Here is a 72,089-nt window from a genome sequence, read left to right as displayed (position 1 = left end):
CAGTTCATCCACTCAAGCCGACTTGATCAGCACGCACGCCCTGACCTCCACCGACTATATCCTCCTTGGAGACCTGAACTTTCACCTTGAGAACAACAACAACTCCACAACCTTGATCGATAACCTTGCCAACCTCGGACTGAAGCAACTCATCGCAACGCCCACCCACTCCGCTGGCCACATGCTCAACACCGTCTTCTCCTCAAGCCCGTACGTCTCCATCAGCCACACCACCGAACTCCTCTGGACCGACCACCACTGCATCCACTTTGCCTTCCAGAAACCCACCGCACCCAACAGATCCCCCGATGCTGCTAGAGCAAAATCACCGAAGACCAACTACACGCAAACCTCGCTCTCTGCCCACCCACTGAAACCTCCAACATCGAAGGTGCTGCCCACAGCCTCAGACGCTGGATCGAGGACTGCACCAACACCCTCGCCCCGCTCAAGAAACCCCCCCACAGAGACACCAGCAAGAGGGCCAGCTGGTTCACCCCAGAACTCCTAGCCTCCAAGCAAGCCTGCCGGAAACTAGAGAAGAAATGGCACAGTGAACAAACTCCGGACAGCCACTCAGCACACAAAGACGCCATCCACAACCACCACCACCTCATCAGGGCGGCCAAGAGAACCTCGTTCAAAGACCGCCTCTACAACAACGCACACAATAGCAAGGAGCTCTTCAACATCGTGAAGGAACTCTCCAACTTCAGCTCCAACACCAATGACATCCCACTGTCACAAGCCCTATGCGACTCCCTCGCCACCTTCTTCTACCGCAAGACAGCAGACATCCACGACAGCTTCAACACCCAGACAGCCTCAACTGACAGCAACACAACAGACAGCAACACAACAGACCCTCTGTACACCATCGACCATGACCCCCTGCTAGCCTGGGCCAGCATGAGCATCGATGACACCATCAAGACCATGCGCTCAATCCACTCCGGCTCTCAGTCAGACCCATTCCCGCACCACGTCTTCAACAGAGAAAGCAGCTCCATCGCACCGCACCTGCGCAACGTCATCAATCTCTCCCTCGAGACCGTGACCTTCCCAGAGAGCTGGAAAAACGCCGAGATCAGCGCCCTACTCAACAAACCTAAGGCAGACCGAAGAGACCTCAAGAACTTCCGGCCCATCTCTCTGCTCCCCTTGCCGGCCAAGGTCATTGAGAAAACCGTCAACAGACAGCTAATCCGATACCTCAAGGAAAACAGAATCCTGGACCCTTCCCAGTCAGGGTTCCGCAGCAACCACAGCACCGAGACTGCCCTCATCGCCGCCACCGACGACATTAGGATCCTGCTGGACAACGGCGAGACCGCAGCACTCATCCTCCTAGACCTCTCTGCCGCCTTCGACACCATCTGCCACCGCACACTAGGCGCACGCCTCCACGACGCAGGGATCCGAAACAAGGCTCTGGATTGGACCATCTCCTTCCTCTCCGGCAGAACCCAGAGCGTCCGCCTCCGCCCATTCCGTTCCAAAGCCTCCGAGATCATCTGCGGCGTACCCCAGGGATCCTCCCTGAGCCCGACGCTGTTCAACATTTACATGGCCCCGCTCCCACACGTAGCCCGGCAGCACAACCTCAACATAATCTCCTACGCTGGCGACAGTCAGCTGATCCTCTCCCTCACCAAGGGCCCCATCACCGCCAAAGCCAACCTCGACAAAGGAATGAAGGCCGTCGCCCACTGGATGAAGAACAGCCGTCAGAAGCTGAACTCGGACAAGACGGAGGTCCTCATCCTCGGCTCCAACCCTTCAGCCTGGGACGACTCCTGGTGACAGACGGCACTGGGGGCAGCCCTGACACCCACCGACCACGACGCAACCTGGGAATCATCCTCGACTCAACGTTCTCAATGACCAAGCAAGTCAACGCCGTCTCCTCCTCCTGCTTCAACACCCTCCGCATGCTCCGCAAGATCTACAGATGGATCCTGACAGATACAATATGGACAGTCACCCAGGCCCTCGTCAGCAGCAGACTCAACTACGGAAACGCCCTCTACGCGGGAGTCCCGACCAAGCTCATCAAACGCCTACAACGCATCCAAAACGCCTCGGCACGACTGATCCTCGACGTACCACGCCACTGCCACATCACCCCCACCTGAGAAACCTGCACTGGCTCCCCGTCAACAAGAGGATATCCTTCAAGCTCCTCACACACGCACACAAGACTCTCCACAAGACTGGCCCAGCCTTCCTCAACAGACGGCTCTCCTTCTCTATCCCCAACCGCCATCTACGCTCTGCCGACCTCTCACTCGCCACCGTCCCGCGCATCCGAAGAACACCCACCGGTCGGAGATCCTTCTCCCATCTCGCCGCCAAGATATGGAACACCATCCCACGGAGCCTACGACAGACCCAGGACCCGCTGACCTTCAGGAGGCTACTCAAGACCTGGCTGTACGATCAGTAGCGGCCCACCCTCCCCAGAGCCTTGAGGCCCTCACGGGTATGTAGTGCGCTTTACAAATGATTGATTGACTTGAGTTACCATTGATCGACACAATGGTGCGATGAGAGCACACTCCCAAGAAGTTGTGGGCACTCTAGTTGTGCCTCTGATCGAGCTGGTGTGGGATGCCAGGGGTACTGGGAGCGCATTAGCTTGATTTGCTTAAGCAGTGCGCGTGCATACTCACCTGAAACACCAACAAAAACTGGGACGTCTAGTCACCCTAATTTTGACCTTTGAGGCCCAAAAATAGAGCCAACTAGAGACCCGTGTTGATGCCCCCCCCAAAAACTGGGCATGCTCAGATCCCCACAGACCCCTCCACCCCCACTTAAAGCCCTGCCTACCCCTATTCTTAGATGGGCAGTCTACGCCGGATTTTATACTGAACTGTACTGAGTTCCTTACTTATAATTTATATACTATGCTGCTATTTTACTAATGGAATTGTCTGTATTTTAACTTTAAAACGTACATAACGCATCTAAAAGATCTATTGTCTGTCATTCTTGTGAGAATGTTTTAGAAGCGCTATGTGGGCCCAATTTGATTTTAAAAGTTACAGTTCCAATTGGAGAGCACTAAAGTCCAAGCTCCAGGGACTGCCTCACTCTGGAGGTTGAACCTCAGTCGCTAAATTTGTTTGGCTTTAGTTAGGAATCTTATAGGAGTTTCACATGCCAACAGATCTTGGTGGAAAAGGATGGATACGATTGGAGCAGACCTTGGTTTTGATATTAATGAGATGTAGAACCGGGTCCAGTACCTTCATGATCCAAACATTTTCCCCGAGATTTAAATCCCCCCAAATTGGTCCTGGTTCCAGAGATACAAGAGGTGGGCGACAGAACAACGAGGTATTAATTGGGATTGCATGAAGTAAGCTGCGTATTGCATGTTGGGAGTTGTAGTAAGCATTGTGAGAGAGGGATGCTATAATAATTGAGGAGGAATATCATATGTCTTTGATTCTTGATCTTATTGGAGTTCTTGCTACTGTGGTTTAGATGATTTTTTTTATAATTTTAGATGAGAGGTACCTCATGTAGAAGTTGAATTGGTAATCTTACCTGTTAAGAGAGATGCACTGTGAAGCGCTATCAGTCACACCAAGTTAAAAGTCTACAATTTCTAGTGCGAATATATGAACAGGGCTTGTAAGTCATTTGCACCTGAACGCTCAAATGGTGGACACACTGAGTTATGACTTATGCCGGTCGAAAGTTCATGTTAGTGAGAGAGTAGAAAGGAAATCCTTCTTCTAGCAAACTTTGCAAAGTCGATACAAACAAACGGAATAAAGTTGCAGGCGTTGAAGTGATTGAGGTGTTGCGTCAATGCTATGCTGAGCTGCGATTGGAGTGTTGTGTTATTGCTGTGTTGCACTGTGATTGGCTAGCGAGTAATGAAGCTGCACAGTTATAGGACAACCTTTGACTGAGACACCCTGGGATTGGTGGATGAGCTATAGAGAATGTCTGCAGAAAGGTTGAAAAGTTTGCACTAGGATTGAGATCACAATTTAAATGGGGAATCGTATGAACTCAATTTGGGGCTTTCAATCTTTGGCAGCTGATGGTAAATTAAAAAAAGGAGTAAGAAGTTCAAATTCTAAATTAGACTTAGGGCTCATTCATGGAAAAAAGAACAAGAGAAGGAAAGGCAGAGAAAGGGGAGAGACAAAGTTATTGAAACTCGGCTGCCAACCAGCTTGCCACCTTTCTCTTGGCAAACGATCTTGTCCAACACTGCTCGGAAACTACACACACGAACGGCTCAATTCTGGACCTTTTTATTTCTAAATCAGACCTGCTTACCACCGCTCCCCATCCATGTAGACTGGTCAGATAATTTCCCCATTCCCTTCCGTTCACCTTTCGCACAGTATAACTCTTGGCCAACCTAAAAGGGCTTCTACCTGGTTCCGCAACACTAAAAACATTGATCTTGAGACTGTGTAATTCTGCTATGCGTTCACTTCCTAGTCCAGACCCAACGCGGATGTCAACGATCTCACCCCCATTGCCTCTCTATCCTAGCAGTTGAAATCGACATTGTCACTCCACTTCAAAGCAAAAGGAAAAGACCCATCCCCTCAGCACCTTGTTCAATAAAGCTCTCCATGACGAAAGGAAAAACCTTAGAATCTTGGAGAAACAGTGGAGACAATCTCCATCCACCCCAATCTCTCTCGTTTACGTTCGGCAAGATCCAAATACCACAAGCACATCTTCCATGAAAAAGCATCACATTTCAGAACCCTCCTCGACTCTTCTAAAAACGGACCCAAAAAACGTTTCGACCTCATCAAAACCCCAAACTGCTCTCCCCAAACCATCAATCCTGAGGATGCTTCAAAGAAAGCAACTGAATTTGCTATATTCTTTGATGAAAAGGTCAAATCACTGTTGGATCAGGTCACCCAACCCACCCCCATTGAGGAGCGAAAATCCTTAGTCACTTGGCAGAACTTTGCCGCCATCTCAGATGACCTCCTAAAATGCATCCTCGAAACTAAACCCTCCAACCATTCTTCTGACCCCATACCTAGTGTTATCGCCATAAATTTCTATACCAATACTCTCTCTTTTTGGACCAGGCTAGTTAATCTCTGCCTCAGTCAAGGATCCCTCCCAGCTGTCCTCAAAACAGGAAGGGTTACACCTCTTCTAAAAAAAACCTCCACGGATGCGAACGACCTCAACAACTTCCACCGCATCACCAATCTCCCTTTTCTTTCAAAAATCCCAGAAAAACGTGTTGCAAAACAACTTTCCCAACACATTATGGTCAATAATCTACTTGACGTGTTCCAGTCTGGCTTTTGTAAAAATTGCAGCACTGAAACAGCCCTGCTGCAAGTGTTCGATGATGCACTGCATATACTCGATTCGGGGGAATCGTGCCTTCTGATTCTTCTTGACCTCTCTGCAGCCTTTGACACTGTTAATCACAACTTCCTCCTTAACACTCTTCAACAGAGAATGGGCGTGGAAGGCACAGTGCTTAAATGGTTTGCTTCATTCCTCTCAGACAGATCCCAAATGATCAAGATTGCAAACAGTCTCTCGTCTCCACTGGTGGTTGGTCAAAGAGTCCCTCAAGGTTCTATCCTTGCACCCACTCTGTTTAATCTCTATCTGAAACCATTAGGGAAGCTCCTAAGCAAAGCTGGAATCCTTTACCATCTCTATGCAGATGACACCCAAATCTACCTCAAGGAGTCTGCCTCACAAGATCTCTCACTACTCAACTCTACTCTCAACTCTGTTCACAACTGGATGTTAGTTCACTAACTCATTCTCAATCCCTCCAAAACTGAATTCCTCCTCCTATTAACCTCTCTCTCCCCGCCTCCTGTTCATTCCTGGATGGATCAGCTGAATTTACTCAACAGTAAAGCCATCATTGTCGACTGTGCTAAATCCCTAGGTGTCATGCTTGACAAAAGACTCAACCTAATCTCACACATCAACTCCATTGCCAAGAACGCACGTTATCAGCTGCGCCTTCTGTAGGGGATTCGTCGGTTCTTCCCGGAGAAGGACCTAAAAACCTTGGTCCAATCGCTAGTTCTCTCTAGACTGGATTATTGTAATTCTCTTCTGAATGGCCTAACCAAATCTCACCTCTCACCCCCTCAAATCCGTCCTCCATTCAGCAGCTCCCTTTATTTCAGGGTCCAAACAAAGTGACCACATCACTCCTATCCTGTCTTCTCTCCGATGGCTTCCCATCGAGGCAAGAGCTATTTACAAAACGGCCGACCTCACCCACAAAGCCTTGCACACTTCCTCTCCTTGCTATCTGGCAAACAAACTGAAATTTTCTGGAGGTTTGAGACCTTCTCGGAATGCGGAAAAGTTTCTGCTTGAGCCCCCCTCCTTCAATAGGGAAAAATCGATGGCTCAATCGTTCTGAGGTAATGCAGTGAGAATCTGGAACTCGCTTCCTCCATTGCTCCGTGCCACCACCTCCATCTGGATCTTCATAGCTGACCTCAAATCTCTTCTATTCCAAAGACACTTTCAGAACTAATTCCTTCACTCTCAGACCCTGCCAGGAAGTTCGTTAGTCATTCTAAAGTGCTGTGTTTAATATTCTGTTCTTGCCCTCTATGTTTTCCCTAACTCCTCTTGCCTGCTGTGTTTGATACTGTGTCCTGCTATTTTTGTAACGTTCTATTTTGTAACATTTCTCTCATGTAACATAACTGGTTCTATTGTACAGCGCTCTGACACCTTCGGGTAAAGTCTGCGCTTTATATAAATGCATTAAATAAAAAATAAAATAAATAAACAGTAGGAGCATATCCACCAGTCCTGCCAAGTATCACGCATCAGGTGTGACGCTCACGCATTTTAGTGGGGTGTTCCACATCACCGCACTGAAATGCGTTGTCACGCATTTGCCACATTCCAGCCCGCGCCACCAGCGGCGCATGTGCACCGGCTCTCTGCTGCTCCCGAGGGAGGTGCTGCATTGCTGGGCTGAGTTCCTAAATAGTTATACCATCTGCTCTCAGCTCTGGAGTGGCTGAGAGTGCTACCATGTATCAATGTATCAATGTATAAAAAAAAACTCACTCTGCCCAGCTGCCTGCTGTGTCACCTGGCAACAATGAGGCAATATTCTGGCTGCTGCGCCGGCGTGGCGCATGGTTTACAACACAGTCGACTCACTCTGCTTTCAATTAGGGGGAGGAGGGGCTGCCCCCTCAGCAGTTTATACTACTGCTAACAGTCACTGTGGAACACCATGGGGGCTGAGATTAATAATCCGGATGTGCCGGTAGAGTGCTGTCACGTCCGCAGGAAAAGGAAGTAGGCAGACTCAGCGGCAGACTCGATCTGAGTCAGTCCACGAGGCTCGAGTCTCTCTCTCTCATGGCCGCCCGCCACGCAAGAGGCATGATCGATCGCATTGCGGTGGGCGGACGGTAGCGCAAAACACTAGTGTAGCCGGCTCAGTCATGCTGGCCAGCGGGAGCGGTGCCGGGGCTGGCCCGCCGGGACGAGAGTGGCCAGCAGAGCCTGGATGAAGAACAGGCTGCACCATCGATGCAGCAGCAGACACGGACCGGCAAAGTCTCTGACAAGTAAGTGATTTAGTCGGTGACAGGACACTAAGGTTAGCACGTGCATGCACGCAGAACAATGGTAGCGAGAGTGGCAACTAAATATGGAAAGTTAGTAACCCTGAGGTAGCACTCATATGCAGGTGAGGTCACAAAATCTATATTTAGCAATGAGAAAGGCTGTGTACACGGTACAAAATAAAACCTCACTTTAAAACAGCGTTGTCGTTGTCTACAGAACCGGAAGCTGCATTGAACAAGTAAGCGATTTAGTCGGTGATACTAACAGGTCATAGCACGTGCATGCATGCAAAATTGGTAGCAAGAGTGGCAACTAAATGTGGAAAGTAACCTTGTGGTTAAGGAGGTAGCACTCAAATGCAGGTGAGGTTGCAAAAGTTTATATTTAGCAATGAGCAAGGCTGTGTACAGATCAACCTCTCTAACCAGCACTTTGTCTACAGTTTGGAACCGGAAGCAAGTGATGTTGTATTAAATAGTAAGATTTCTAATCAACTGCATCACTTTCCATTCTCGGCCTTCTATTTGGATATTTCCATCCAAGGTTTGGGTTTTGAAACTGCCAGCAATGCAGTATTGTTGCCTGAAAACTAGGACTGGCTAAGGCTGTCTGTATGTCATGACATTGGCCAGTTGTCAGTAGAATATTATTTATTTTATGCAAATGCAATCTGTTGCATCCAGTAAGCATTTTGGTATTTAACTGTGCATGTGTCAGCATATGTACACAGAACTTTAACCCCTTCGCTGCTAGGCCTTTTCCCCTCCTGTGCTAAGCCTTTTTTTGACGATTTGGGGCAGTGCGCGCTTAGGCCCCTGTAACGTTTTGACCACATAAGGTATCCACACTAAATGTGCGTCCTTTTCTTCCAACATCATGTGGATTCTAAAGATGCGCAGGGTTTGTGGATTCCCTTGCAGGGGTCCCAGAAATTAAGCAAAATACAGTAAAAGTTTAGTTTTTTTCAGAAAATTGGGAAAAACGGGCTGCAAATGAAAGCCTCTGGGGTTTTCCCTGCAAATGTTAATAAAAAAGGTTTTGTGGGGCTGAAATCTCCATTTTCTCAGCTTTTAGGGAATGACAGTCTTTTGTTAGGGAACCAACATTTTTCACACAGTTTTGGCATTTTTCTGGGACATAGCCTATTTTTGCTATTTTTAGAGCTTTCAACCTCCTTCCAGTTAATGGTAGAAATGAGTTTGGAAGCAATAATGGATCCTGGAAAGCTATACATTTACGAAAAGTAGACAATATTCTTAATTCAGGAAGGGGTCATTTGTCTAAATCCATGAAGGTTTCCTTATAGAAACTAACAGGCAAATATTGGAATAATTGAAAATTAGTTGAAAAAAACAGCCTTTTGTCTCAACGTTTTCACCTGTAACTTCTTGTAATTTTGACAGCTCTTCGAATGCAAGTTTGACTTTGCTGGTTGTGGGGATATATAGGACTTGTAGTTTTACCAAGAACCCGAAGAACCCAGAGCCAAAAACTGAGCAGCAATTTGCAATGGTATTTTATTATTTACTGGGCATGGAGCACTTATTCTTGGAAAATGTATACATGGAAAAATCGGTATGAAAGACACCTATGTATTTCTGAATCGGGTACAAATTATAGAGTTTAGAAACAGTATATATTTGCACATTTTCAAAATTGGGAATACTCATACTAGCATGAGAATTATTGGTCATTTTTCAAAAAGATTTTTTTTTTACACAATGTCTTTCATTGGGAAGGGAGAAATGCATGAAAACTCAATAGGTAATAACAGTTGATTTACAAATCTGAATTACCCTAAGTCTCCCGATAAAAACAGTACCTCACTTGTGTGGGTCGGCCTTGTGCCTGCGACAGGAAACGGCGCAAAATGCAACGTGGTCACACCTCAATTTTGCAGTTAAAAATTGACCCTTTTATGGCAAAGTGGCTAGCTGTAGTTTTTGCACCCTAGCTCTGCTGGCACCTAGGGAAACCTAGCAAACCTATACATTTTTGAAAAGTAGACACCCAGGGAAAATCAGGATGGGGTGACTCGACTGCCTCCCACCAGGTTATGTTACCCAGAATCCCTTGCAAACCTAAATACTGGGGAAAAATATGCATTTTCCTCACATTTCTGTGGTGGAAAGTTCTGGAATCTGCGTGGATCAACAAATTTCCACCCACCCCGCGTTCCCCTAGGTCTCCCAAAAAAAATGGTACCTCACTTGCCTGGTTCTGCCTAGTGCCTGCGACAGGAAACAGCGTAAAACGCAACGTGGTCGCACCGCAATTTCGCAGTGAAAACGGGCCCTTTTTTGGCAAAGTGCCTACCTTTTGTTTTTGAACCCTAGCTTTGCCGGCACCTAGGAAAACCTTGCAAAACTATACATTTGTAAAAACTAGACACCCAGGGGAATTCAGGATGGGGTGACTCAACTGCCTCCCACCAGGTTCTGTTACCCAGAATCCCTTGCAAATCTAAAGAATTGACAAACAAAACGCATTTTCTCCACATTTCTGTGGCGGGAAGTTCTGGAATCTGCGTGGATCAACAAATTTCCACCCACCCCGCGTTCCCCCAGGTCTCCCGAAAAAAATGGTACCTCACTTGCCTGGGTGTGCCTAGTGCCTGCGACAGGAAACAGCACAAAACGCAATGTGGTCGCACCACAATTTCGCAGTGAAAACGGGCCCTTTTTTGTCAAAGTGCCTACCTTTCGTTTTTGAACCCTAGCTCTGCCGGCACCTGGGGAAACGTAGCAAAGCTATACATTTTTGAAAACTAGACACCCAGGGGCATTCAGTATGGGGTGACTCAACTGCCTCCCACCAGGGTCTGTTACCCAGAATCCCTTGCAAATCTAAAGAATTGACAAACAAAACGCATTTTCTCCACATTTCTGTGGCGGGAAGTTCTGGAATCTGCGTGGATCAACAAATTTCCACCCACCCCCCGTTCCCCCAGTTCTCCCCCAAAAAATAATACCTCACTTGCCTGGGTCTGCCTAGTGCCTGCGACAGGAAACAGCGCAAAACGCAACGTGGTCGCACCGCAATTTGACAGTGAAAACGGGCCCTCTTTTGGCAAAGAGCCTACCTTTCGTTTTTTAGCCCTAGCTCTGCCGGCACCTAGGGAAACCTAGCAAACCTATACATTTTTTAAAACTAGACACCCAGGGGAAATCAGGATGGCGTTACTCAACTGCCTCCCACAAGGTTCTGTTACCCAGAACCCCTTGCAAATCTAAAACATTGACAAAAAAACGCATTTTCCTCACACTTCTGTGGTGGAAAGTTCTGGAATCTGCGTGGATAAACAAATTTCTACCCATCCCGCGTTCCCCCAGGTCTCCCGAAAAAAATGGTACCTCACTTGCGTGGGTAGGCATAGTGGCTGCAAAAGGAAAAGGCCCAAATCGTACGGTGGAGACTTTAAAATAACCTATAGCAAAACTACCTTTTTTTGGGGGGGGCACCTGAGTTTTTGGCCCGGGGCTCGGCGGCCATCTTTGGAATCAACCAAACCCAAACAGTTCTAAAAACTAGACACCCGGGGGAGTCGAGGGAGGTATGGCATGCATGGGTCCCCCAACGTTTTCCTACCCAGCATTCCCTGCAAACCTTAAAATTAGGTAAAAAAATCACTTTTCCATACTTTTTTGCGTGGGATCTCCGTGCCGGCACAAATGTCCTACCACCCAGCGTTCCCCTTGTTCTCCCAATTAAAATGATACCTCACTTGTGTGGGTGTGCCAAAGGCCTGTGACTAGGATGACCCCAAAACAGTAGAATTCTCTGTGCTTAATTTGTCAATCCCGAACGCTACAATTTTTAAAAAATACATTTTTGGCCTGTTCTGCTTTGGCCCACCCGGTGTGTGTGGACTGGTGCATGCCTGGCAGTGTGCGAGGTCTGGTGTTTGGTTGGCGGTGTGCGTGCTCTTGCGCTTGCCTGGTGTTGTGTTTGGATTGGTGCTTGGCTGGTGGTGTGCCTGGACTGGTGCTTGGCTGGCGGTGTCTGTGGACTGGTTCTTTCCTGGCGGTGCGTGTGTGGACTGGTACTTGGCTGGTGGTGTGCGTGGACTGGTGCTTGGCTGGCGGTGTGTGGGAAGTGACTTAATGCTGGTTACTACACACAGTGCTAGTTGAGTGCCACTCCATGTAATCCATGAGTTTGTGTAGTTGCTGTGTCAGAAATGTGGGCGTGTGTAAGTGATGGGCCACACACACCGCCAGGACAGCACCACGCCACACACACCGCCAGGACAGCACCACTCCACACACCCAGCCAGCCAAGCACCAGTCTAGGCACACCACCAGCCAAGCACCAATCCAAACACACCACCAGGCAAGCGCGAGACCACGCACACCGCCAACCAAACACAAGACCACACACACCACCAGTCCACACACACCACCAGACACGCGCCACTCCACACACACCACCAGCCAAGCTCCAGCCCAGGCACACCACCAGCCAAGCACCAATCCAAACACACCACAAGGCAAACGCAAGACCACGAACATCGACAACCAAGCACCAGACCACGCGGATGTATGACGTTACAACGCATACTTTTACAACGCCTACCTTTACATCGCAAGTTTTACAACGCATACCATTACAACGAATAGTGCTTTTGGGCGCTGGATAGTAAATAGTTTAATTTACTATTCCAACTCCAGTCCCCGTGGCTAGTAGGGAAGGTGTTGGATAGTACATTAAACCTATTCCCTATCCTAGAGCGCCCCCCAGCGCAATGCGTTGTAATGGTTTGCGTTGTAAAAGTTGCATCGTAAAGGCACTGCGTGGTAAAAGTTGCGTTGTAAAGGATGTTTACCGACCACGCACACCGCCAGCCAAGCACCAGTCTACAGACACCGCCAGCCAAGCACCAGTCCACAGTCACCGTCAGCCAAGCGCCAAACCATGCATACCGTCAGTCAATGGACACTACACGCAAACCAACATCACACTTTAGTTTTTTTTCAAAACAAATGAAAAACAAAAACAAATTGCAAATTGATACAAATCTACTAACACAACAACTAAATCTAAATACACTACACAAATGCCAACTTTAAAACTGAACAATAAGTTTTAAAGAATATAGACCAGCCAGTTCACTTTACTACTCATGGATGCTCCCAATTTTTTTTTGCGTGTGGTACATTCTGAAACAAGCAGGTACACACAGCCTAGGGTTTGAAGGACAGTCGTGGGAGTACATACGAACCTCCTTCCGCAAACCTCTTCGCCAACAGACTCTACATCTCCGACTGGGAAAGTCTTTAGAGGTTGTAGGAGGAATTTGATCAGGAAAGTGGCGATCTTTCAATCTGGCAACATCCTCCACCACTCCAACTCTACGAACACTTGCTTGTTCCACTAAAACAAGGCTGCCTATTACAGACTCCTGAAACTTTACAAAAGTCATCTTTGACTGGGGACAAGATTGCTGGAACACAACAAAAGCATTAAAGGAGCCAAGTGGGAAAAATGGATAGCCAACTTCTTGTACCAAATGTAAGCCTTACGAAGAGCAGCATACGGTTCCGACCTCTGATCTACTCTGTCAACACCACCCATGTGCCTATTATAGTCTAAAATTGCGCGCTTCTGCAACCTGACCCCAAACAGTCACCGGTTCAGGGCTTTCATCATGTATGGAAGTCAACATGTAGACATCTCTCCTGTCTGAAAACTTCACAGCTAGAAGCTCCTCACAACGCAATGCACTGCACTGTCCCCGAGCAAGCTTTTGACAAACACGTTATTTTGGGAAACCTTTACTGTTAGAGCGGATTGTGCCACAAGCAACAGTGTCCACTTTGGCCAATTCCCTGAACAACCGCGCACCAGTGTATACGTTATCTACATATAAATGATGGCCTTTGTTAAAAAATCCTCGACCAAGTTCCCACACAATTTTCTCAGTCACTCCAAAAGTCGACGGACAACCAGGGGGGGTTAATCCTGGATTCCTTACCGGTGTACAACCTGAAATTAGAGACATATCCAGTCCGACTGTCACACAGCATATAAAGCTTAATTCCATAGCGTGCCCTCTTACTAGGAATGTATTGCCGAAATACCAAGCGGCCCTTGAACAACAGCAAAGACTCATCCACTGCAATTTCTTTCCAGGAGCAAAGATCTCAGGAAATCGATCAACAAAATGATCAATGACAGGCCGAATCTTGAAAAGACGGTCACAGTCAGGGTGATCTTGTGGCAAAGCAGAACCATTGTCAACAATTGCCTGGAATTTTACCTTCCAGCCAATGGGAAGAGGAGAGAATGAAAACCACGCCCCCGAATCGGAAAATGTCGGCGCTTTGCTGAAGCCATTTCAGCCCGACCGGCGCCGGAAGAAGTTGAGAAGCTGCCGAGTCCTCCGGTGAGTACTTGCTGTCCTGTCCCCTCGTTGCTCGTGCTTGCTGTCCTGCCCCCCCGCGTTGCTCGAGCTTGCTGTCCTGCCCCTCCTCGTTGCTTGTGCTTGCTGTCTTGCCCCCTCATTGCTCGTGCTTGCTCTCCTGCCCCCCTCTTTGCTTGTGCTTGCTGTCCTGCCCCCTCGTTGCTTGTGCTCACCAGTGCTTTGAATGCCCACACCGTGTATAGGGGGCGCGCCTCCTTGCTATCAAAGAGAGCCTAGCGCCTAAACCATTCATGTATTTGTTGTCTTAAATGCTCAACACGTGTGTAACGCTGCCCGGCTGTTAAGCACCACTAACGGGAAGAGTGGCCATCCCCAGAGTGCTGCTGTTCCAGTCCCCCCGTCCCCGAGTCACGGTGATCCCAGGTGCACTTCTTGTTAGAGGGGTGTGCCCGAGTCCCACTGTTCACAGGACCCACTGGCGTGAGATAACTTTATATCTAAAGGAATCTGTTTCCTGGTGCTAAAATATTTCAGTGCAGGTGCCCCCATCTTCTAGTGTCCTCATCCAATGCCCCAGAGTCCCTCGGTTATGCGGTGCTGCTGTCTCCAGGTCCCGCTCTCCCCCAGCCCCACTGTGCATCCTCAGCTCCCGGGGTGTGTGGCCCGTCGGCGGCGCCTCGCTCGTCCTCTCTGCGCAGCTCAGCGCATCTCTCACCGTCCGCTTCCAAGGGAACGTGTGGGAAGGTGGCCGCAGGTGGTCATCCCGGAGTACTACCCTCCCTGTCCTGTTATGAACCAATTTCACGGTGCTGGACAGAAGGGTCCGGCCACTAGATCACCGGCCCGTACTCCGAGTCATTCTAAAGTACTGGGGACCGTCGCTGCTGCTGCCGCCGGGCTCTCGGTCTCGCGGCATCCCCACATCTGACTTCGGAGACATATAAACTGATCCAGAGTGACTCGCGCCTACTACGGGGAGTGGAATAGGTTGGTTGTGCTTGCTGTCCCGCTCCCCCACCCCCCTTGTTGGTTGTGCTTGCTTTCCTGCCCACCCTCGTTGGTTGTGCTTGCTGTACTGCCCCCCGTTGGTTGTGCTTGCTGTCCTGCCCCCCCTTGTTGGTTGTGCTTGCTGTCCTGCCCCCCCTCGTTGGTTGTGCTTGCAGTCCTGGCCCCCCTCATTGGTTGTGCTTGCTGTCATGCCCCCCCTCGTTGCTAGTGCTTGCTCCCCTGCCCCCACGTTGCTTGTGCTTGCTGCCCTGCCCCCTCGTTGCTTGTGCTGGCTGTCCTGCCCCCCCCTCGTTGGTTGTCCTTGCTGTCCTGCCCCCCCTTGTTGGTTGTGCTTTGCTTGTGCTTGCTCCCCTGCCCCCTCGTTGCTTGTGCTTGCTGTCCTGCCCCCCCCGTTGGTTGTGCTTGCTGTCCTGCCCCCCTCTCATTGGTTTTGCTTGCTGTCCTGCCCCCTTGTTGCTCGTGCTTGCTGTCCTGCCCCCTCATTGCTCGTGCTTGCTCCCCAGCCCCCTCGTTGGTTGTGCTTACTGTCCTGCCCCCCCCCCTCGTTGATTGTGCTTGCTTTCCTGCCCCCTCGTTGCTTATGCTTGCTGTCCTGCCCCCTCGTTGGTTGTGCTTGCTCCCCTTCCCCCTCGTTGGTTGTGCTTGCTCTCCTCTCGTGCTTTTCACTTCGTGCCTGATGCTCTGGAAGGAGTAGAATACCAGCTTTCTTTTGGGCCTCAAGCATGCCTACCCATTAAAAACAAAACGCCTGTGAAAATAAGATTGGGTTACCTAGAATCATTGTATTAAGATATTTGTGAACTTTTGCGCACTCTCTGAATTGATGGGGTTGTGCTCTGTGGTTGTGAGGCTGCCTAGTATATGTGTGATATAGAATAGGTTACATTTGTGGTAAACGCATCCATTTTTATAAATGATTGTGGTAATAGCTGGCAGTAGGTGTTATAATTCTACCATAAACCAGTAAAAGCACCCAGACAGCCTTATAAAGATTACGGGCTAATCCAACAAAAACACACAACCCTCATGTTCTCATTTACTCTAATTTCACATTTCAGTGTGAACAGTCCTGTCGCTGATATCGCTCTAAATCACTTTTTAATTTCTTTTTTGAAACATTTTGTTGGAAATTGTATCATTGCAAATAGTGAAATCACATCTTACTTTAGCTTAAACTCTTTTAAACTTTTGCAATTTAATGTGAAAGGGCAAATTCTTTGTGAATTCCATCCTAGGCTTCCTATGTCAGTAGCACACAGTTTCACTTAAATTCATGCTAAAATGAAATTCCACTTTTTTTAAACCGTATTCTCTGTCTCTCTCCCCCTGTCTGTCTAAGCCAGTGGTTAAAGTGATTTTCTAGTGGGGTGAAAATGTGATTTAAAATGTTGGCTATTGCATTTTCCCTGAGGGCAATACTCCCCAGACGATATGTGTGTGTGTGGCTCTGTCTGTGTGTGTGTGTGGCTCTGTCAGTGTGTGTGTGGCTCTGTCTGTGTGTGTGTGGCTCTGTCTGTGTGTGTGTGTGAGGCTCTGTCTGTGTCTGTGTGTGGCTGTGTGTGTGTGTGTGTGTGTGTGGCCCTGTGTCTGTGTGTGGCTGTGTATGGCTCTGTGTATGGCTCTGTGTGTGGCTCTGTGTGTGGCTCTGTGTATGGCTCTGTGTGTGGCTCTGTGTGTGGCTCTGTGTGTGGCTCTGTGTGTGGCTCTGTGTGTGGCTCTGTGTGTGGCTCTGTGTGTGTGTGTTGTTCTGTGTGTGTGTGTTGTTCTGTGTGTGTGTGTGTGTGGTTCTGTGTGTGTGTGTGTGTGGTTCTGTGTGTGTGTGTGTGGCTCTGTGTGTGTGTGGCTCTGTGTGTGTGGCTCTGTGTGTGTGGCTCTGTGTGTGTGGCTCTGTGTGTGTGTGGCTCTGTGTGTGTGTGTGGCTCTGTGTGTGTGTGTGGATGTGTATGTGTGTGGCTCTGTGTGTGTGTGTGTGTGGCTCTGTGTGTGTGTGTGTGTGTGGCTCTGTGTGTGTGTGTGTGTGGCTCTGTGTGTGTGTGGCTCTGTGTGTGTGTGTGGCTCTGTGTGTGTGTGTGTGTGGCTCTGTGTGTGTGTGTGTGTGTGTGGCTCTGTGTGTGTGTGTGTGTGTGTGGCTCTGTGTGTGTGTGGCTCTGTGTTTGTGTGTGTGTGTGGCTTTGTGTGTGTGGCTCTGTGTGTGGGTGCAAATGTAATAGGTCTCGCATTTGCGAGCGTTTAAGCTATTGGCATTGTAAATGACAATGCCATTTATTTATATGTTTTAAAAACAAAAACATAAATAAAAATAATGTCATGAGCAATGCCAATAGCTCTAACTTTAACAATGCCGAGACCATTGCATTGTAAATGCTTGGCAAGGCTACCTATTCCCCATAGGCCAGAATGGGAAGTTTGATTATTACATCTTATAATCCTAACTGACTCAGGGAATAAGGTATAAATTTGAGTTTTGTATGCCTGAACTCCGAATGATAACATACATCTTTTAGTGAAGTTGGTTTTAACATTCTGTGTTACAAAATACCACTTTTAGAAATTAGGTATTTTCTTGTCTAACTATCGAAGCCTGCCTCTGCTAGGTTGTGTATTCCTTGTCTGGAATTTGAGTGACAGGGGCTGGGGGATTCCAGGAGACAGGGTGAGTCAGCCCAGTGCTGAATAGAGAGATCTGCATCTAGATGGGAGGGAGGAGTTGCACCTGGGACCTGAATAGGGCTGTGGCTTCCCTCCATAATGTTAGCTCCTGCCTCCTGTCTCATGTCTCTGCCCTGCACTGAAAGGAAATAAGGAGTTATGTACACAGAGTGCTTCAGGACTGACCAGAACTGGTTTGGACTAGGCAAAGGTCTATCTGCCTTCAGAGAACAAAGAGAAACTGTGTATAAAAGAGGGGACCCAAACCCCAGAGAATTAGATCACTTTTGGACAAGAAGAAGAAACTTTTGCTGAGGAGTGGAGCCAGAGAGACTGAGGAGAGACTATCCCTAAGCTGAAGTGCTGCTTGGAGGATTGGCCTGCAGTGGTTGCCTGACTGCCAAAGAAAGGATAGAGGAACTTTGTGTGTACGTTCATCAACTTGTAAGGATCTTCAAGGGCTTGAGAACAGAGCTTGCCTCCTGCTGAAGTCTCAGGGACGATGATTCAGAAAAGGGGGTGGTGATGAACAGAGTGCCTGAATTAAGCAGACCACTCTTACCCAGTCCAAAGATCAGGGCTTGATCCATCACCGTTTTTTAGCTCACTGCACCATCCCAGCTCAGAACTTGGCTATATGCAAATTAGTCTGTTCCTGTCCCAGTGCATGATGGGAACAGGGCAAACCAAACTACCAAGCCAATTCTTGTACTGGGAAGGAAACAAGCTTCCGGGGACCGGTTTCTGCCATTTCAGGCGTCTTCGGCCCGGCTTGCTTGAATCCTGATGGTGCAATGAGCAAGGGACTCACATCTGAGTATACCCTTCCACGCTTATGGTGGACAAAATGATTCAGAAAAGGGGGTGGTGATGAACAGAGTGCCTGAATTAAGCAGACCACTCTTACCCAGTCCAAAGATCAGGGCTTGATCCATCACCGTTTTTTAGCTCACTGCACCATCCCAGCTCAGAACTTGGCTATATGCAAATTAGTCTGTTCCTGTCCCAGTGCATGATGGGAACAGGGCAAACCAAACTACCAAGCCAATTCTTGTACTGGGAAGGAAACAAGCTTCCGGGGACCGGTTTCTGCCATTTCAGGCGTCTTCGGCCCGGCTTGCTTGAATCCTGATGGTACAATGAGCAAGGGACTCACATCTGAGTATACCCTTCCACGCTTATGGTGGACAAAATGATTCAGAAAAGGGGGTGGTGATGAACAGAGTGCCTGAATTAAGCAGACCACTCTTACCCAGTCCAAAGATCAGGGCTTGATCCATCACCGTTTTTTAGCTCACTGCACCATCCCAGCTCAGAACTTGGCTATATGCAAATTAGTCTGTTCCTGTCCCAGTGCATGATGGGAACAGGGCAAACCAAACTACCAAGCCAATTCTTGTACTGGGAAGGAAACAAGCTTCCGGGGACCGGTTTCTGAATCGAAGTCTCAGGGACAACAGACTTCACCCACCAGCTCCCCAAGAGTTCTTTTGAAGTGTCTGCAGTTGTGTTGGACTTTTTGAGGACTTGGGTGTTGCAAAGAGCTGGAAGCGTGACTCAAGAACAGAAAACTTGTCGCCGAACTGCCACTGCCGCTTCACAACCCGAAGCGCCTCGCATCGCTGGAGAAGAGGATCAACTTCGCAGCAGTCGCCGCCGCATCACCGGGAAGCGTGTCACAGAAGAATCGTTGAGTCATCGCAGGGCCCCCGAAGTGCCTCGCATTGTCAGGAGAGAGGATCGATGTTGCAGCAGATGCCGCCGCATCACTGGGAAGCATGTGCAGGGCCTGTCACGGCTCATCACCGGAGAAGAGGATCGACGTCGCATCAAATGCCGCTGCATCTCCGAGAATCGTGTCCCAGGGCCTGTTGCGACTCATCATCGGAGAAGATCGACATCGCAGCAGATGCCGCTGCATCACCGAGAAGAGTGTCGCAGGGCCTGTCGCGGCTCGCATCATGTAAAGCATCTCACATCGCCAGAGAAGAGGATTGACGTTGCAGCAGGCGCTGCCACATCAACGGCAAGCATGTTGCATCAAGAAGAAAGCACCATCTTTGTTTCTTTGCACTAGATCTTCAGCGCATCACCATCCTTGCCTGTAAGGGACTACCGCATCACCTTCCCTGCAACACTTTCGTTGCCCTGCGTTACGCATCTTAAGGTACATTGACTCAAAGGGTCGCATTTTAAGATCTAAATAGAACTAAGCTAATTCTACCATCTTAAGTACAGTATTGTGGATTCTTGTCGTTTGTGGTCTTGTGTTAAATCTATATAAAGAATACTTATTTTTAAGTGTGGTGTCCATCTGTAGTGTTGTCACTGGGTTACTGTATGTGTTCATAAATGCTTCACACACTGCCTCTGAGATAAGCCTGTCTGCTTGTGCCAAGCTACCAAGGGGGTGAGCAGGGGTTCTTTTAGGAGTGTACCCCCTTTCCCTGACTAGATGCAAGGGTCCCTGTTTGTCACAGGTACCTACCTATGCCAACTAGAGACCCCCAAATCTAACACTTACCAAGGGGAAAATATAATTGGTAGAAAAAGTCTGGGACAATGAACTAATACAGATTTGTCGATTGCTTCTCCCGGTAAAGGGATACCCACCCAGACAATTAATTTGTTACAATTAAAAACTGAATTTGAAGAATTTGTGTAGGAAAATGTGGGAATGGCTTACCTAGGATATTGTGGGTAAAAAGAGATGCTGTTTTTTTTTCACAAAAGCATCAAGAGTGGCGAGAGAGGTATATGGTAAAATAGAAAAGGTGGTTATAAATATGCTGTTGATATAATGCAACAAAATAAACTGCGGAGGAATGCTAAAATGGATGCAACTGGATAAGAGCTGTAAATATTGAAGGTTAGAGCACTGAGAATGCATCTATATGGCTACGTCTATGGCTATGTACAGGATTTATCAAGCACAACTGTTACTCCGAAGAGCGTCCTGGTATTATAGCAGTAAGACCATCAGTAGGAAAGGAGAGCAGGTCTAGGGAGAGGAGAAAAGCCATGTCTTGAATTCCTTCCAAAACACAGATGTCGCCTTAATGCACCCGAAAGTCAATGGGAGCTTGTTCCAGATGGAGGGTCCCAGAAAGGAGAGAGCTCTACCTCCTGATTGTGACTTTCTAATTCACAAAACGGTTGTTAGGCAGAGATTTTCAGAACAGAGATTTCTTGGGGGAGCATAGAACTTGATTCTATCTTATAGGTAGGCCAGGTCAGTTCCGTAGAGAGCTTTCTGACTAACGAGGAGTATCTTAAAAAAGATCCTCATCCTAACCGGGAGCCAACGCAGGCTCTGAAAAAGGTAAGTGGCATGGGAATTGCGAGGAAGGAGTTAATTGAGAATATTAGAGAATGGAGTGAAACAGAGAGGCTCAGAGAATAGTGGTAAAAAAAAGAGAAGGTTCAAACTAAGCTAAAGGGGAAAAAAATGCTTTAGGTGAAAAGTTTAAGGAGTTTCCACTACGAGAGTTCAGGGAGGAGTATCCATACTAGTTCCGTGGTCTCATTCAGACCGCTTACATTTTACTAATACTCTTTCAAAACTTAGAGAGAATCCTAATAAAGGGTATACTAAGAGGAGCAGATTGTGACCATATCAATAGTTTTGTGGGAATATTATGCAGTGTTGTTTGGAGTTGTGGTCCCAAAGACTAGTGGGCAGAATGTAACAGAGCTGTTGATTGGCCCATGCAAGAACTACCTTGGGTGAAATCCTGCCTAATTAGAGAGGTATACTGTGAAGCGCTATCAGCCACCCCAAGTTAGAAGAATAACATTTCTAGTGTGAATTTATTAACAGAGCTTGTTAGTGATTTGCTCCTGAGTACACAAGGGGTGGACACAGTGAGTTATGACTTTCGCCGGTCGAAAGTTCATGTTAGTGAGAGAGCAAAAAACTTTTATAGTCGATACAGGCAAATGGAATAAAGTTGGAGGCATTGAAGTGATTGAGATGTTGTATCATTGCTGTGCCGAGCTGCAATTTGGAGTATTGCATTACTGCTGTGTTGCACTGTGATTGGCTAGGGAGTAGTGAAGCAGCGCTGTGATAGGATGACCTTTGACATAGATGTGCTGGGATTGGTGAATGAGTTACAGAAACTGTCAGTGCGGAAAGGTTTAAAAGTTTGAACTAGGATTACTTGTGATCATAATTAAAATGGGGAATCCTTTATCAAAAAGAGAAACAGATGTAAAATAAGTGTAGGAGGCTGCCTTAGTATATGGTGCTCACTTATGTAAGAAGACACCTTAATGTCACGTCAGAAGACACCTTAAAGACCATGATAAACATCCACTGTGGAGCACCCTCAGATCCCTGTCCCCCAACATCTCCCACAGAGCCGCCACAGCCTTCGCACCTAAAGTACTCCGGATCATCAACTGTTCCCTTGAGATCGCCACTTTCCCCGACGACTGGAAACACGCCAAAGTCAACCCCCACCTTAAGAAACCCTCAGCAGACCCGACGGACCTCAAGACTTTCAGGCCCATCTCACTGCTACCATTTGCAGCCAAAGTCATTGAAAAGGCTGTCAACCCCCAGCTAGTAAACTTTATCAATGCCAGTAACATACTGGACATATCCGAATTTGGACTTCGCAGCAACCACAGCACCGAGACCGCCCTACTCGCCGCCACCGACTCAACCAGGGCTAAACGGCAGCCTTCATCTTCCTGGCCCTCTCAGCTTCCTTCAACATCGTCTCCCACCTCACACTTGCCACCAGACTCCAAGACGCTGGCATACGAGGAAAGGCCCTTGACTGGATAGGCTCATTTCTCACAGGCAGAACGCAGCGAGTCAGACTCCCACCCTACCTCTCAGAACCCACACAGACCAGATGTGGAGTGCCACAAGGATCCTCCCACAGCCCCATACTCTTCAACATCTACATGGCCCCCCTCGCAAACCATCGTCAGAAACCATGGGTTCAACATAGTCTCCTATGCTGACGACACCCAGCTCATCCTCTGCCTCACCAAGGAACCCAACATCCCCAGGCACAACTTTCAAGAAGGGATGAAAGCCGTCGCAACCTGGATGAAGGACAGCTGCCTCACACTCAACTGAGGAAAAACAGAAGTCCTCATCCTTGGCTCTACCCCCCCAGCATGGGATGACACCTGGTGGCCCCCTGCCCTTGGACCCTCCCCCCCACCACGACAGAGCCCACACAAAACCTCTGCATTATACTGGACTCATCACTCACAATTAACTGCCAGTTCAACGCTGTATCCTTGGCCTGCTTCAACACCCTCTGCAAACTCCGGAAAACGTTCAGATGGATCCCCTCCAAATCCAGATAAATGGTCACACACGCCCTCTTCACTAGCGGAGTGGACTACGGCAACACCCTCTACGCTGGAATCAACAAAAAACTCCTTTGCAAGCTTGAGACCGTCCAGAACACCGCAGCAAGACTGATCCTAGACATCCACGCGGCAACTGTATCTCCCAACACCTCCGCAACCTCCACTGGCTCCCCATCAAAAGAAGAATAACCTACAAGCTCCTAACGCATGCATACAAGGCCCTCCACAACATCAGACCAGCATACCTGAACAACCGCCTCTCCTTCCAGGCACGCAGGAGAAACCTTCAATCAGCTGACCTCTCTCTGGCCACCATTCCACACATCTACAAGACAAAAACGGGGAGAAAGTCCTTCTCCTACCTCGCAGCCAATACCTAGATCGGCCTCCCCATCCACCTCCGGCGAAGCTCTACACTGCTCCAGTTCAGGAAGGACCTCAAGACCTGGCTCTTCAGATGACCACAGCACCCAACGGAGCCTCCCCCCCAGTGCCTTGAGACCCTCACAAGTAAGTAGCTGCGCTATACAAACCCCTGATTGATATAAGTGTAGCACCCTGTACTAATCCAGACAATGCTTCTGGTGATTATAATGGTCCTAAACAACCATAAAACGCTCTTTAAGTGGTAGCTCTGGAGAGCAGCCTTCAGGCTTAGTCCAGAAGGAGTGTAAAGCAGTTAGTTTTACTGTTACTTATCATATAGTGTATGATAAGTGAAAAAGAACCACACAGTGTAGTTATAAAAATATGCATTTATTATAAACACTCACTAACATATTGCAATATCTCCTACAAGGAGATATAATCACAATACACACAATACTTCAACAATAGAACACGTAAGTAGCATAAATACACAGTGGTCCCTAGGAGGAGACCAAACCATATACTAATAAAGTGAAATGCAAACCACAACTAAAGTAGAGCCTGGACCCAGAAGACATAGAAGTGCGTGGGATCCAAGAAACCACCCAAGGTAAGTACCCAGGAACTCCCCAGAGGCCGTGTGCAAAGTGGGAACATGACCGCGTGCTCAATACAAGTCAATGGGTATGTCGGGCTTGCAGTTTTAAAGAAGAAGGACCCTTCGCAGGGGACCTTGAAGAAGCACCATGGAAGATGGAAGGTTGGAGAGTCACCCTACCCGTGGATACCCTGGGAACCAGGATACCTACACCAGGGTGCATAGGTGCGAAGTGTTGTCGGAAACCGCCATAGACCACAATCGAGGACTTCAGTGAATATGCAGCTGGCAAAGAAGGTGAAAAAGTCCGGTGGAACCCAAAAGGTGGATTCAGGAAGAGAGGCACCTGCAAGCAGAGGGGGCAGAGTCTATGCCACTCAGGAGTGACCAGGAGGAACAGAAGATGAATAGACCTTGGAGCTGCAGCCGTGCAGACCAGGCGATGCTGTGGAAGACCAAGAGCCATTCACGAGCTGTCCCACATCAGATGTCAAGACCCAGGGGGACAGTGTCTTCCGGGAGAACCAACAAGCCTTGGCAACAGCAACAAACGTAGTAGACAAAAAAGATGCCATGTCGGGACCAGCAAGGTCCAAGGGACTCACCACGAGCAAGTAAGTCAGAGCAGGCCCGATAAACCAGGGGAGCCCACTGGAACCAAAGAATACCCACAAGAGAACCCATAGGCCGGAGGCACAGGAGTCGCAAGAGGACCTCGAGCAGCCTACCAATGATGAAGGCCCACGGTGCATAGGATGCAGTGAGGACAAAGATCTTGGTAGCAAGAGATACTGGAGGCTGGAACTTCTTGGAGCCCGAAGATCTCTGGAAAATAAAGCCAACAAGCCTTGACAACATCAACCAATCGCAGTGCACAGGGGTCCTGCTCCAGTGATTCCGATGAGGGATGCTAGCTTCACACTTGCTGAGAGACAGTGCATGTCTCAAGGGAGTTGCAGAACCACCATCTGTGTTGCTGAGCCTTTCAGAGTCCATGAGAGCTCAGGAACAGCAGACCGGTCAGCTTCATTGTGGTGCCTGCTGGTGTAGGGGAGCGACTCCTTCACTCAAAGAGAGATTCCTTAGGGTGTCTTGGATGTCCACACGCCTATAGAGGAACCTGTATTGGGCACAGGCACAGACGATGCAGAAGACTGGCAGGATGACAAGACCAGGAGCAACAGGAGTCTTACCAGTTACAGTCTCTGTTCCTGAGGCAAAGTCCAACAAAGTCCCAAGTGCCCAAGCGGTTGAAGATGAAGTGGTTTCGGATCCGAGTCTTGTCCCACTATGAATCTCAGGACCCACCCACTGGTAAGCCCTTAAGTACCCTAAGGAAAGGTTGCGATGATTCAGGGGTCCCTCCCACAGGAGGGGATGGACAGTGGGGAGAATACTCCCATGTCCTGTGTCCAGTTTTGCACAAGAGCATGAGACAATGGCTCCCTGAATTGGTTTCAACTGGAGTATGCAAGGAGGCACCAAATGTGCCCTTCAAAGCAGTCTAGTGGCGCTGGCAAGCGCACACACACTGTCCCAATACACTAAGTTCTGTCTGGAAACCTATTTTCCTGCCTTCCACTGCTTGAGCTTGGCATAGCAGCAGGAGGGCAGAATCATGTCTCTGATCCGCAGCAGCCATAGTTTGCTGTCTGGGTCTGGAAGACTGGTACCGGGGGCACTGAGGGCTTCCCGGAGGAGCGCTACAGTGCATGGAATCAAACCTCCAACACCGTTTATGGTGTTGGAGTATGATTCCAACATGTTTGATAGCAAACATGCCAGGGTTCGTTACAGCCAGTTTAGAGTTAGCCATCGCATAACAACGCAAGGCCACTCTATCAAGAGGTACATCTGATTAGTCAAGAAGACATGCTGCCATTCCCTACACCCCCTATTGTTATTCAGAAAGTTCCAAAGACTGGAGCGTTATGAAACAGTTACAACCAACTACAGATGCAGGGAAGTCGTTTTCACCAATAGGAAAAGTACAGAGCTTCCCAAAGCCCTGGGAAAATGCAAGAAGGCCCAGGTCCCATAATGTTTGAAAATGCCCTAAATCAGGAACAATGATGGTGTCTGAGATAGGAGGAGGAGTGCGACTTGGCAAAGTCCTAGAAGTGGATCAGAGTGGACCATATGTTGAAGGAGAGGTAAATGGACATCCCATATCTTTCCTTATAGATGCAGGAGCAACTTGTTCGACAGTCAGAACTGTTGAGGTCCCTAACCTATCCCCACTCTGGAAAAGAAGTCCAGGTTGTAGATATCACTAATCAGGAACGTACGAATCAGATTATTGGCCCAGTATTAGTAAAGATAAGAGATATCAACGAACACCATCAATTTGTAACTTGTGATTCGAGTCCTGTAAACCTTTTAGGGAGAGATCTTTGTAAATTGAACTGTGTCATATATTGCATGCAGGATGGTGTAGAGATTGAGACCCAAGCAAATGATGCGGAGTTCAAACTACAATCACCAGAGTCCATCATCAGGCTCTATCCAGTCTTCGCTACTGAAGATTTGCTTATTGACTTAAGAGAAACTGGTATATAAGAAGTTTGGGATTTTACTGGAAAGGATTTTACTGGAAAGGAGATCAGGTTGATTAAAGGTGCTAAGCCTCCCAAGATTACTCTTGGACCTAATACTGTTTTCCCTCAGAGTCGCCAATATAAAATGACATTAGAAGCCATTGATGGAATCACCCAGTTATTGAAAATATGATAGATCAAGAAATGTTGAAGGAAGAAATTATCAGCCTGACAAATTCCTCGGAATCAGTTTGTTGCTCTATAAGGTCCACCATCGACAGCCTCAATTCCGAATGCTAGAAAAGCACATAATATTGAGAAAAGGGAAAAAGAAAAGATGGGAACAGCAAGGAAGGAGACCTAAAGAGAAAAATACACCATCAGCGTTGTTACGTATTGCCCCAACACATATATGCATGACATCACCATATGCAAATAGCTGTAAAATAAAAGCCCAGCCTAATATTAATGAAGTAGGGAATACCAAAGTTCCTGTCAAAGTAACTCCTAATGATGGTTTTCGAAAGTGATGCAAATGAGTCAGAGCACTCGTATGCCATCCTACTTATACACCTTAACAGTATTTCTCTACTAAAGTCTAGGTTTAAAGAACATGTTCAGGGCCCCCCATTGAGGATCAAATGCCTTGTGTCACATGGGGAGAGTCAGCAACCCATAACTCAATGAAGAACCCCTGTTAAAACAGCAAGCATAAAATACACTAATAATTGCTCCATATTAATAGAAGTGTTTATTCTTTTTCAGCACAGCACACGTAAGAAAGTAATTTCACATCCACAGGTCCGCGGCACTATTCTTTCATCATAGCACGCTGAAATGCAAAGATAAGCGTGCTGCAATGTGTAGATATATATCCTGTCCAAATGTTAACAACTCTATTTTTGTCCAACAGAGCACTGAAGTATTTGTTCATATATTTTCAATAGCAGCCACACTGTTTACACCACAGCACGCTTAAGACAATGTCAAAAGTACAAATTAATACAAGAACCTTGTTAAAATTATCACCGTTTTAGGGGCAGGAAACTGCCGCTAAAACGGCGATAATGGGCTTGCTAATAAGCGTTATAGAATTCCAATAGAAGCACAGGTTAGATGTGCAGGACATCTAACCTGGGCTTCTATTGGAATTCTATAACGCATATTAGCAAGCCTATTATCGACGTTTTAGCTGCAGTTTCCTGCCGCTAAAATGGGGATAATTCTAATGAGGTTCTTGCTAATATGCTCCTCTGTCGCAGCCTACAGAGTGTACTGTTACACCCTCAATCAGTGATCCTGCTGACTACAAGTTAATCCACCTCAGATGCAATTAACAATTGGGATACTGTGGCATACCTCTCCAGACTTGTATATGCCTTGTCATTGAATCCTGACAGTGCCGCCTGTGGGATCCTGGCTGTGTTCATTGCGTCAACTCTCTGTGCTTGTTTGCTGTATGTCACAATAATTGGAAGTTTATACAATTCTCCCAGATTGCCCTTACAAAAATCAAATAAGAATGGACGATAATACAAGACCTCCTCATTCTATGCTATGGTACCAAACTCTTCTGTGATTTTGTTTCAGAATCCCTCAGATGCAGAGTGGTTTACTCTCATTGATCTTAGCCAGGCATTTTACTCTGTTCTGTTGCAGAAAGAGAGTCAGTATCTCTTCGTGTTTTAGTTCCAGGAGAAAACCCTTGTGTGGGTTTGTGCCCCACAAGGTTATACAGAGAGTCATTCTTACTTAAAATCAAGTTCTTAAAGAAAATTTTGAGACTTTGCAGTTACCTTGTAGTTCAACCCTAACCCACTACATTGATGTTCTACTGATCGCTTCAATGAAAAAGGAAGCTTGCAAAAAAGACACCATTGTTTTATATAATCACTTAGCTGAGAATGGACAGAAGGTTTCACCCTAGAAGTTACAGTACTATCAGGAGGTAGTCATGTACCTAGGTCTCCACAAATAAAAAGCAGTGAGATGAGTGTCCCATGATTGAATAGAGACAATCCTTAAAATGAAATTCCCAAGTAGTCAGAAAGAAGTGAGAACATTATGGGAATGGTCGGCTGCTGCTGAAAATGGAAACAAAACTTTTCTTTGGTTGTGAAGCCTTTGATAAGGCTGACGCACAACAATGTCAATGCCCTGAGAGGAAAGGATGATGAATGCATGGAAGCCTTCCAAGAGCTTAAATATTTACTTTGCAGTGCACCCGCTCTTGGAATGCCAAACTATTAAAATGATTTTGTGCTTTGTTTGTCACCAAAGAGATGGGTGCGCATTGTCTGTAGTAACTCAAGCCCATAAGCAATCAATCAATAATGGTTGGTAAAGTGCAACTACTCACCCTTGAGGGTCTCTAGGTGCTGGGGGGAGAGGGGAGGCAGCTCAGTTGAGTGCTGGGTTCACCAGAAAAGCAAGGACTTGAGGTCCTTCCTCAGCTGGGACAATGTGGGAGATTACCGGAGGTGGAGGGGGAGGGTGTTCCAGGATTTGGATGCGAGGTAGGAGAAGGACTTTCCTCATGTTCTAGTGGGATGGTGGCCAGTGAGACTGAGCTGATTGGAGATGTCTTTTGGGTGCACAGAAGGAAAGTCGGCTGTTCAGGTATGCAGATCTAGTGTTGTGCAGGGCCTTGTATGCGTAGGTGAGGAGTTTGAAGGTTATTCTTCTTTCTACTGAAAGGCAGTGGAGATTGCACGGGTGTTGAGTGATGTGACTGCAACGGGGGATTTTGAGGATCAGTCTGGCTGCAGTGTTCTGGACATTCTGGAGTTTGCAAAGGAGTTTCTTGTTGATTCTGGCATAGAGGGCGTTGCTGTATTTCAGTCTGCTGCTGATGAGTACGTGCATGACAGTTTTTCTGGATTTGGTTGGATTCATCTGAAGGTCTTTGGAAGCATGCGGAGGGTATTGAAGCAGGTCGAGGAGACGGCATTGACCTGGCAGTTTATTGTGAACAATTAGTGAAGTATGATGCCGAGGTTTCGTGCGTGGCCCATCGGATTGGGGGGGGATATCCGAGGGCGGAGGCTACCAGGAGTTGTTCCATGCAGAGGGGCTGGAGCCAAGGATGAGGACTTCTGTCTTTCTGAGTTGAGTTTCAGGCAGCTGTTCTTCATCCAGGTGGCGACGGCGTCCATCCCATCTTGGAAGTTGTGTCTGGTGATGTTGGGTGTTTCGGTGAGGGAGAGGATCAGCTGGGTGTCGACGGCGTATGAGACAATGATGAACCTGTGGTTTCTGACAATGGTTACAAGGGGGGCCCATGTAAACTTTGAAGAGGGTGGGGCTGAGGGAGGAGCCCTGGAGCACTCCACAGTTGGTCTCTGACAGATCCAATAGGTAGGGAGGGAGTTTGACCCAACAAGTTCTACCGGTGAGGTAGGAGCGGATCCAGTCGAGGGCCTTGCCATGGATGCCAGCGTTGTGGAGTCTGGAGGTGAGGGTGCAGTGGGAGATGGTGTCAAATGCAGCCGAGAGATCCAGGAGGATGAGGGCTGCCATTTCGCCCTAGTCGAGGAGAGAGCGGATGTCATCAGTGGTGGCGAGTAAGGCGGTCTTGGTGCTGTCATCGCTTCGAAATCCGGATTAGGAGATGTCCAGGACGTTGTTAGCTTTGATGAAGTTTGCTAGCTGGGAGTTGACGGCCTGTTCGATGACCTTGTCTGTGAAGGGAAGTAGGGAGATGGGCCTGAAGTTCTTGGGGTCCATTGGGTCCGCAACAGGCTTCTTCAGGAGGGGGTTGACTTCGATGTGTTTCCAGTTGTTGGGGAAGGTGGCGGACTCGAAGGAGCAGTTGATCGTCCGATGTAGTTTGGGTGCGATGGCACAGAGGGCTCTGTGGAAGATGTGGCAGGGGACTGAGGGTGCTCCAGCGTGGATGCTTTTCATGCTCTTCAAGGTGCTTTGTATCCTGAGCGGGATCCATTAGAGCAGGGTATGTTGGATGGCATCGCATGAGGGGGGAGCTAGAGCGGTGAGGTGGTCTTGGTTTCCAAAGTTGTCATAGATCATCTTGATCTTGTGGTGGAAGAAGGTGTTGAGTCTGTTGCAGAGGTCTTGGGAGGGTGGGACATCTTGTTTCGCTGGTTGGATTGGTGAATTCCTTGATGATGGAGAAGAGTTTTTAGGTCTCGCCTGTCGATGCGCATGCGCATCGAGCTTGCGAGACTATTGCGGCTTAACCACTCTTTAACTAACAAGCAAGGAATCTTGGCGATTCCTTGCAGTGCCCGTGACTTTTAAGCTCAATGCGCATGTGCATTGAGCTTAAAAGCGCGTGCACATCAGTTCCCTCAGCCGCAATCGCCGTCTGTTCCCTCAGCCGCATTCCTCCGACACCTTTTGAAGTGAAGCTTAGCTTCACTTCAAAGGCCCCGGCTTCTTGACACCCACATGCCGCTCTCCCCGCTCCGCCCCCTCCCCTGCCCGCCGTGTGCATTTCTCCTCCACCCCCTCCCCACAGCAATGCCCTCCGTCTTGTTTTTTTTTTTTGCATTACCAGCTTTTCAGTCTTTTTCCTTTGGGGGGCTTGCAGTGTTGCTCTGTGCATGCTCCGGGTGTGTGATAGTAAGCTCGACTCCCCCACCCCTCCCGGCCCCGTGGTTCTCTCTGAATACAGTGGGTGGGATTCTGAAACTGTTTACGGTGTTCCCCACTTACCATAACACACCCCTAACCACAGTCTCTCCTAATGTCAGTTTTCCATGACTGTCTTCTGCCCCTAAAAAAATCACACAGTATTGCCTTCAAGGGGGTGTGCTGTTCCTCCTACATAATTCAAGATCGACTTCAGCCTCTCCTTTGTGTTAGCATAAGTTTGTGTCTTGTGGGTTTGCTCTTGGGAACCCATAGTTAGCTAAACACTGCTTTAAATTAAAACGCTGTTCATAGCAGTCCTGTTAATTTTGCGTTCGCTGGCATTGTAGCTAATTGCCTTTTAACATCTGTTTAGTGTGAAATGAAAGTGATGACGTGCCATATAGTTCTAAGGCGCATAAATCACTAAGATTGTGTTTTTTAAAAATGTTACCACCTTGCTTCTCATCCTTACTACTAATAGGCATGATAGAATCAGTATTCTTGATGTCAGCAAGAAGTAATATTAGTTAAGTAATATAAATAAATTAGAGCTTTCTGATAAAGTTGCCTATCGGTATCTACACGGTGTGATGAATATGACTTGAAAAATGTAAGTAACAACTCTACAAATCGAAGGCATAGTGAAACCTTCCATCTCGATTTGTGTACTTGATTAATATTTGGGATTATTTTCTGGCTGCTTTGTTTGACTGGTGACATTCCCCAATACGATCTGACTGTCGTGCTTTGTTTAAATATCAAGTTATACAATTCACCTCGATCTCTTACCCGGCTCTTTCCCTCTCTCTGGGCTGAGTAAACTAGGATGCCCCTGGTGGCTGGCTCAGTACAGGTGGGCGGGCGGGCTCCATCTGGCAGGCGGAAGCGCTGTTTGTTGGCACTACTACGCGCTTGCACTGCGCGGGCTGGTTATTCAGTAACACAAACAATGCCAGTGCTTGTTCATGCACAAACCTCTCCAAAGCGCGGCGCCGGTGTTTTTGTGGTATGGGCGCAGGCTTCCCAGCATCGGCTCAATGCTGAGGGTGTGATATTACCCCCGTCCGGTCGCGCGCCTCGACCTCATTGTTAGGTGCCGCCATGTGAGACAGATGGAAGTCCTGCCGGAGGGTGGACTATTCTCCCCTTGCGGGGGTGTATACACAGCACCAGGCGCGTTTAGCGTAAGCCTTTTTTTAGTCTGCCCGACAGGTTTTTCCGCCTCTGCCCACAACGGACTGTTGGGTCTCGTGTGACCGGGCGCCATGCTCGTCATCAGCAGTGATATCACTTAATTGGCACGCTTAATCCCGTTCTGACTTCCCATAGCGGGACACAAAAGCTGAATTTATATGGTTGACTTCCACAGACATGTAATGTAAAAAACAAAAAAATATTTTATGATTGCGCACATTCTTGATTTGGAGATGATGGTACCTTAATTTTAGCATTCTCCTGCTAAACCTCCATCCACTTAAGTGCAAATCAATATGGTAATTAAATTCAGTATTTTTTATCAAAATCTATCTGTTGAAAGATTTTGGCATTTGTGGAAATCGTATTTCATCACGTGAATAATATAAAGCAGTGTTTTTAAATCCTTAAAGCTTATTTTAACATGCATGGCCTCGCGTTATACTATCTCTTTACACCTCCGCCAAAGATCTTTCAAGATATGACACCCTGCAATCATTTCACTCCAATGTGAGATTCTCATGTAAAGGATTCTCCAAGATGGCAGTTAAAACACATGCCTGCAGCTCTACCCCTTTTCTCTTCTGACCGAGACCTGGTTGCTAGTGGAACAATTTATCGCATGCTGCAGCGAACATGAAAATACCCGTGTGATTGGTCTTTTGGCCCTTAGGTTTGTTTCTGTTAATGGGAACTATGCTGGCCTTTTTAGAAGGTTAAGTGAACGTTTTGGCTAGGTTTATTTGTTGTTGGACTATTTGGTCTGACTGCCGACCCTCACCCACCCCCACCCACCCTCACCCTCACTCACCCTCAACCCCTCACCCTCACCCTCACCCTCACTCACCCTCAACCCCTCACCCACCCTCACCCACCCCCACCCACCCACACTCACCCTCAACCCCTCACCCTCACCCTCACCCTCACTCACCCTCAACCCCTCACCCTCACTCACCCTCAACCCCTCACCCTCACTCACCCTCACTCACCCTCAACCCCTCACCCTCACTCACCCTCCCTCACTCACCCTCACTCACCCTCACCCTCACTCACCCTCACTCACCCTCACCCACACTCACCCTCACCCTCACTCACCCTCAATGCCTCACCCTCACTCACCCTCAACCCCTCAACCCCTCACCCTCACTCACCCTCAACCCCTCACCCTCACCCACCCTCAACCCTTCACCCTCAACCCCTCACTCACCCTCACTCTCACTCACCCTCACTCACCCTCAACCCCTCAGCCTCACCCTCACCCTCACTTACCCTCAACCCCTCACCCTCACTCACCCTCACCCTCACTCACCCTCAACCCCTCACACTCACTCACCCTCACTCACCCTCAACCCCTAACCCTCACTCACCCTCAACCCCTCACCCTCACTCACCCTCACTCACCCTCACTCACCCTCAACCCCTCACCCTCACTCACCCTCACTCACCCTCACCCTCACTCACCCTCACCCTCACTCACCCTCACCCTCACTCACCCTCACCCACACTCACCCTCACCCTCACTCACCCTCAACGCCTCACCCTCACTCACCCTCAACCCCTCAACCCCTCACCCTCACTCACCCTCAACCCCTCACCCTCACCCACCCTCAACCCTTCACCCTCAACCCCTCACTCACCCTCACTCTCACTCACCCTCACTCACCCTCAACCCCTCAGCCTCACCCTCACCCTCACTCACCCTCAACCCCTCACCCTCACTCACCCTCACCCTCACTCACCCTCAACCCCTCACACTCACTCACCCTCACCCTCACTCACCCTCAACCCCTCACCCTCACTCACCCTCAACACCTCACCCTCACTCACCCTCACCCACACTCACCCTCAACCCCTCACCCTCACTCACCCTCAACCCCTCACCCTCACCCACCCTCAACCCTTCACCCTCAACCCCTCACTCACCCTCACTCTCACTCACCCTCAACCCCTCAGCCTCACCCTCACCCTCACTCACCCTCAACCCCTCACCCTCACTCACCCTCACCCTCACTCACCCTCAACCCCTCACACTCACTCACCCTCACTCACCCTCAACCCCTCACCCTCACTCACCCTCAACACCTCACCCTCACTCACCCTCAACACCTCACCCTCAACCCCTCACCCTCACTCACCCTCACCCTCACTCACCCTCAACCCCTCACCCTCAACCCCTCACCCTCAACCCCTCACCCTCACTCACCCTCACAACACATATTGTGTTACAATAGGTGTCACATTTGCGAAAGGTAAAACTATCTAGAGATGTAGCATAACGACCAGAGCTGCCATATAAGTCACGTAAATACAAAACATGTTGCATTCCAAATGCTATAGGTGTCACTCATCCATTTGCAAAACGAAAAATGTCAAACTCTTCTATTGCGAGACCTATTGCATTTTCAATGCTTGTTTGGTGTTGTGTGCATTGGTGAGGATTCTTTCTTGGAGGGATTTCTTCCTTGTGGATTTGATGATTTGGTGGTGTGCGGTGGTGGCTGCTTTGAAGGCGGCGCATGTGTCTGGGGTTTTGTTGTTCCTCTATTTCTTTTTGAGTCGTCTGCAGGAGCATCTGGATTCTTGGAGTGCAGGGGTTAACCAGCTTGCTTTCTTGATGTATCTTGTGGTGGCTTTCTTGTGGGGGGTGAGTGTGTCGGCGCAGTTCGTGATCCAGCGGTGGAGGTTGGGTGCTGCGGTTTTTGCATCTGACGTAGTCGGTGGTGGGGTGCTGATGAAGGCGGAGGTAAGCTGGTCTTCAGTGACTTTATTCTAGCTTCTGTGTGTGAGATGGTGGCGTGCTTGTGTACGGAGGGTTTTTTGAAAGAGAAGTGGATGCAGAGGTGATCTGTCCTCAGGAGTTCCGTGGTGTGGGTGTTGGAGATGCTGTTTCCTCCGGTGAAGACGGGGTGAAATGTGTGTCCTGCTGTGTGCTCCTAGTTATACCAAACATCCCATTGGCAATTATTTCCGGCAACTCTTGATCCGGTGGCCGCAATTTTGCCTAGTTGTCTCAAAGTGGTTGCGGTGGTTAGCCTTAGCAGTCAACAAAAAGAAGGGATTGTGATGGGTTATACATACATTGTTATGGTACCTCACTCAAATGAGATGCTCATGATTCACTCCAGAACATAGCACATAACGAATAGCCACTCAAACCGACCGCTATGAGACAATTATTCTGGCAGCCGAGCATGTTTTCATACTGTGATGAAACACCCTAAATCCAGCTTCTCTATTGGCTGCTCTGGAGGTAGAGGATGAAAATTACTTTGAATATGAATCTATCAATGTAACTGAGTTTTGCACAATACCAAGACCAGATATACTGGATGTTTCTCTTACAAATTCTGACCATACTCTTTTGGTTGATGGTTAATGCCTAAGAGATCGACGTGCTATTCTAAGAGCTGATTATGCCATATGCACTTTAAGCAGACTAGTAGAAGTTTCTTACTTGTACCAAGTAGCTTCTGCACAAGTGGCTGAATTAATTGCCATTACCAGAGCCTGCTGTACCTCAGAAGATTCACGAGTCACCATTTACACAGATAGCCAGTATGGATTTGGAGTTGGGTTTAATTTCGGTCAGCTATGGTCACAAAGGGGATTTGTATTAACTCCTGCTGGCAGTCTTACCAAAAAAGGACTGTATGTTTCACATTTACCGAATGCTGTACAATTGCCAAAGGAGGTTGCTGTCATGAATTGTGCCACACACAAGAGGGGAAATTACTTCTTCAAAAGAGGTAACCAATATGCAGATGAAGTTGCCCAATACTGAACTCTTCCAGGACCTTTCACTGATACACACCATGTAATGTAGAAGGAGAAGCAGTGACAAATATGTTAATGAATACGGTACACACTATTAACAAGCTAAGAGGAGTACAACATGTTGCCCCAGAAATAGAAATAGTTAAACAGTCACGGATGGGATGCATAAAGGATGCTATTAATATTTGCGTTTCAACTGAAGGAAAGCCTGTGCTATCAGACCCTTTTTTACCAGCTATGGTGCACCATACCCATGTAGGAAGAAATGGGATGGTATTTACCGTCAGATCACATTGGTATAATCCTCAGTTCAGAATGATGGCAGAAGATTATTGTATGTGTGTGATCTGTCAAAAGCAAAATATGGGTAAGAGAGTAGCATTAACTATGGGTCACATTGGAAAATTAGATGGTCCATTAAATCCCCTCCTAATAGATGTCTTGGAGATGCCTCAATGTAATCAGCGGAGGTATATCCTTGTGCTTGTCTGTTTATTCTCCGGATGGATTTAGGGTTATCCCACCTGAAGATGTGACAGTCTACCGCTTGCCAAAAACTGTTGCGGGAATAAATACCACATTTCAGCTTGCCAGCTCATCTTGAATCTGATCAAGGAACACACTTTAAAAATGAGATTAAGTAGTTGAAGTGTACAGCGATGGGGAATTTACCAAAGATTCCACTGTAGCTATAGACTGGAAGCATCTGGAGGGGTAGAGAGACTGATTGAGACTATTACAGCTAAGTGCTGCTACATCACTCAAATGGCCATAGATTATTCCTCTAGAGGTCATGAGAATCTGAAGTACCTCGTGCAAATGAACCGTATTATATCAGCATGAAATATTGATGGAAAATCTATGTGTAAGCCCTCTATACCACCCTATTGAATATCACAAATGACATGGTTCTCGAGTACTGCAAAGGATTGTCTGATGTGGTGCGTTCCATCTTTTATCAGCATGACCAGGCTACTCGAGCACTATGAGATTTTATGGTGCATGATTTGAACCCTAGTGATTGGATCCACATCATGAAACACATCTGAAAATCCTGCCTGGAAGACAGGTGGCATGGACCCTACCAACTGACTCTGCTCACGAACACTGCTGTCATGTGACTCTGCTCACGAACACTGCTGTCACCAAGACGGGCAGCCTGATGACACTGACCCACGGGTGATGGGGAGTTAGGTCACAGTACTTACATGCTATCATATATTCACTGTTATAGCACAATGGTTGAACTGTTGATCTTCTTCACCATTCTCACCATGCGAATTATGTTATTCTGTTTCCTCCTATTGATTATTGCAGCACACATATTTTACTAAACAAGCCAAATGCTTGAATAAATATTGAAACTGCATGTTGTGTATTTCTTGTGTACTTCTTTGGGTATGCATAAGTAACCAAACAAAAAGGTTCTGGATCTGTTACCAGGATTTCCTTGGGGAGCCATGATTATCATGCTATGAGGTTGCACATTCTATTTGTTACCTTGTCCGGTTAGGGGTACAGATGCTGCACTGTGAGCTAGCATGGCTTAGGCCAACACTTCCTGAGGGTGTGCTTGGAATCAGTCTTGCTGATGTTTATGCTGCCCAACAAATGCACCGTTTTACGAGGAAAAGCATAAGCCATATGACAAACGGAAACTAATCTGACACAACAACCTGCCAGAAAGACAGAGTCTGAAAATTAACAAAAAGACTCTACTTTGGAAAGTGAACAACTTGCATCTGAATCAAAAAACTTGTGCACTCTAAGGGAAAGTTGGCCAAAACAACATCTCTTAAAAAGAGACAATTGAGACATAAGACCAGACCTGAGATGATAAGGGGAGATGGTGAGATAGGAAGACAAATATAAACAGACATTCATGACTGTGAATCAGTTGAGTTAAAACAACCAAAAAGAGAGAAAGGGGAAATGAATGTACGCTGGTCCAGACTGGACATAATATGCAAAAATTAAATTTGATTCAGATGATTTTTGACAGATTGAGATGAACCTCCTTGAAACAAAACAAAGAAAGACTAAAAAGCTGTAAAGATTTGAAAATTGACAACTGACAAACATTAATTAGAGAGGGAAACAGTTAAAACCCTTAAGGCATTCAGCTGATGCAGAATAAAAGGTCGTAACAGATAGGGGAGAGACAATATGTTAATCCTTAGAGGACTAATTCTTGTTTATTGTAGAACTTTCCTTGGTTAAATGTAAGCCTAAAAAGAAATACTTTTATTTCTCGAGCAGACGGTGACTGGTCTATTAGGTCTAACAGAAGATAGTGGGCGAGAATACCCTTTTGAGTAGCAATTAAAGTTAAGTTGACCACAGCACAGTCACACTGTAAAACTATAGTTGTATGTATGGCAGTAGTCGTTTCAGGTGCCATGTCTATTTGCGGGGGTGACCTTCCTAATCTAAATACTTTTACTGTTGCTTCTGTGACTAGCCCTCCATCTCTTTCAAGGATTAAGTCCCTTTCCACAGTACGAGAATATTTATAGTTATAATGTGTATTAGAAAATGTTATCTGAATACGTTAAGGTTATGCAAGGTGAAAATAGTTTTATTTGCTTTTATCTGCCTTCTTCTGCATCTGAAGGGGCAGCTTATTCCTTTATCTTATTCTTGTTCTGTTTTTGTTAATCTATATTACCAACTAAACTTGATAAAACTCTTTTGTTCTAATTGTGATAATTCCTTAGAAAATGTACCTATTGTAAATCGAGAATCTATATCTGTGGGCTACTAAAGATATGTTCAATAGTTATAATGGGTCTAAATCAAGGGAACAGCATGAGTTTATGAGGAAATTCTTTTCTCCTTTATCTAACAAAAGCATTACAGATCATACTGTGCATGGTGCAACATGTCAAATTAATGCAGAGAAAAGAATTGTCATAGATTAATTGAATGAAAGGACAAGAGAAGATGAAGAAAGGGAAGAGAGAACAAATGCTGTCCATATTATTGGCTAAGGTGATGAGATTTTAAAGGAACCTCCAACTAAATTGAGTCTTGAATTGAATAAAAAAGTAGAATTATGTATGGTACGACAGCCAGAGGAAAATGTGACAGCCAAGAAATTAGTATGGAGTGAGTGTGAACACAGCTATTTAATAAAAGGAAATATTTTTTTACAAGGTAGAAGCTACCAGTAAAGGCAGGTATTATATATCTGGTAAATCTCCTTATTCCCAGTTACCACCTAATTAGGTAGGAAGTTGCTATGCTGCATTACTAATAAGTTAGATTCACCTCTCGACAAGTATATTGAATTAAGTTGATGAAGCACCAAGCAGATTGGTGATTATATTTTTGGAGCATTAATACAATTTATAGGAGTAGCACTGAATGATACAAAGATTAGACTATTGCCTATCTTAGTTGACAGGCTTCCTACAAACAGTGCATGTGCTTTAACAGTGAATAATAAAGAGATGCTTGCAATGTGGGCTATGATGATGCAAAACCATTTTGCGCTCCTTTGAAAGGAAGGTGGAGTTTGCAAAGTCATCAATGCTCGACAGTGCTATGCTTACATTCCTCACATAGATAATAAGCTTAATGGCTATATTGTTAATGTTATAAACATATTGCATGAATTAACTGAACTAGAAGAGACATGCTCCCGGGAAGGATTCAGATCATTTTTCAGATCTGTTGGTAACAGGTTTGTAAATATCGGACAATGGCTAGGTAGTGTAGTGTTTTGTAACTGCTATTAACACCAATTTTTGTCATACTAATCTGAATTGCATAGGTGCTTATTTTCTTGAAATGTTTCAAAGGAATTTCATCATCAAAGGAAATAACGTGGGAATAAGAAAAGGTCAGCAGCGAGAGAAAGAAAACAAAAGAGACTTGATGACAAAGTCAAGGGGATGCAAAGTGAGCTTTATGATCACATGAAGGATTTCTAGGACACCAAACAGAAGAAGCCAAAGTTAATGGATGATGTACTGCGATACAGAATTAGAATGATGATGAAATCTTCAGGTTGGGGTGGGGGGGAGATCAAGCGATAATTTTCGATTTATAAAAAGGATGCGCTATATGTGAGCTATTGCTGATATTTAACTCTGTATATTCTCTTTTATGTTGTTTTAAACGTCATCCTATGTCATTTGCTATTATTACTGATTCTGCTTCAATAATAAATTTTAATAGTTTCACACTAGTCAGCACTAAAGGTTCTCAGTGAAAGTCTCCTGAATCTACTAAGCCAATCATCAGTCTGGTGAACCAGCAGCCACTCGCTCTGTCAGTGGCTTTCCTCTCAGTGTGGAATGTTGTTATAACTGGTGACACTTCAATTGAAGGAGAAATACATGTAATAAAACAGTTCCAATTTTCAAATTTAAAAAAATGTGTTCCACTACAATAAAAATAAAATCTTTCCCTGGCCAGAATCGAAACATACAAGTAAAAATAGTAAGCAAAGTAAAAAACACAAATACAAAGAAAACCACATTCATAAATATAAATTGACATTATATATATCTCCTCTAAAGAAGGTTTCAAGAAGAAAAATGATCCGTTCCCTGACCGGGAATCTAACCCGGGCCACGGCGGTGAGAGCGCCGAATCCTAACCACTAGACCATCAGGGAGCGTGGCTGCTTGTTCAAGCACATTAGATCTGCACAGTGTGGCTGAGTATGTTCCGGTTTTATTTTCGTTCATAGACTATAGTAGGAAGTAAACAGTAGTCTTTATGAAAGGAGGGCAGTAGCAACAGACAAAAGTGCACAGCATTGATACAAACTACGAGGAAAGCAGTGACTACCTTAAATAGGCTGAAATCTGTTGAGTTCACCGGCGCTGAGGACGTCTGACACCCTCACCACATACTGGAGACTGGAAACATCAGGAATCAATCACCATCAATAAAAAAAATAGACAGTGCAATTAAAAGGGTGATCAGAGCTTCTTCTCAGGGTTCCCTGCAGGAGGGCACCTCAGAGGTGTCCCAGGTACACACAGGTGTGTACACACACACACACACACACACACACACACACACACACACACACACCCCCCCGCCCCCCCCCCACACACACACCCCACACCTCCACACCCCACACCTCCCCTTCCTTAGGTGATGCGACTCGTGGCCCTATTTGTAGAGTGTTATAGACGGGACTACAAGTCCCAGCATGCACTGTAAACACCTGACCTGTGTTTGAAGTCATGCCTGGACCCAGGAAACATAAAAGCTGAGCTCTGATGGCGGTGGTGGGGAGTGCACGTCGGTGTCAGAGGTCCTTTTGATTTTACAATGTGTCTGTAAGTTGTAAACCATTTCCCGTAAATAGATGAAAAGTTTCACACTCGTATAAAATAAGTACTCGCTCAGAGCCTGCACCAACATTTAATGTATTTAGCGCGTAAACATACTAGTTTACATTCCCTTTATCTATCATGTAGTACTTTGATGTTTATCTCAGTAATAACCCCCTATTATACGTTTGCATTTTCCAGAACGTACACAGCAGCTTACAATGAAAAGGCACAAATACGTTCCAAAAGGTGTTGCACTTACACATCTTCCGTGATAGATTTGAAAAGGTTTATGATTCCATTAGTAAAGTTTTGAACATGTACGAGGTGTGGCCATAAATAAAAAGTATCAGCACGCTCTAAAATGAGTATAATTTTATAAATTGCATTTAAAAAACGTTTCCCACCGTCAAAATGTTTGCTTAGTTAAAAAAATAATATTTATGAGCCTCCCCGTCGGGGAATTGAACCCCGGTCTCCCGTGTGACAGGCGGGGATACTGACCACTATACTAACGAGGAACCGATGCATCTCGACCTGCTGGGCCGCTCCTCATGTGACCTTCAAGCCGCCTCTCCCCGATATGCTACTGGTTCGTGTCATTTATCAACTCCTTCACACCAACAGGGGGGGGCACGGGGGGGGGGCGAACATGTTGAACAAACACACACACACACACTCTCTCCCACGATACACACACACACACACACACACACTCCTCCCTCACACCTCACAGCAGACGCTCTCAGCAGCATCACCTGCTGCCAGAGTCACCACAACCAGCTCCCAGGGCTGCTCCAGACGGGGCCCCGGCCTGGCTCTTCAGCCCAGGGGCCCCGGCTCTGTCTGATGATGGGGGATTGGGGCGGGGGCTGCACACAGGGGGGGACCCCCCTCCCAGCCGGAGGAGAGAGCTGGGTTGTAAAGATGAAGAGAGGAGGCAGGAAAAGCCCCGGCGTGTGAGGGTCTGAGACAGAGGCGCCTTCTACTGTAAGCAGAGGGGAAAAGGGAACAAGCATTTACAATGCAATGGTTTTGCGAAAACGGAGGCACAAGCAGGCAACGGGGGCACACGGAGGCACAAGCAGGCAACAGGGGCACGAAAACGGAGGCACAAGCAGGCAACAGGGGCACACGGAGGCACAAGCAGGCAACAGGGTCACGAAAACAAGCACAAGCAGGCAAAAGGGTCACAAGCAGGAATTGTAATTTAGACGGGGCTGAAGTGGAGAACGGTCAGTAGGGAAGTAGTGCGGCTGGTGCAGTGGTACCAGGCCGAAAGGTGAGAGGGGCTGTCTGCACCCCAGTTTGGACAGTTTCCACTACCTAACAGGGATTGGTGGGAGGGGGGCGTACTTCTTGCTTGCTTTAGGGCTGTTACTTCGGGGACGCAGTGCACGCTCTTGCCTGCTGCCTGCTGCCACCGGGACACGACAACAGGCAGGGAGAGGACAGGCTGGGAGAGGGCAGGGAGGGGACAGGCTGGGAGATGGCAGGCTGGGAGAGGGCAGGGAGGGGACAGGCTGGGAGAGGGCAGGTTGGGAGAGGGCAGGCTGGAAGTGGACAAGCTGGGAGAGGACAGGCTGGGAAAGGTCATGGAGGGGACAGGCTTGGAGAGGGCAGGCTGGAAGTCGACAGGCTGGAAGAGGACAGGCTGGGAAAGGGCAGGGAGGGGACAGGGTGGGAGAGGGCAGGCTGGGAGTGGGCAGGCCGGGAGAGGACAGGCCGCGAGAGGACAGGCTGGGAGAGGGCCGGCTGGGAGAGGGCAGGCTGGGAGTGGGCAGGCTGGGAGAGGGCAGGGAGGGGACAGGCTGGGAGAGGGCAGGTTGGGAGAGGGCAGGCTGGAAGTGGACAAGCTGGGAGAGGACAGGCTGGGAAAGGTCATGGAGAGGACAGGCTGGGAGAGGGAAGGCTGGAAGTGGACAGGCTGGAAGAGGACAGGCTGGGAAAGGGCAGGGAGGGGATAGGCTGGGAGAGGGCAGGCTGGGAGTGGGCAGGCCGGGAGAGGACAGGCCGCGAGAGGACAGGCTGGGAGAGGGCAGGCTGGGAGAGGGCAGGCTGGGAGTGGGCAGGCTGCGAGAGGACAGGCTGCGAGAGGACAGGCTGGGAGAGGGCAGGCTGGGAGTGGGCAGGCTGTGAGAGGGCAAGCTGCGAGAGGACAGGCTGCGAGAGGACAGGCTGGGAGAGGGCAGGCTGGGAGAGGACAGGCTGGGAGAGGACAGGCTGGGAGAGGACAGGCTGCGAGAGGACAGGCTGGGAGAGGACAGGCTGCGAGAGGACAGGCTGGGAGAGGACAGGCTGGGAGAGGACAGGCTGGGAGAGGACAGGCTGGGAGAGGACAGGCTGGGAGAGGGCAGGCTGGGAGAGGGCAGGCTGGGAGAGGACAGGCTGGGAGAGGGCAGGCTGGGTGATGACAGGCTGGGAGAGGACAGGCTGGGAAGCAGAGAGGGTCTTACATGAGAAGTCTGCCAGCGCGGAGCTCTCCGGGGCGCAGAGCAGCAGCAGGGCCCAGCAGAGCAGGGCGGGGGGGCGGCAGGGGCTCGCAGAGGTGTCTCCTGGGGCAGCCGCCCAGGTCCACCATGGTGCGGCTCCGAGCCCCGAGCCTCTGGTGGTGGTGCTGCTGCGCTCGGTAGCCCATTTAACTTACCGGGCACTCTGGCGGGGGCTCCTTGCGATGGCGGCAATCTCTTGGGCACTTCTCCGGTCTCCCTCTTCAGCATGGGAGACCGGCAACGTCCTCCGCTTCTCCCGGGGCTCCCTCCAGGCCACTGGAGCCCCGCGTGGGCCGCCATACTTCTTCTCCTGGGCCGCCGTCCTGGCGGGGGCTCCTTGCGACGGTGGCAATCTCTTGGGCACTTCTCCGGTCTCCCTCTTCAGCATGGGAGACCGGCAACGTCCTCCGCTTCTCCCGGGGCTCCCTCCAGGCCACGGGAGCCCCGCATGGGCCGCCATACTTCTTCTCCTGGGCTGCCGTCTTCCTTCTTCCCCCGGGCTGCGGGGGGGGGGGGGCGGGCACTTCCGGCCGGCCGCGCTAGGATTGGCCGGCCGGCTAGTCACTTCCGGGTCGCCGCGGGCAGCGCGGCGGCCAGCCTCAGCTACTGCAGGCGGGGAGTGAATTCACCGAGGGGTGGGCTCCCTCGAGATGAAAAAAACAATAGCGGCAAGGTCCCTCGGCGCCTGCCAGGGGACAATTAAATAACAAATAAGCGAGGTGGGCACTCGCTAGGGCATAAAAGCGCTATGAAGTGCTCGGGGGAGAAATATAAGCACGTCCAGCGCTATGCAGGCACAAATAAAGCGCAATGGGGTTCGGGGGCGTTCCCAAGAATTGGCTTTCGGCTGACGTAGCGTGACGTAGCCAAAAGCCAAAAATTCTCGGGAACGCCCCCGAATCTGGTCCGGCATTGACGGACAGGCCCGTCTTCCAATGGCTAGCCTCCATTTATGGAGCTAGCCAATAAAAGACGGGGCCGTTCCTGTCTCCCCTACTATACTCATTAGGTTTTCGCCTGCAGGAAAAATCTGCGCAGAGCGCAGCTTTCGCCAGGCAAAACCTAAAAAAGTGTAGAGTTTGCAAAAGTCCTTCGAGCCGGATTTGAACCAGCGACCTAAGGATGACAGACACTCCAACTGAGCTATCAAAGGCTCGAAGGTTGCAGAAGTATATGGCCTGGAAAATACCGTAGTTGTTCAAAGCAGCTTTCTGTTTCTAAGCACCAATTTAACGGCTTGATAAATCTGTGAAGCAGCCAGAAAGTTCATCTTATATGGAAAGTGGCTGAGTTGTGACTGAATTCGATTATATATTCACATTTATTCTTTTTAGAAGCCAAAAGTTAAAAATTAGTTATTTTATCTTGTATAAAGCGCTCAAACAAAATAGGTTTATAGGAGTTGGATTAGTGTTTTATTTGGGGTTTGTTTTAGTTATATTTGTTTATTTAGAGTGTTTCATGTTTGCTTTTGGCTATATTACTGTTGTGCGCGCTAATTTTTATTAATAGAAATCAAGCGCTATATGTGAGCTACTGCTAATATTGAACATTGCCTTCCATCCTGTTTAGACGTCATCCTATGTCATGTGATTTTATTGTTGATTCAGACACTAGTCAGCATAAAAAGGTCTTAGAGAGTCTGCTGAATGTACTAATCCAATGACAAATCTTGCTCCTTCTAGTTGTGTTAACATTGCATCAGTAAAACTGTATAATCAAGACTGTGAGAATGATCGAATCATAAATGGTGGTGGAAAATCACAGAATGTCTTCTATGTAGAAATGTTTCCTTTAGACGGTTTCCTATTTGTTTAAACGTGATGAATCATGTTTTTTTCCGTACAATGTATGAACTCCTCTGTCCACAGCACTGTATGAGTGTGTATTTCTCTCACAACAGAGAGACTCTACCCCTATTCTTAGATGCTAAATCTATGCCGGATTTTATTCTGAGCTGTACTGAGTTTTTTAATTATGGTTTATGCACTGCAAATTTACTGAGAATAGTCTGTATTTTTACTTTAAACTTAAATAAAGCATTTAAAGATCTGTTGCCTGTCATTCTTATGAGAATGTTGCAGAAGTGTTATGTGGGCCCAATTTGAAAAGTGACAGTTCCAATCGGGAAGCGCCAAAGTCTGAGCTGCGTTACTGCCTTACTCGCAGACTTGGGGCAGATTTACGACTACTGGCGCATCTCTGCTAATCAGCAGGGATGCGCCAGAAGAGTTGCGACGCATCTGCCCACCCGTGCGCCATCACTGATGCGCCACATTTATAATGCGGAGCACCGTGGCACACTGATGGGCAGATGTGTGTCGCATCCCCTGGCGGAAAGGCGGCGCATTGCTGGAGTCGCGACGCAGCACCAGCAATGCTCGTGGTACCCCTATTACCAACATGCTGCGTCAATCCTTATGCCTGCTTCAAGAAGGCGCAGGGTTTTGACGCAGTATGGCCGTAAAAGTGACTCAGTGAAATCTTGTAGATTTCACTCAGCCACTTATTGGAGGCGTTTCTACATCGGAACGCCCCCCCCCCTGTGCCAGAATGCCCACATGTGGCTCAGGGCTTTACAACGTGACGCCTCTCCCTAGATGCGTCACATTGTAAATACCCCGCAGCATGGCGCTTGCTTTCCGCCACCACTGCGTCACAAAATTGACGCAACTGCGGTGCAAATGTGGCGTACTGGGCTTGTAAATCTGCCCCTTGGTACCCAACCTTGGGTAATCCCGTCCTCTCTGGGGATTACTTATCCCAACGCCTGGGGATAATTCAAGGTTGTGATCTCAGGCCTATATAATTTCCGGATACGTCATCTGGACTCTCAAGGGCAGGTAGTGAAATTGAGCACCAAATGGGGGGATGGATTACAGTTGGAATATGTGGTGGAAGATGGGGTCGAGATACTGAATAATTTGAACTGAGGAGCGAGAGAGGTCTGGATGAAATTCTGCCTATATCGACTGCAGCGGACACCAACAAAACTCAAGGAATTGAGCCGCACAGACGGTTTGTCACGCGGCGTGTTCAAACAAAGAGATTCAAATCAACATGACCTGAGGAAGTTATCTGTGTAGTGCTAAGAAGTTATTTGCATTGTCTAAATCGCGACCTCAACACAGATCTCAAAATAGACCAGCTACTGCTACAACACTACTACACGGATAGTCACTTGTTTCCTATCCTTGAGACACTTTGAATTATAAAAAGGTTTCCTTTTTCCCCCAGTCCTGATGAGGCCCAAAAAAAGAGCTGAAACGTGTTGACTCCACAATTTGGAGAAGCCCTGCAAAATTCTAAATGAATAGAAAAAGAAACTATTTACACATCCCTGTTGAGATAGAGGGTTAAAAAGTGTTCCTCGGTTGTGCAGTGTTCTGTATGGCCTGTAGTCTTCTGAGGAGCCGGGTGGAGATGCCGGATTAGAGGGTGTTGCAGTAGTAAACGGCAACTGGTGACAAGGGCCTGAGTGACGGTCTTTCTGGTGTTGAATGGGATCCATCTGAAGATTCTGCGGCACATGCAAAGTGTGTGGAAGCAGGTGGAGGTAACTGCGTTGACTTATCATTTCATGGTCAGTTTGCTGTTGAGGGTCATGCTGAGGTAGCGTGCGTGGTGGGTCAGTGTATGTGTAGGTCTGAGTTCTGCAGGTCACCAGCTGTGGTACCAAATGGAGGTGTTTTTCGCGAACATCACCCCCGCACTTGAGAGAGCTCCACTGGCTCCCCTTCCAGAAGGGATGCCAATTCACGGTCCTCATGCACGCATACAAAGCCCTCCATGATCTAGGACCTGCCTACATCACCCACCGACTGAACTTCCACAACCCCTCATGCACCTGAGCTCCTCTTCACTCACCCTCGCACACACCCCTGCACCCATCGTAGCTGCAGCTGTGCCCGCTCCTTCTCCTTCATCGCTGCTAAGACCTGCAACGACTTCCCATCCAGCTCCTTACAGCCCCTCGCTGGCAGACTTCAGAAAGAGACTCAAGACCTGGCTCTTCGACAGAGACAAAGCGCCGAGACACCCCGAGGGGTGACACTGAAGCGCTTTACAAATGCTGTTGATTGATTGATCCTTTTAAACTACACGGCGGTCCCTAAAGTACCATTGCTTGGCAATCCCAAAATGGCTACCACTCTGCTTCTGCAGTCAGTCATGCTGGAACTATAAATATGATGACACCCCACTGCTATGTTGGATTTTATTTTGTTTAATGTTTCTACTTTTATTCTTTTATATTGGGTAAGCGTATGTGTTTTAACGTGAATGGATGAGTAGATGAATGCAAGAATGATTCAGTAGGTGGATGAATGGGTGCATGAGTGGTAGGATGAATGAAAGCGCAGATATATAATGAGCTATTGTGTTTTCCTATAGTCACCACTGGCTGAAGAGATGTTTTCAATTAAAAGAAATTCCTATTGGCATTGCCAATGCTTCTTTGCAATTGAGCACTGGAAGGGATGCTTTGGGTATCACATACATCCAGCCCTCCCCTCACCTCCCCAGCACACACGCTGTCTTCCTGCCTCCTCCACATGAGTGAACTCACACCCATACCCTCGTATGTATATCCGTTTTGTGCAATATGGAAAGTGTGCAACCTACTGTAGCAAACTGTTGTTTAAAAGTATACCCATGTACAGCTGCAGGATGTTACGTTGATTTTTCATCTACTTATATGTTAGGCACTGCAAACAAAGAACGAAATGCAATAAAAGATATTCAAACAAAAAAATGACCAGTGACCCCAAAAACTCAAAATCAAAAAACGATGTGATAGATGGGACCATAGTTGCCAAGGTGAACCCTTTTCAATTATCTTGGTATCATATTTGACTCTAACCCAAAGTGGGAGGACCACTTAAATCTCAGAAATTTTCAGGGGCTTCTGAAGCAATAATTAGGTTCACAGAAAAACTGGGTCATAGGCCTAATACAGAAGTGATTATGCTTTCTAAAAGGAAATGTCTTTCCGTTGGTTCTAATTGTAAGTTTTTAGAAACTGAACAATAAATGTTTTCATTCATTTAAAAAAAAAAAAAAAGTGAACTCACACCCAGAAGAGGAACAGTAGATTCTTTGCTTAAAAGTGAGCTGCAGTGTGTACAAGTCACACACAGTGAGCAGTTTCACACGGCTGTTTCACACGGCTGTTTCACACCTGCATTTAATGAGTGAACTTTACGCCTAGGAGTGAGAAGATGCTCCAGGTTGTGGACGTCACAAAACGTGGGACTGACTTCCCAGGTGTACGTCGGTTGCCCATTGAGTGTGATTGGGCACGTGGTGTGAGCTTGACACACAATTAGTGAGATTGTGCTTGAAGGCTGTCGCCCACTGTGTGTGATTGTGACTACAGTGTGGGAGAAACATCACAATTAGTGGTATAGTGCAACTGTGCATTCTGTGTGAAACTCACAAGTGGGGTTGTGCTGAAATGATACTTAATTGTGATAAACGTGAACATAATGAAATTGAGGGAGAAATGGGGGACAGGAGGTGTGGAGTTATGTAGCACGAGCAGAAAGAAGGAAAAACAATGAAATTGAAGGCTGTAGCCTGTTACAAGAAAGTAAAAAAGTTTAGTGTTACTAAAGACACGTCTCATATTTCAGGTTTCTAAAGTATGTCATAGGTATCTGTTGTGCAATCTACAAGGACCGAAGAAAAGGTATCTGCCGAAACACGGGATCGAACCAGGGACCTTAAGAACTTCAGTCTAACGCTCTCCCAACTGAGCTATTTCGGCCATTTCATTACATGCGTCGTAGCGTGACCTTTCAGTAAACATAACAGGCAGATCCACTGCAGCATCAGAGAAGCTGTAAGATTCATGTTCAGGAGCACAGGTCTCATCCCCAGGTTCACAGGTCTCATCCCAGGTTCACAGGTCTTATCCCCAGGTCTCACAGGTCTCATCGCAGGTTCACAGGTCTCCTCGCAGGTTCACTGGTCTCATCGCCATGTTCACAGGTCTCATCGCAGGTCTCATCCCAGGTTCACAGGTCTTATCCCCAGGTTCACAGGTCTCATCCCAGGTTCACAGGTCTCATTGCAGGTTCACAGGTCTCATCCCAGGTTCACAGGTCTCATCCCAGGTTCACTGGTCTCATCCACAGGTTCACAGGTCTCATCCACAGGTTCACAGGTCTCATCAACAGGTTCACAGGTCTAATCCCAGGTTCACAGGTCTCATCCCAGGTTCACAGGTCTCATCCACAGGTTCACAGGTCTCATCCCAGGTTCACAGGTCTCATCATCAGGTGCACAGGTCTCATCCCAGGTTCACAGTTCTCATCGCGAGGTGCACATGTCTCATACCAGGTTCACAGGTCTCATCGCCAGGTGCATAGGTCTCATCCCAGGTTCACAGGTCTCATCGCCAGGTTCACAGGTCTCATTCCAGGTTCACTGGCCTCATCCCAGGTTCACAGGTCTCAACCCAGGTTTACACATCTGATCCCAGGTTCACAGGTCTCGTCCCAGGTTCACTGGTCTCATCCCAGGTTCTCAGGTCTCATCCCAGGTTCACATGTCTCATCCCAGGTTCACAGGTCTCATCCTAGGTTCACATGTCTCATCCCAGGTTCACAGGTCTCATCCCAGGTTCACAGGTCTTGTCCCAGGTTCACAAGTTACATCGCCAGGTTCACAGGTCTCATCCCAGGTTCACAGGTCTCGTCCCAGGTTCACAGGTCTCGTCTCAGGTTCACTGGTCTCATCCCAGGTTTACAGGTCTCATCGCAGGGTCACATGTCTCATCCCAGGTTCACAGGTCTCATCCCAGGTTCACTGGTCACATTCCAGGTTTACAGGTCTCATGGCCAGGTTCACAGGTCTCGTCCCAGGTTCACTGGTCTCATCCCAGGTTCACAGGTCTCGTCCCAGGTTCACTGGTCCCATCCCAGGTTCACAGGTCTCATCCCAGGTTCACTGGTCTCATCCCAGGTTCACAGGTCTCATCCCAGGTTCACAGGTCTCATCCCAGGTTCACAGGTCTTGTCCCAGGTTCACTGGTCTCATCCCAGGTTCGCAGGTCTCATCCCAGGTTCACAGGTCTCATCCCAGGTTCACAGGTCTCATCACAGGTCTCATCAATAGGTTCACAGGTCTCATCGCCAGGGTCCCAGGTCTCATCCCAGGTTCACAGGTCTCATCCCAGGTTCACAGTTCTCATCAATAGGTTCACAGGTCTCGTCCCAGGTTCACTGGTCTCATCCCAGGTTCACAGGTCTCATCAACAGGTTCACAGGTCTCATCTCAGGTTCACAGGTCTCATCCCAGGTTCACAGGTCTCATCGCCAGGTTCCCAGGTATCATCCCAGGTTCACAGGTCTCATCCCAGGTTCACAGGTCTCATCCCAGGTTCACAGGTCTCATCGCCAGGTTCCCAGGTCTCATCCCAGGTTCACAGGTCTTATCCCAGGTTCGCAGGTCTCATCCCAGGTTCACAGTTCTCATCAATAGGTTCACAGGTCTCGTCCCAGGTTCACTGGTCTCATCCCAGGTTCACAGGTCTCATCAACAGGTTCACAGGTCTCATCTCAGGTTCACAGGTCTCATCCCAGGTTCACAGGTCTCATCGCCAGGTTCCCAGGTCTCATCCCAGGTTCACAGGTCTCATCCCAGGTTCACAGGTCTCATCCCAGGTTCACAGTTCTCGTCCCAGGTTCACAGGTCTCATCCCAGGTTCACAGGTCTCATCCCAGGTTCACAGGTCTCATCCCAGGTTCACAGTTCTCATCAATAGGTTCACAGGTCTCGTCCCAGGTTCACTGGTCTCATCCCAGGTTCACAGGTCTCATCAACAGGTTCACAGGTCTCATCTCAGGTTCACAGGTCTCATCCCAGGTTCACAGGTCTCATCGCCAGGTTCCCAGGTCTCATCCCAGGTTCACAGGTCTCATCGCCAGGTTCACAGTTCTCATCAATAGGTTCACAGGTCTCGTCCCAGGTTCACTGGTCTCATCCCAGGTTCACAGGTCTCATCAACAGGTTCACAGGTCTCATCTCAGGTTCACAGGTCTCATCCCAGGTTCACAGGTCTCATCCCAGGTTCAGGGGTCTCATCCCAGGTTCAGGGGTCTCATCTCAGGTGTCTCATCCCAGGTTCAGGGGTCCACCATCCTCTCTCATCAGCTGCACGTTGGTGAGGGGGTGGTCGCGAATTTTACTCCAATACCTGATGACCTAACAACAGTAGTTAAACCAAATATTCTCAGGATGGTGATTGGTCTTTCTATCGACGCTCTGTAAATCATCAGTTTGAATTGCACAAAATGCAGCTACACACTTTTCCAAGCACATCCAGGGGTCAGGGCTGCAACGAAAAACACATGGGGGGGGGGCCTATTTACAAGCCCCGCCCCATTGCGTCATTTTCCCACGTTAAAACTGACGCAAAAGTGGCGCAATGGGTTTGTAAATAAGCCCCGGGGCCTTTGATGACCCCCGCAGAAGAAGTACTGCCCAGAGCAGCAGCCAAGCCTCCCCAGTCCCGGCTGCAGGGTCACTCACACCTTGTGAGAGGAGGAACCTCGGGATGCACCAATCAGAATGGACGAGGGCAGAGACCGTCCTAACTTCCCTCTGGACTCCTTTAGAGCGTCCCCCCCCTGCAGCTGGAGGGGTCTCAGCCCCGCTGCTGGTGTCCTCTCACACCTCTCAGTGTGTCTCACACTGCTGCCCCCTAGAGTGCATCCCCTGTTGTAACATTCAGCGCAGGTAACAGAAATGTATCCCTCCTGCTGCTGATGTGGCGCGTCGCTGCCCCCCCCCCCCTTCCCTCCAGCTGTTTCTGCAGCTGGCTCGGTGCTCCAGGGCAAAAATTCCTGCTTTGAGCGCGGCAGGTCTTGGGTTAAAATGCAAAACACGCTCAATGCTGTTTCAAAATCGTTTATCGAAATGTGACTTTCAACATAGTCAGGGGACACACAAAAGTGGGCTCGTCCGGGATTTGAACCCGGGACCTCTCGCACCCTAAGCGAGAATCATACCCCTAGACCAACGAGCCAGCTGATACAGGTGACATATGGAATGCAATATATCGTGTGTCCCGAAGCACCAGACTTCTATTGTGTGTTTTTACATCTTTGTAGCCTGTCCCCACCTTAGACACAGCCCGGGACTCCCAAAGGACAGAAGGACGCTCCATGGCGGGGTCTCCTGACTCCGATAGTACAAATACCTGCTTCCTTTTATTCAACACTGCAAAGAGAAAGGAAACATCCATCAAACACAGCTCCACACAGACTATTGTAGGAGAAGATCACACATTGCGTCTGTCAACTTTATAAAAGTTCAGTCCTTTTTTCACCTGGGCCTGAAGGGTTTTCCTTTGGAAAATATAAAATCGTACTGCTCCTACAGGGAACTTTCATCATAATCAATGGGCCCGCAGCAGAGGTGTTGCGTGTTTTTGAGCTGAATGAACAGAAGAGGGCCCCCGAATAAAAGGATTCCAGGAGAGGAGGGCAGGGAAAAAAAACTAGAACAAAAACAGGTATTACAATCATACATAGGTAAACATATCCTTCATTCCATATGTATCAACATTGTCCCAGTCCAAGATATTTGATTAACAGAATTATCTTTTATTATTAGATAAAACAGAAAATATGTTCATTGTACAATAATATCGTATTCTTGAAGTTCAATTCATGTGTTTACATAATTCATATACATAAGGGAGCCCCAAAACAATGATTATGTATAAATTTCATTCACACATACAAAGGCACCACACATCCTCACAAGCATCAAGCATACCATACACAACACAACGTCAATAACACAATTAAGACAAACAAAAACAATATACTTCACAAAACTACACTAACAACGTAACATCAGAGAAAAGTGCGCCGACGCGCGTTTCGGAGTAGGACCCGTGTTCACAGTTCCTTCGTCAGGGCGCAATGGATACAATTCTGAAGGGGCGAGACTTTCCTTAACAATTTGAATCATTCAAGTTGTTGCAGCAAAACAAAAGGGGCTCAATCTCAAAATTCAGTGAAAAGAAGTAAGTCATCTGTAGGGGACAATGAGATAATTTGAAAGCTATATACTCTTAGTACAAAGTTCAGAACTATAATGGTTGGCTGTGGATAAACCCAACACCAGAGCACAAAATACCTCCAGAATAGTGGGTGCTAAAAGAGTCAAGTGCAAGGGAAATATTGATGGAAAAAACATCAGGAAGGTATGTGTTGAAATTCATGAAATACCAAATATACCGTGCAAGCCAAAGCTCAAGTGAATAAACCTGTGTCACAATATAGTAGATATAGGGAAAAAAATAATAAAAACATACCAATTACTCACTTGGAGTTTCAACATTACAGAGGTTTCAAGGATGTGGGGCTAATACTTTTAAATAGATGAGGTCTCTTGAAGACCATAACCTATGCACAGAGATCACTGGCATCCATAGATTGCCCAAACTGTGAACAAGGGAAAACTTTATTAAGCCAGTGTATGATGAAAACCATCAAAGTTCTACATATATTGCTAGCTAGACTGGAGGTCAATTGGTCATAAGACATAAGATAGACTAGTTATATGAGCAATAATCCTGACGTGTCTATGAGAATTCGGGCAGTACAGCCATACGTTAGGACAAGTGGGATGGATAGAGTGTGAGACATCCCTGCTAATGCGTCCGGCTGGAAGTTAGGGGCGAAGTACGGATCTCCCAGAACTTACTTGGAGAAGAAACAGCAAAGAAGTGACGAAGTAATGCGCCGATACAACTAATGGAGATATTAACATCAATCTGTCGTTCACAGTGCAGCACAGTCCTTGATTACTGCATATAACAAGAGTGACTGGGTGTGAGACATCCACACTAGTATATAAGACTAAATTACAGGAGCAGAGTCGGAGTTCCAAAATACTTACAGGGGAGAGCATCGATAATGCAGGATACCCAAGGTAAGTAGCGGTGGTGCAGACTTCCAGAACTTTAAATTTCAAACGGTCAAGTCGGGGGGTTTTGAGCTGAGCCTGATAAACACCCCATCACTCTGATAAAGACTAAAGACACTAACTGGTTGTGACGTCTTGGTATAACTCTAATGAGAGATAACGCCCGGTCAGGAATGGGTCAGATGGTGTTTGCTCCGGAGCAGGGTGAAAGGGCATCTGGGTTTATGGAGCACATACAAGTGCACTGTCCGCCCTCTCCGCCAGGGGGCGTCTACTTATCCAGGTGCAATGTCCGCCCTCTACGCCAGGGGGCGTCTACTTATCCAGGTGCAATGTCCGCCCTCTCCGCCAGGGGGCGTCTACTTATCCAGGTGCACTGTCCGCCCTCTCCGCCAGGGGGCATCTACTTATCCAGGTGCAATGTCCACGCTCTCTGCCAGGGGGCGTCTACTTATCCAGGTGCAATGTCCGCCCTCTCTGCCAGGGGGGGTTAACTTATCCAGACGCAATGTCCGCCCTCTCTGCCAGGGGGCGTCTACTTATCCAGGTGCAATGTCCACCCTCTCTGCCAGGGGGCGTCTACTTATCCAGGTGCAATGTCCGCCCTCTCTGCCAGGGGGCGTCTACTTATTCAGGTGCAATGTCCGCCCTCTCTGCCAGGGGGCGTCAACTTATCCAGGTGCAATGTCCGCCCTCTCTGCCAGGGGGCGTCAACTTATCCAGGTGCAATGTCCGCCCTCTCCGCCAGGGGGCGTCTACTTATCCAGGTGCAATGTCCGCCCTCTCTGCCAGGGGGCGTCTACTTATCCAGGTGCAATGTCCGCCCTCTCTGCCAGGGGGCGTCAACTTATCCAGGCGCAATGTCCGCCCTCTTTGCCAGGGGGCGTCTACTTATCCAGGTGCAATGTCCGCCCTCTCTGCCAGGGGGCGTCTACTTATCCAGGTGCAATGTCCGCCCTCTCTCCAGGGGGCGTCTACTTATCCAGGTGCAATGTCCGCCCTCTCTGCCAGGGGGCGTCTACTTATCCAGGTGCAATGTCCGCCCTCTCTGCCAGGGGGCGTCAACTTATCCAGGCGCAATGTCCGCCCTCTCTGCCAGGGGGCGTCAACGTATCCAGGAGCAATGTCCGCCCTCTCTGCCAGGGGGCGTCAACTTATCCAGGTGCAATGTTCGCCCTCTCTGCCAGGGGGCGTCAACTTATCCAGGTGCAATGTCTGCCCTCTTTGCCAGGGGGCATCTACTTATTCAGGGCAATGCCCGCCCTCTCTGCAAGGGGGCGTCTACTTAATCAGGTGCAATGTCCGCCCTCTCTGCCAGGGGGCGTTAACTTATCCAGGTGCAATGTCTGCCCTCTCTGCCAGGGGGCGTCTACTTATCCAGGTGCTATGTCCGCCCTCTCTGCCAGGGGGCGTCAACTTATCCAGGTGCAATGTCCACCCTCTCTGCCAGGGGGCGTCTACTTATCCAGGTGCAATGTCTGCCCTCTCTGCCAGGGGGCGTCTACTTATCCAGGTGCTATGTCCGCCCTCTCCGCCAGGGGGCGTCAACTTATCCAGGCGCAATGTCCGGCCTCTCTGCCAGGGGGCGTCTACTTATCCAGGTGCTATGTCCGCCCTCTCTGCCAGGGGGCATCTACTTATTCAGGTGCAATGTCCGCCCTCTCTGCCAGGGGGCATCAACTTATCCAGGCGCAATGTCCGGCCTCTCTGCCAGGGGGCGTCTACTTATCCAGGCGCTATGTCCGCCCTCCCTGCCAGGGGGCATCTACTTATTCAGGTGCAATGTCCGCCCTCTCTGCCAGGGGGCGTCAACTTATCCAGGTGCAATGTCCGCCCTCTCTGCCAGGGGGCGTCAACTTATCCAGGTGCAATGTCCGCCCTCTCTGCCAGGGGGCGTCTACTTATCCAGGTGCAATGTCTGCCCTCTCTGCCAGGGGGCGTCTACTTATCCAGGTGAAATGTCCACCCTCTCTGCCAGGGGGCGTCAACTTATCCAGGTGCAATGTCGGCCCTCTCTGCCAGGGGGCGTCAACTTATCCAGGTGCAATGTCCGCCCTCTCTGCCAGGGGGCGGCTACTTATTCAGGTGCAATGTCTGCCCTCTCTGCCAGGGGGCATCTACTTATCCAGGTGCAATGTCCGCCCTCTCTGCCAGGGGGCGTCTACTTATCCAGGTGCAATGTCCGCCCTCTCTGCCAGGGGGCGTCTACTTATCCAGGTGCAATGTCTGCCCTCTCTGCCAGGGGGCGTCTATTTATCCAGGTGCAATGTCCGCCCTCTGTCCAGGGGGCGTCTACTTATCCAGGTGCTATGTCCGCCCTCTCTGCCAGGGGGCGTCAACTTATCCAGGCGCAATGTCAGCCCTCTCTGCCAGGGGGCGTAACTTATCCAGGTGCAATGTCTGCCCTCTCTGCCAGGGGGCATCTACTTATCCAGGTGCAATGTCCGCCCTCTCTGCCAGGGGGCGTCAACTTATCCATGTGCAATATTCGCCCTCTCTGCCAGGGGGCGTCTACTTAATCAGGTGCAATGTCCTCACTCTCTGCCAAGGGGCGTCAACTTATCCAGGTGCAATGTCCGCCCTCTCTGCCAGGGGGCATCTACTTATTCAGGTTGTGAGAAGTTGGCCTGATGTGCAGTGTTCACTATTCTAGTGATCACTATATATCAGTCCAAACAACCCTTATTGATGATTGGTTGTAAGTCAACCTTATAGACCAGCTATCCTAGTAGCGTGGATACGAGCAGTCTAAGGCTAAGACTCTAGAGGGCGTGTTAAGCCAGCTGTTTTACCATCACATTACCCCTTGAACACCCAGTGAAAGGACACCACACAAGTGTTATGAAAATAAACAATGTATTTATTAGAATCACAACAACCCTGTACTCTTTATGAGGACAGGGTGCTAAGCACACAACAAAACTCTTATGAAAATACTTAAGTTAGCACGTTATACACAAATGCCCGAGGGGCACGAAAAACCATATACTCTAAAAGTGGAATGCGAATTACTAGCAGGTAAGTAACGATTCTCAGAGGCTTTGGGATCGCTAGGACTGGACTACTGAACCTTTAGATTACTAGCAGGAGGCCTAGGGAACTCGGGTGCAGAGTGTGAACTCTCACGCGGGATGCGGGACAAAGTCTATGGAAGCTAGAATTCACAAAGTTAGTGTTCACGGGCGAACCCGACCTGGTAGGGAGAAAACGACAGTGGATCCTGACCCTTGAATAGTGAGGCTATGCTGGGACACCGAAGTGCCGAAGTTACCTAGCCCAGGGGCTGCAGCTGCATAGGTCTGAAAAGACGTCGGGAATCCTCGTGCCGGACCAGGAGCCTGGAAGAAGGAAGTTGCTGGCAGGCGACCAGTGAAGGAAAGTTCGATGGATCCAAGCCTGGATCAAGGCAGAAGGAAACCTGAAAGCAGAGGGGACCAAGTTCTTGAATCACTAGCCAGTGATTAAGTGGGCACCAGGATGGCACCGGGCGAAGTCACCGCAGTCAGGTGAGTGGGCGCTGCTGGGCTCTGCAGTCTCTCGGACCAGGAGGCGTTGTCGGCGACCAGGATGGAGGTGCGAGCTGTCCCACGAAGGTTCTTGCTGTCGACGTCGCTGGACCCAGGATTGGGCAACAAGTCTTGGCAAATGCAAGGCCCACGCGGTGGACCTAAAATGGCGTCTTAGCCGGACCAGGAGGGTCCAGGGTACTTCTCCGATGGAGGGAAGCAAGGGCCAGTCTGGAGCAACCAGACTAGCAGTAGTGTTGTCGTTGGGCGTCGTTCGGAAGGCCACAAGCCAGCGGGCTAGTAGCCAAACAACGCGGTGAGCAGCAAAAAGCAGAAGGGCCCCACGCCGATCGTGGAGATGCTGGGGGGCTGCTCTTCGGTGCTGGAGCTGCTCAGGGTGGGGGCTTCTCGGACCCCAAAGCACTCACCAGGAAATTACTCGGTGGGCTTGCTGTGCAGAAGTCGTGCAGTCTTGGCGATGGCCGGTCCCTCGAGGTCTCGTCGCACCCACGGTTCTCAGCTGTGCTGTAGAGGTGGGTAGAGGTCAGAGGTGCCAGGGAAGCTGGGTTTCGTCGAGCTGGGCAGTCGGATTCCGGAGGAAGGACGTGCAGCAGACCGCAGTGTTCTTAGATGGTGCCTGCGGATGCAGGGTGACTACTCCTTAGCCACAAGGGAGAATCTTGAAGAAGAAATCGTGAAGTCCTTTCGTGGAAAGTGGTATCTTGATTCCAAAGATGATCTGATTTGGAAGGGGGCCAGTCTCTACCTTTATCTGGGAAAAGGGGGCTGGCACGCGACTAGGTCCTGCCCTATGGGTGGGACCAGGAGGGGGGTGGTTACACCCACTTCCTTGGCGGGCTTTTCCCCAGCACAGGGTCTGGAGTGTCCCTGGAACTGGTTCAAGCCAGCCTATGCACAGTGAGCACCGGGGTGCCACGTGCAGTCACCTTCCTCTGTAGCCCTGCCCACCTACAATACACAAAATCCTGTCTGGGACGGTGCTGGCACCGCCCCTGGCAGGAAACCCTTTGTCCTTATCTCCTGCTCTGGGAGGACTCCCAGCAGCAGGAGGGCAGACTTGTGTCTCGGTGGCAGCATCCATTTTGTGGAGCTGAGGCTCTGTTTGACTTTAACCGGGGTTAGGGGTTACATACATGTCGTGTCCCTCTAGAAGGGTGGAATGCTAACCCCGTCGCCAGAATTGGCGAGGGGTTAGTATTCCAATTCGTATGACACCTTACTCGACATGTTTTGATAAAGCGATACCAGAGTTGGCATATAACCGCGAGGATTATAATGCACTTAAGAGTATATGGTATGCGATATCATGGAAACGGCTAAGGGATGGATCCCGAAAGCCGCAGACAGGCTCAGCTCATGCCAGAGCACTATCTCACACGATTCCAAGCACTCTGCCTTCAGGATTGTCAAGGCCTGCCATAGGAGTGACTGATAGGGGATCTGTGTGTCCATTTTAGGGTTAGATATAGGTATACTATATCTAAAGCAAAGGGTGATTACACCACCTTGCCCCAGCTGTCGTGCAGCCAGTTGTGTCAGATTTGGATGGCCAGCCAGGGGTGGCATAATACATGCTGCAGCCCCTGGTAGGCCCTGGGTACACCTATGCCCTGGGTACCTAAGGTACACTGTACAGGGACTGATAAGGTGACTCAGTATCCAATTAGATATGTACCTAGGGTACATGGAATCCATTTTACAGAGAGAGCAGTAGGCCTGGGGTCCTGAATAGCAGGGCCCCAGGTCAACTAAGTCAGAAAACCAGCAAAACACCAGGCAAAAAGTTGGGGGCAACCATAGTCAGGGATCTACCTTCCTACATAACCCCCCCCCCCCCCCCAACGAAAGGAGATAAGGCTAGCCTTGCCAGGTAAGCCTATATTGCCTGAGTGGCCATATAAGGAAGTACCAGCACTGGCATGGTTACCCCCTATCTCATGGTCCACTAAGCAATCCCTCACCCTAAGGGTGTCTGAGGGTCTCCACCATAGGGAATCTCTACCTGTGGTGTGTTTTGGCAAAGTAAAAGGCTGGTGCTGAAATGGAGTACTGAAGTGAGGCTCCACTAATTTTGGGCTCAGCTTCCTCCAATCATTTTCCACCATAGAGGCCTTTCTTTCCAAGACTGAGTTGTTTTGGGCTCTCAGGGTCAACCTCTGGCTACCTACAGCTGGAGGTTGGGTCCCTCTGTTTGGCTTACTGGAGGGACAGGTCAGGTTTGGGGCCCTCAGGTCCCAGGTTTGGCTGTGCCCAACAGTGTCCATCTGTGGGAGGTCCCTAACTAAATTTAAGGGGGATCCCTCAGGAGTTGGTTTTATTTTCACTTGGCTAGGACTACTAGCTTCAGTGCCCTTAATCTGCTGATTGGGGAATTCTTTTGGACAGGGGGCCCTTTGGGGTCCACCACTGGCCTCCCTGACCTCTACAGCCCTGGGCTGACTGAGGCAGGGTAGAGAGGGGCAGGTTACCTGCTCCAGACTGGGTCCCATCTTGGAAGGGTCCACTGACATCAGGGGTTCTGCCAGGCTAGGCCTGACTACCTCTGTGGCAGTTTCTTCACAAGGGGTCAGATCAGTTCCCTGAGGAGGCTGATCTTTTCCTAAAGTCTGGTGGGAGGGAGATTTCTCTTCCTCCTCAATGCTCTCTGTCTGAGTGGAGTGATTCATAGTTTCAGGCTTCACAACACTATCATCTGTCTGAGTTTGAGCTGTGGCCATCACAACTCTCCCAACCTTTTCAGGAGGGGGCTCAGTTTGGGTGTGGGCTGTTACCATGACAGCCTGGACAACCTGTTCTGGGAAGGAAGTTGTCTGAGATTGGGTTGTGACTGGCACAACCCTCCTGACCTGTTCAGGGAGGACATCTTGGACTGGGGCTGTGGCTATCACTGCCCCACTAACCTTACCATGGGTATTTACCATTTTAGAATGGGTTTCTGGCTCAACTTCAGCCCAGGCTGAGAGCTCTAAATCATTCCCCAGTAGGCAATCTACAGGCAAGTTTGGTGACACTGCCACTCTCTTGTGGCCAGTGACACCTCCCCAGCTGAGATTGACCACTGCCATGGGATGATCTCTCTGTACTCCATCAATATTGGTCACCTGGTATGTGGCACCAGGTAAAAGTTGCCTTGAGGGGACTAGACTCTCAGTCACCATAGTGATGCTAGCCCCTGTATCTCTATAGGCCTCAACTTTTATACCATTGATGAGGGGCTCCTGTCTGTACTTGCCCAAAGTGTTGGGACAAGTTGTGAAGTTGGCAAACCCCATGCCAGTCTCACAGACAAGAGTATCTAAGTCAGGGGACCTGGTTAGGCCAGAGTCCCCAGGAACTCCCAAAGTAAATGCACCCAAATTCTTGGGGGCACTCCCACCACCTGGGGGATTACTACTAGTAGTAACAGGAGGTTTGGGAATGTTACTTGGGGGTATGTTTTCCTTATTGTTATTCTTTGGGCAACTGCTGTCAGTTTTTAAATGACCCACCTGTTTACAGGGATAACAATAAGGTTTCTTCTGGTTGTTGGAAGGATTCTGGGACCCACCCCCCTCAGAGGATTTTTGGGGCCCTGATGTGGTTTGATCTGTAGATTTATTCCCACCCTTCTCTTGAGGCTTGGTTGATTCCTTTTTCTGGTCACCACCTTGGTTCTTGGGCCTAATCCTGGTTCTGACCCATTTGTCTGCCCTCTTACCCAATTCTTGTGGAGAGGTCAGATCAGAGTCTACCAGGTGCTGGTGTAATAACTGGTTCTGACAATTATTTAAGACTTGCTCTCTCATAATAAGATTATACAATCCTGTGAAGTCAGTAACCTTGCTACCCAGTAGCCAGCCTTCCAAAGCCTTAGTGGCACAATCAACAAAGTCAGACCAGTCCTGAGACTGAGTTTTCTGGGTGTCTCTGAACAGCAACCTGTACTGCTCAGTGGTTAAGCCAAACCCATCAACCAGTGCATTTTTCAGGACCTGGTAATCATCAGCATCCTCCACTCTTGTAGTGAGGAGCTTATCTCTACCTTTACCATCAAAGGAGAGCCACAGTATAGCTGCCCACTGACTCTGGGGAATGCACTGCACAGTGCAGGCCCTCTCCAAAGCAGCCATCCATTTCTGGATGTCATCCCCTTGTTTAAAGGGGGGCACTATCTTAGTCAGGTGTTTAGTATCTAAACCCTTCTCTTTTTCTCTTGGGAGATTGCTGCCACCAGTGGGTGCTAACCCACTCATCTGCTGCTCTCTAGCAAAGGCAAGCTTCTCTTTGGCCAGGGCAAGTTCTTCCCTTTCAATCCTCAGTTTAGCTTGTCTCATCCTTGCTTCATGCTCTTTTCTCTGAGGGGAAGTCAATCTCCTTTGTGGAGAGTTCCCTCTCCTCTGAGAAGAGGCATTAGAGTGCAGAGATCTAATGGAGTCCCTAGAAAGAGATCTATCTCTCCTAACTCCAAGGTTAGGCCTCATCAGGGTCAGTACTGGGGGTCCCCCAGATCCTTCCCCAAGTAGGTCTAAGTTGGCCCTGGTTAGCCTTCTGACTACCTCAAGACCTTTGTCTACCTCATCCCCAGAGAGTTCCTCCTGATACTCCTCTCCCTCAACTGCTGTGGCAGTGTTGGGGAGGTCTGGATCCCCAGAGGTTCCCTCTAAGGCTGGCATGTTCTCATGTAACTGAGAAATCTTTCTGGCATCATATGTCTCTAAGAGACCTATCAGAAAGGGAATGGTGGGGTTAGACCCCTGCTTCAGTTTCCTGGAGGTACAGACTTGTCTCATCTCCTGGAAACTGAGAGCTGCATATCTTGAAGTGACCTGTGGAGGGTCAACACTGACCAGGGGAGTCTCAGTAGATTCTCCCTGGGTAGACATGCCTTTCTAGTGAGGTGTAAGTGGTGCACTTACCTACACTATATGTTTGCCTACTGATCCCTTGCTAGAGTTGTAGTTTAGGGTGTGCTAGGCCCTAGGAGCTACAACAGCTGGTTCAGTAGAACTCAGAGTATTCTAAGCTAAGTTATATGTACCTTTAGTACTTATGTGATCTTTCACAAGATATTCTTAGGGCATGTGTGGTAAAACAACAGCAAGCTCAAATCCCAACCGCTGCTCACCAATGTGAGAAGTTGGCCTGATGTGCAGTGTTCACTATTCTAGTGATCACTATATATCAGTCCAAACAACCCTTATTGATGATTGGTTGTAAGTCAACCTTATAGACCAGCTATCCTAGTAGCGTGGATACGAGCAGTCTAAGGCTAAGACTCTAGAGGGCGTGTTAAGCCAGCTGTTTTACCATCACATTACCCCTTGAACACCCAGTGAAAGGACACCACACAAGTGTTATGAAAATAAACAATGTATTTATTAGAATCACAACAACCCTGTACTCTTTATGAGGACAGGGTGCTAAGCACACAACAAAACTCTTATGAAAATACTTAAGTTAGCACGTTATACACAAATGCCCGAGGGGCACGAAAAACCATATACTCTAAAAGTGGAATGCGAATTACTAGCAGGTAAGTAACGATTCTCAGAGGCTTTGGGATCGCTAGGACTGGACTACTGAACCTTTAGATTACTAGCAGGAGGCCTAGGGAACTCGGGTGCAGAGTGTGCACTCTCACGCGGGATGCGGGACAAAGTCTATGGAAGCTAGAATTCACAAAGTTAGTGTTCACGGGCGAACCCGACCTGGTAGGGAGAAAACGACAGTGGATCCTGACCCTTGAATAGTGAGGCTATGCTGGGACACCGAAGTGCCGAAGTTACCTAGCCCAGGGGCTGCAGCTGCATAGGTCTGAAAAGACGTCGGGAATCCTCGTGCCGGACCAGGAGCCTGGAAGAAGGAAGTTGCTGGCAGGCGACCAGTGAAGGAAAGTTCGATGGATCCAAGCCTGGATCAAGGAAGAAGGAAACCTGAAAGCAGAGGGGACCAAGTTCTTGAATCACTAGCCAGTGATTAAGTGGGCACCAGGATGGCACCGGGCGAAGTCACCGCAGTCAGGTGAGTGGGCGCTGCTGGGCTCTGCAGTCTCTCGGACCAGGAGGCGTTGTCGGCGACCAGGATGGAGGTGCGAGCTGTCCCACGAAGGTTCTTGCTGTCGACGTCGCTGGACCCAGGATTGGGCAACAAGTCTTGGCAAATGCAAGGCCCACGCGGTGGACCTAAAATGGCGTCTTAGCCGGACCAGGAGGGTCCAGGGTACTTCTCCGATGGAGGGAAGCAAGGGCCAGTCTGGAGCAACCAGACTAGCAGTAGTGTTGTCGTTGGGCGTCGTTCGGAAGGCCACAAGCCAGCGGGCTAGTAGCCAAACAACGCGGTGAGCAGCAAAAAGCAGAAGGGCCCCACGCCGATCGTGGAGATGCTGGGGGGCTGCTCTTCGGTGCTGGAGCTGCTCAGGGTGGGGGCTTCTCGGACCCCAAAGCACTCACCAGGAAATTACTCGGTGGGCTTGCTGTGCAGAAGTCGTGCAGTCTTGGCGATGGCCGGTCCCTCGAGGTCTCGTTGCACCCACGGTTCTCAGCTGTGCTGTAGAGGTGGGTAGAGGTCAGAGGTGCCAGGGAAGCTGGGTTTCGTCGAGCTGGGCAGTCGGATTCCGGAGGAAGGACGTGCAGCAGACCGCAGTGTTCTTAGATGGTGCCTGCGGATGCAGGGTGACTACTCCTTAGCCACAAGGGAGAATCTTGAAGAAGAAATCGTGAAGTCCTTTCGTGGAAAGTGGTATCTTGATTCCAAAGATGATCTGATTTGGAAGGGGGCCAGTCTCTACCTTTATCTGGGAAAAGGGGGCTGGCACGCGACTAGGTCCTGCCCTATGGGTGGGACCAGGAGGGGGGTGGTTACACCCACTTCCTTGGCGGGCTTTTCCCCAGCACAGGGTCTGGAGTGTCCCTGGAACTGGTTCAAGCCAGCCTATGCACAGTGAGCACCGGGGTGCCACGTGCAGTCACCTTCCTCTGTAGCCCTGCCTACCTACAATACACAAAATCCTGTCTGGGATGGTGCTGGCACCGCCCCTGGCAGGAAACCCTTTGTCCTTATCTCCTGCTCTGGGAGGACTCCCAGCAGCAGGAGGGCAGACTTGTGTCTCGGTGGCAGCATCCATTTTGTGGAGCTGAGGCTCTGTTTGACTTTAACCGGGGTTAGGGGTTACATACATGTCGTGTCCCTCTAGAAGGGTGGAATGCTAACCCCGTCGCCAGAATTGGCGAGGGGTTAGTATTCCAATTCGTATGACACCTTACTCGACATGTTTTGATAAAGCGATACCAGAGTTCGCATATAACCGCGAGGATTATAATGCACTTAAGAGTATATGGTATGCGATATCATGGAAACGGCTAAGGGATGGATCCCGAAAGCCGCAGACAGGCTCAGCTCATGCCAGAGCACTATCTCACACGATTCCAAGCACTCTGCCTTCAGGATTGTCAAGGCCTGCCATAGGAGTGACTGATAGGGGATCTGTGTGTCCATTTTAGGGTTAGATATAGGTATACTATATCTAAAGCAAAGGGTGATTACACCACCTTGCCCCAGCTGTCGTGCAGCCAGTTGTGTCAGATTTGGATGGCCAGCCAGGGGTGGCATAATACATGCTGCAGCCCCTGGTAGGCCCTGGGTACACCTATGCCCTGGGTACCTAAGGTACACTGTACAGGGACTGATAAGGTGACTCAGTATCCAATTAGATATGTACCTAGGGTACATGGAATCCATTTTACAGAGAGAGCAGTAGGCCTGGGGTCCTGAATAGCAGGGCCCCAGGTCAACTAAGTCAGAAAACCAGCAAAACACCAGGCAAAAAGTTGGGGGCAACCATAGTCAGGGATCTACCTTCCTACACAGGTGCAATGTCTGCCCTCTCTGCCAGGGGGCGTCAACTTATCCAGGTGCAATGCCCGCCCTCTCTGCCAGGGGGCGTCAACTTATCCAGGTGCAATGTCCGCCCTCTCTGCCAGGGGCGTCTACTTCATCAGGTGCAATGTCCGCCCTCTCTACCAGGGGGCATCTACTTATTCAGGTGCAATGTCCGCCCTCTCTGCTAGGGGGCGTCAACTTATCCAGGTGCAATGTCCGCCCTCTCTGCCAGGGGGCGTCAACTTATCCAGGTGCAATGTCCGCCCTCTCTGCCAGGGGGCGTCAACTTATCCAGGTGCAATGTCTGCCCTCTCTGCCAGGGGGCGTCAACTTATCCAGGTGCAATGTCCGCCCTCTCCACCAAGGGGCATCTACTTATCCAGGTGCAATGTCTGCCCTATCCGCCAGGGGGCGTCTACTTATCCAGGTGCAATGTCTGCCCTCTCCGCCAGGGGGCGTCTACTTATCCAGGTGCACTGTCCGCCCTCTCAGCGAGGAGGCGTCTACTTATCCAGGTGCAATGTCTGCCCTATCCGCCAGGGGGCGTCTACTTATTCAGGTGCAATGTCCGCCCTCTCTGCCAGGGGGCGTCTCCTTATCCGGGGCCTCAGAATTCACACTCACCATTCCCTAGTTGTGTGTTCACTCTGTGTTGTGTCTGCTATATTTGGGCTGTCACAATCTCTGGTACATTCCTACCCATGGAAGTCACTCCTCCCTGCCAGGGAGTGTCTGTTGGCCGTGGGAATAGTTCACTCGCAGTCCAGGCGTCCTTCGAGGAAACAGAGCTCTCTACTGTGGTTATGTCATGTTATTGGCTCTGCTGTAGTCATGCAATGTTATTATCTCTGCTGTAGTCATGCAGCGTTATTGGCTCACCTGTAGTTATGCAATGGTATTGGCTCTCCTGTAGTTATGCAGCGTTATTGGCTCTCCTGTAGTTTTGCAGAGTTAATGGTTCACCTGTAGGTATGCAATGGTATTGGCTCTCCTGTAGTTATGCAGCGTTATTGGCTCTCCTGTAGTTAAGCAATGGTATTGGCTCTGCTGTAGTTATGCAATGGTATTGGCTCTCCTGTAGTTATGCAGCGTTATTGGCTCTCCTGTAGTTATGCAATGGTAATGGCTCTCCTGTAGTTATGCAATGGTATTGGCTCTCCTGTAGTTATGCAGCGTTATTGGCTCTGCTGTAGTTATGCAATGGTATTGGCTCTCCTGTAGTCATGCAGCGTTATTGGCTCTCCTGTAGTTATGCAATGGTATTGGCTCTCCTGTAGTTATGCAATGGTATTGGCTCTCCTGTAGTTATACAATGGTATTGGCTCTCCTGTAGTTATGCAGCGTTATTGGCTCTCCTGTAGTTATGCAATGGTATTGGCTCTCCTGTAGTTATGCAGCGTTATTGGCTCTCCTGTAGTTATGCAATGGTATTGGCTCTCCTGTAGTTATGCAGCGTTATTGGCTCTCCTGTAGTTGTGCAATGGTATTGGCTCTCCTGTAGTTATGCAATGGTATTGGCTCTCCTGTAGTTATGCTGCGTTATTGGCTCTCCTGTAGTTATGCAATGGTATTGGCTCTCCTGTAGTTATGCAATGGTATTATTGCCTCTCCTGTAGTTATGCAATGGTATTGGCTCTCCTGTAGTTGTGCAGCGTTATTGGTTCACCTGTAGTTATGCAATTGTATTGGCTCTCCTGTAGTTATGCAATGGTATTATTGCCTCTCCTGTAGTTATTCAGCGTTATTGGCTCACCTGTAGTTTTTCAGCGTTATTGGTTCACCTGTAGGTATGCAATGGTATTGGCTCTCCTCTAGTTATGCAATGGTATTGGCTCTGCTGTACAGGATGTTGAGCCGACGTGAAGCTAGAGGCTGTTTTCTCAGCTTTAAAGTCAGCAGCTCTAGCCTTAGCCACAACCTCGCCCACAAGAACTGAAGCATTTTCAATATTATATACAACAAAGTCATAGTTATTGTTTCTCAGGCAGTTTACAATCATTGACAAAGCCAGTAGCCCTGGCTTGTTGTATGTGTAATGTTACTTGTTGTGTTATATATCTGGATGAATGGAGAGACCCAGCCAAATACAAGTGGGGCAGCACACTATGCTAAGTACAGATTTTTAGCTTGTGTTTTAAGCCACTCCCTTAATTAAGTTAGTAACGCTCGAATGAGAGACCCCCCCAGTTTTTTCATCCCACTGAAAGCCCTGACTACAAGAATGATGTGCTTTGATCTGCCACCCTGTGGTGTGTGGTGTCAACTGACTCACATCGGGCCCGATTCACAGAACTAACTTAAGACAAAATCCTGGACTTACTACCATTGTGGTATTCACAGAAGGCACTTACTCATTTCGGTATTCACAGTAGTTAAGAGTCCTAACTTTAGGACTCCTAAATGCCTTCTGTGAATACCGAAAGTCTTAAAATTATGATTTTTCTCAACTTTACTACTAAATTGAGAAAATTCCTAATTTTAAGACTTTCGGTATTCACAGGAGGCATTTAGGAGTCCTAAAGTTAGGAGTCCTAACTTTACTACTACTAAACTGAGAGAATCCTAATTTTAAGACTTTCGGTATTCACAGAAGGCATTTAGGAGTCCTAAAGTTAGTACTCCTAACTTCTGTGAATACCGAAATGAGTAAGTGCCTCCTGTGAATACCAGAATGGTTGTAAGTTTAGGATTTTGTCTTAAGTTACTTCTGTGAATCATACCTGTGACTCGCTGGGCGGGAGAGCCGACGGACACAGAAAGTAACACCAAACCCAGGGCTTTAAGGGGGCGGGGTCCTACCGGTGTTCTGCAGGTGCTGAGACGGGTCCTTACTGGGCTCTCCATTTTTGCCCTCAGCCTCAGGGTGAAAAATACAAATGTGAACTCTGTGGCAGTACCCCCCTTCACTGCCTTTTATGTAACTACAAAGAGACTCTGTATAGTTCTTTCAGTCTCATCATGTCAGAACTGAAGCATTTGCAATGTTACATACAACGAAGGCGTAGTTGGTGCTTATTTATCATTTGCAACTAAGAACCACTGACAAAGCCAACAGTCCTGGCTTGTTGTAGGTGTAATGTTACTTGTTGTATTAGAGAGATCAGAATTTTCTCTAGTGGAAGTTTTAAGGTAGCAAAAAGGGTTAATATGCCTGCTGCAAAGAACGTGTTCCATGCAGATCGCAAAGTGCATAGATTGTAAATTGGTTAGCGGGTTACTACTTTTGTTAGAGAGATCATTTTGGGGCATATGTATCAACCGAAATTTTAGTCGCAAACGCTGCAAATCGCAAAAATTGCGTTTGCGACAAAAAATTCGCTATTACAGATGTTTGATGCACAATCGCATCGCAAAATAAGAAATCGCAAAACATGTGATTTCAAATCGCAAAACTTGCGATTTCTTACGTTGCGATACCATTAATTCTGCGAATTTCCTAGCGATTTCTCAATTTGCGATTTTCACTGTTTGCGAAATTCGCAAAGTGGATATCGCATAATAAGAAATCGCAATGAAATGTAACAAAATATCACAAATTGTGAATATGAGAAAATCGCAAATTAAGAAATCGCAATTACCACCAAGTGCATGCAGTTGGTAACCAGGTACAAGGTATAAATAGCAGCCCACAATGCAACTGAAACTTCCACAATGGCAGCACTATATGTGATAGCCAGGAGGCTGCGTATCCGTGCCCTTGCACACAGGAGACTGAGACAGGAGCGTATTTTCATGCCTTTTTGGACGCAATGCTGCAGAGGCGAGCACATCATATATACTTCCCCAACAATCAACAGGCATTACAGCAAACCAAACTTGACTTTTATCAAATTGCACGTTTCCCCCATGTCATTGGCTGCATTGATGGGACCCAAGTGGCCCTCACACCCCAGCAGCAACTGTGTATGTGTACAGGAACCGAAAATGTTACCATTCCCTGAATATACAGATTGTGTGCAATGCTAATTACATGATCAACAACATTGTAGCAAAATACCCTGGCAGCACACACAACTCTTTCATCTTCAGACATAGTGGGATACACAGACGTCTGAGTGCTGGAGACTTTGGAGAGGGATACCTGCTAGGTAAATCTATAGCACACATACATCCATCCACTACTTCTTTTGGGGGGAACATTGACTAACCTATTATTTGTATCCATGCAGGTGATACTGCCTTCGCAGTGCGAGACTTCATCCTCACACCGTATCTGGATCCAGAAAATGCAAGGGAGAGGAGGTATAACAGGGCACACAGATCAACAGGCAGCGTCATAGAACGTACCTTTGGAATAATGAAGAGCAAATTCAGATGCCTACATAAAAGTGGAGGGGCACTGCAATACAGCCCAGAGACAAGCTGTAAAATCACAGTGACAAGCTGTGCAATGCTCCACAACATGGCAATGAGAAAAGGCATCGCAATTGATGTGAGCGACACAGACTCATCGGATGATGATTGCCCACCCCCCCTGGCCGGGCAGCAGCAGGAGTCGGGGCAGCTGCTGGATGTCAGAGACGGTCTGAGATCACACAAAACTACTTTTAAGTAAGAAATAAAGGTGCTGGGCCAAAAAGCTTTTTGTTACATGTGATGTGTTTATTCACACTTCACACTCAAGATTTTTAGCAGTACCCAACACATATTTTGTATACAGTGAAGGTACTGATCAATAATGTGCAACAATATGTTTAGGTGGGTTGCTTCACCCCATTTGACAAAAGTTAAAATGTTTAGTTCACCTCCTCCGGTGACGGTTTGGTGCAGGGCGGTGTTCTGCCTAAGTGCCCTCCGCTGTCTGCCTAGCTACAGCACCTTGTCTGCCACTGTGACGTCATGCATCAGGCAATGTAGGAGTGACGCTGCTCCTACTGGAGGTCTCTACACTCTCCCCAGAGACCATGAGTGTGCTGCCTCCAGAGTTTGCAGTTTGCATTTGTGCCACTGCGTTTGTTACTTGTTCCAGCCCTCTCGCAATGTCCTGGCGGCAGTGTGTCATTTGCAGCTGCATAGTAATGCTGCGCCTTGTAAAGTTGCTGGTGGTGGCGCAGAGGCGATTCACCGCCTTTGTATAATTGTGCAGTCGGGCATTGGCACGTTGGGCAGCCCTGTGCTTGGCATTTTCATTATGTTCCAGTGTGGCGCATAGGTTTTGTATGGCACCTGCCATGGCCATGATGCCCTCCCCCATTTTCCGGTGATTTTTGTTCAGGATGCTCAGCTGCCTGTTAATCGAACGTAATGCTTTGTGTTGCAGGCGCTGAACTTCAAGAATGTCCTGCTCAAGTCCAGCAAAAAGGGTATGTTTCTGTTCACTGCCAGTGCTGCTCCTGGGCCTTGACTTTCGTGCTTCACGTGCTTCAACACTTTTTTGTGGTCTTTCATGTCCACGACTGTCAGACACTCCCTGCCTTTCCTCTCTATCCTCACTTGCCTCCCCTGTGGCGTCTAAGTCGTCCTTCAATGGAGCCTGTGGGGGCACATATGTGCGCTTCCTAATGGGTGTGTGATGAGAGTCATCACTTGTGTTCCCATCATCGGAGTGCTCCAAATTAATTGGGATGTCTTCTCCCTCTGCATTGTCCTCTCTTGCCCTTGATTGTGCTGTGGAGGTAAAGGGGGACATATGAGTTTGTGTTCTGTCTGAAATTTGGACTCAATACAGTTTACAACTTTTAAGTTGTCTGACTCCTGACACTGACATTGGGCCTTAACGGCAACCCACATTTTAGGCATTATTTCCTATGTCTCATTCACAAACTAACCAACATCCAACTACAACTCCCATGATGCATTGCTGTGTGCGTTGTAAGGAGTGGACCGGAGTGACAAGTGTTGTTTTTATGTTACACATTCTACACAGTGTGCATGCTATGGGGAAGTGTGAAAAAAATATTTGCCATTATCTTACCTTGACTGCTGGATGCAGGGTCAGAGCCACACCACTTACACTCTCAGGCAG

General features: G+C 48.5%; 2 non-coding genes across 2 annotated transcripts; both read right to left on the bottom strand.

Annotated features, from left to right (window-relative positions):
- Positions 1-40,562: 40,562 nt before the first annotated feature.
- Positions 40,563-40,634, bottom strand: TRNAE-CUC (transfer RNA glutamic acid (anticodon CUC)). The gene has a single exon. It is a non-coding gene; the product is annotated as a tRNA-Glu (tRNA).
- Positions 40,635-52,755: 12,121 nt separating this feature from the next.
- TRNAP-AGG (transfer RNA proline (anticodon AGG)) lies at positions 52,756-52,827 on the bottom strand. Its single transcript has one exon. It is a non-coding gene; the product is annotated as a tRNA-Pro (tRNA).
- Between the last annotated feature and the right edge of the window lie 19,262 nt (positions 52,828-72,089).

Source organism: Lissotriton helveticus, chromosome 1_2 (assembly GCF_964261635.1).
Source record: "Lissotriton helveticus chromosome 1_2, aLisHel1.1, whole genome shotgun sequence".
NCBI classification, from domain to species: Eukaryota; Metazoa; Chordata; class Amphibia; order Caudata; family Salamandridae; genus Lissotriton; species Lissotriton helveticus.
Note: the sequence above shows the minus strand (reverse complement) of the source record. Positions and strands in the feature narration are given on the sequence as shown.